Raw genomic sequence first — 72,089 nt, 5'->3', positions numbered from 1 at the left:
AGTTTCAGTAAATCCTCGTAATTACAATGACCCATAATCTCGTGCCATGTCTGAATATCGTGACTGACCGTCACGCTACACATATCATTATTATCATTACACTTGTCGTTGTCATTACACTCTGTTTGCAGATAATACATTCTCTGGTACATCTTTATGTCAAACCGTGTACCATCAGGCTCTACAAGAACACTTTTACCTTTATCGAAGAATACCTTGGCACCGCTTGCAGTAGCAGCTGATTTCTCAGATTTTCTCCCCGTCCCAATTAGTCGTTGTGCCAATTCCCCCCCCTCCCCTACCTGGCTGCTGTATGCATGTTCTCCTACGAGTCGGTACAACGGCGTCCTGAGTCGATCGGACGCTTCCTCCGAGACGTGCGCCGACAGCCTGTGCCGTCTTTTCACTTGGCAGCGAGGGCTCTCATTGGTGAAGTGTAACGCGTGGGAGGGCACGCTATCTCCACCAAGTCCTGCCCCGCTGAGCAAGCGCCGAGACCTGACCTGTAGGCGTCGCTGTCCACAACGCCAGATTCCCACCCGCCAGCTTCCCCACCCCCTAATACTGCCAATTGTATTAGTATGAACGACCAGCCAAGCTGGTGGCAACGGAGAGAGCTGGGCTCGAACCCAGCGTCTCCTGCATTGGTGACGAGCGCAATCTCCGCTATGCCACCTGACCGCCTAGAGAGCGTTCTTTAACGTCACTGTAAGCCGGCGCCCCCCACTGTCCGTGAGGCATACCTGTGCGTCTCCTCTCTCTTGTGCCAACCCGTAGGTGCGCTTCCGGTCTGCCAGCTCCATGCTGTGCCTCTCTGGGTGGAAAGTGTTGTCAAAGTTCTTGAACCGACTCCTGTCGTTAATGACATGGGACGACGCACCTGTGTCCACGATCAGTCCCCTCCTCTGGGCCCGCTGCAGCTGTGCCGGCCTGGCGATGCACGAAACCGAAGACTTCTTGTCCCGTTTTTCTCCGGGCGTCGTCTCGATCCGTCTCGCGTCAACCGTCGCCTCCATCGTGCCCGCTGCCGCCATCTTGTCCATGGCCGTCATCTTGTCCATGCGCGTATCGTGCGCTCTGGTCGTGTTTCTTCATGCACGTTCTGTCTGTGTGCCCCGTGGATTTGCAGAAGCTACACCAGACAGTCTTTGTGCAGTCGCCTCTTCGATGGCCTTTCTCTCCGCATCGCCAACACGCCAGTTCCGCCGTGGTCCTGGTCCTCCCTTGGCGTCGCTCGGGCCTTCAGCACCCTCTCTCCCGTCTCCGCGGCGGCTGGGTGGGTATCTTCTGAGGCCTTGACGTTTCTCAACTTGGCCTTGAACTGTCCCAGCGTCATGTCCGCTGAACCGTGTGTTACCAGGAGTGTGAACGGTTTGTACAGCTCCGGTAGTCCCCTCATCACGATCGCCATCATTAGCCCATCGCTTGGTGCTTCTCCTGCACTCTTCAATGCCGTCATGGACTGCTCAGCTCTGATGACGTATTCGGTCACCGTCTCGGTGTGCCCCTTCCTCAGTCCGGTTAGTGTTATGTAGAGGGCCACGACTCGGGGTCTTCCTTGCCCGATGTAATGCTCTCTCAACACACCCAGGCTTTCTCTGCCTTTGTCTTTAGTGTCGCGGACTATCAGCCCCAAACTGGTGTCGTCGAGCAGTGGCGCTAACTCACAGTACGCATCTGCGTTACGCTGGTCGTCCAGGGCTTGCTCTTCCGCCGTCAGTGGTCCCGCGGGGGCTGTCAAGATCGGGGGGGCTGCAGTCCCGCACCGTGCATGCAGCATAACATGCGCTCTTCCCAGAGCTCGTAGTCCTCTGCTTTTCCATTGAATGAGGGCCATTTGCTCCTTCCCTTGGTCGCCATCCTCTTGGTTGATGGTAGGCGTAGCTTTAGCTCTTGTTGGCCTAGCTTCTAGCCACGCGGTGCTCCCGGCGCTAACCTAGCCTATACTTCAGCTAAACTTGCTACCCTTATTATTTCTCCCCGGCGTGATCTGGGCCCATAACCTGTTGACAGAATCTGGCTATGGGGCGACAATAATGTGGTCAAGAGGCATGGTTTCTATCTTTAGCCTTTAAACGGCGTGGTTTATTCATTCACATGGTATGAGCAGCAGCACATGAGTTCTCCTCTCACTGAGAGGCTGGTGGAGAAAGAGGTAGAGGGGGAGGAGACATCTCTATTCATACTCGCCACCTGGTGGTATCATGAGTGGCTCCGCCTAGAGCGCCCTCTAGTGGAAACAGTTATATATGCAGTTAGACAGTTACTAACAATCCTACATAGAACCTCTAACTTTAACGTTAGGTTATGACTATAACCAAGTTCTGTGAATTAGGGGTGACGCTTGGCATCACTACTGCACTTCCTCGCGTACGTGCACGCGCACTGAATAAATTCCACAAATGTACCTTTAATACCAGTATTAGTCTGACCACACCCCTCATCAGCTTACCTTCATAAGCAGGTGTGTGGTCACCTGCTCTCCTCCTTCCCAAGCTTTCACCACAAGGTGAGGTCAAGGGCTGCAGCGGCCGTCTGATGCCAAGCGGCACCCCTAATTCACAGAACTTGGTTATAGTCATAACCTAACGTTCTGTTTCATTAGGGGCTCTGCTTGGCATCACTACTGCACAAGGGGAGGCCAAGCGGAGCCGCTGGCTGACAAATACACCCCGCTGACAGCCCCCCAAAACCATCAGAACAGGGAGGGCCGAGCCCCCCCGACCCCCCCTAATGGAGGGTATCCCCCCTATTAGGGGCTTCACGGGAAGGCGACGGACCCGACCGTGCGAAGAGGCACTCAAGCAACTCAACGCACAGGGTGAGCAGACCGTGGCTTGACCCCACGACTACACACACGCACAACCCGCATGCCACCCGGGAACGAACGGAGGAACAACCTCGTTACTGCCCCCAGAATCACGGGGTCAAGGGCAAAAACCCAACCCCGTGGCAAGGCCGTAGCAGCGGAGCGCGAAGGAAGACCCAGACCCACCAAAAGGACTGGACTCCCTGGAACGGGGGCCCGGAGAAGTCCATGATGCCAGCATCAAGACCCCACCAGGTGGGCACGTAGTGCCCCGCCCCCCACATCGCCAGCGTATTCGGACAAAGGCCCCTCAGTTACTGCACCTGGTATTCCCAGGCGGCATCCCAACCAAGTACTAACCAGGCCAGAACCTGCTTAGCTTCCGAGATCGGACGAGATCGGGCGTGTACAGGTCGGTACGGCCGTAAGCCGAGCGGGCCCTGTCCCCCCAATAGTACACCGCCTGGCACACCGACCCTGCAGAACAGACAGTCAGCATGGCCGTAAGCACACAAAAAAGGTTAACCAACGGAAGCAGGCAGCGCACCGGGGAAAAACCAGGCAACAGGCTGTTAACCCTAGCCTGGAGACTGCGGACAAGACAGGCGCCAGAGGGGACAGCTGAACACAGCTGCCCCGGCGGAAGGGGCGTATGCTGGCGTCGTTGCATGACCAAGCCTCCATTTAAAAACCCCCACCCAGAGGGGTTGAGGCAGAGAAGGCTGACACGATTGGCAGACGTCATGAACGTGCAGGGGCACCCTCAACCGGGTAACCCGGGAGTTGACACTGCTCCAACACACCAGGGAATCAACCACCTTGGTGTTACCCAATGCGGTGGTTGTTCCTATAACCCCTCAAGAAAAAACTCCAAAACACACCTGCGGGTACACACCGGCTATACCGCAGTACAAGTGTTTCAGTTTTCAAAAAAGGGTTAACCCAGGCCTACGGGTCGCAAACATTACTTCGGACCGGGCCTGGCGGTACGGGAAGCACAGGGTCACCAGAGGAGGTCAAAAACCCACCCCCACAGGCCCCTCTTCGCCATGCGTGAGAGAGGAGCGAAAGATAATGGAGAACCAGCCCCTAAGCACACCGTACTTGGTATTCCCAGGCGGTCTCCCAACCAAGTACTAACCAGGACCAACCTGTGTAGCGGCCGAGATCCGACGAGATCGAGCGTGTACAGGTTGGCATGGCCGTAAGCCATTACGACAGTGCTGAGTAAAAACGTACCCAACCAGGGTCTCCATAGCGCTTAACCCTGTGACACCCGGACCGACCTGGCATTTTTCCCCCTGAAAAAAGCCCAAGTCCCTCAGGGTACCAGAACAGCAGATCTGCATCCCCGGCGGACAACGGGTTCAACTGATCCGGTCCAGCGTGACCAGAACCAGTCCCGTGCCCTAACCACGCCGACATGCCAACTCCAGGAAAAAGGGCAGATATGCGTGTCGATCTTAACATGAAAAAGAAGGCGCCACCCAGACGTTCGGCCGAACCGCGCCTGGTGGCCCACCCCAAGGGCGTGAGACCCCTCTACATATGTTCAGATCCATTCCGTCATCATCCCCCAGACATGAACGAGAATCCGTCGAAAAACCAACCCAGGTTGTGGGATTTGGTCGTCGGAAGAGGAAAAACCCCCATCTCAGTTGCTTTATAAAAACGCCGTTTCAACCACAAGCAACCAAGGCGTGCCAGTCAGTCGCCTGTTTACAGCGAGCTAGCACTATACGTGCGTCGGGACACACCCCCATCAATGAACAGGCTATTTAGACCTGTCATTGAATCCCCAAGGCGCCCAGGGGAACGACAAGAGGGGTGTGACACTCCCTAACTCCAAAACTTCTTGAATAGAAAAGAAGGAAGCATCAACAGTATGTATCCCAGTCTACACAGCCAGGGGTAAACATTTTTCACATTTTTACATCCCACCACCCTCCCATAGGAAGGAGACGGGGATCCCCAGAGAGACTTCCCACGCGAGCTGTACAGATTGAAAAGAATATATTGCACCTTGAGCCATGTAAAAAATCGGTTTTAGGGCTCTCCGGGGAAGAGGCACTGAACCCATACACACTCAATAATCGAATTGAATAGAATACATATACTGTAACTGAGGGGTACAATTCCCTGACTGTATTACTAGATATGATACTTACTACCACTACCTTTGTACTTAATATTCGGCCACCCAGTACACGGCATAAATATATTATGATGAACACTGTCACGTAGATGAAACAGATCCAACACAAATGTACGAATTAGAAATAGGTCTTTATTTCTACACAGCGATGGTGTGTAGAGCAAGCACTTAATCAAATCAATCACATTTATGAATGGAAATTAGTATGCACTTTTATGGCAAGAGTATTCGTCGGTATATCAATAGAGAATGTCCAATCTCTGAAGGCGCAGGTGGTACATATACGACCTGGAATAGTTTAAGGAATAACAGCAATGATACTTTAATGATTATATACTGGACACACTAGGGGGGGTTAATCCGGTCGCTTGTAAGCCGACAGGAGTAGGAGGGGGGGGGGGGGTAGAATCCGGCTGCCTCATCCGGCCAAGGGTATCCCAGGTGAACCCACTGTAGTGCCGTTCAATGCGCCGGCGATCCTTGGACCACAGATGAAAGCAGGTGGACTCTTTGTGGGCCGGCGTCATCCGGTCCACGGAGGAGAGACGTGAAGCGACCTTGTCTTGCAGAGTGTCTCCTCACCTTGCGTCCTCTCCAGGGGGGGGGGGGTTCCAACACACGGCAGTGTCGGGGGTCTTTATCCATGGAATAATCAAAGTATACAAAGCATAATCCGTGCCTGGGAAGGCGGGCTGTCGTCGGTAGAATAATCCGGTATACAGGTCCACTCGCTCGTCGGCTCTGGGGCTCCTCGGGTGCAGCTTCACGTGGGGTCAACCACCCTGGATAAGCAGCCAGTTCTCTGCCCGAAACGATGGGGTACTGACTACGGTAGTATTCTCACCGCACGAAGCACTATATATTAACAGACTATTATTAGCTTAATAGACTACGTCCAACTCGACGATATAGTGCCAAATATGACTATTCAAATATTAATATACACGATGTCTCAATACCGATGGTAGGCGAACTTGGCCTTACTCCCACACGTGGCGTCGCGGGGAGGCTTTACGTCTGTGACTCTATTGGAGGGTAAGAAACTGGACTGAAAAGGAAGTCCTACTTTAGTAGCGCAGTATATATACGCACTATGAACAAATAGTCCCATTAGTGGTGCGGTAGTCAGATTCCTACGCGGAACTAGGACTTGTTCGTACATGTGGAGCGGTACGTTTGAACTGGGTCTGAGGGGTATGGCAGCCTGGCACCAAGGTCTCGACCAATAGTAGAATGGAGACTATTATGGGATGTTCAGTAGGCTAGAATGGATATTCAATGCATATTGTACAAGGAATATACAAGGGATATCAGGGAATATTAGAGAATATACAAATACAATTAAATATATATATATAAATAAATATATATATTCGGTTTAATCTGGCCCTTCACAACAGCCACCCCCTGATTGGTCCCAGACCTAATCAGTTAAACAGAGACAGATTAATCGCGTTGTCTATTTACACATAAGGGTTTGCTGTAGGGGTCAGTCAACTTCACAAAGTCATAGGGTTATAGGGTCATGGTCATCATCGATTGTGTCTGGGAGTCGGGGCAGTTCTATGAGCCTCGCCACGGGACGGGTGTAAGTGCGACCCTGGACGAGCACTTCAGCTGCTCGGACCTTGCCGTCGGCACCGGTGATCACTTTGCTTACGCGGCCGGCCGGCCACATAGCTCTGGGCAGTGATTGATCAATAATCATGACGACTGTTCCTTCTGTCAAATTGTCTCTCTGGGCTCGCTGCAGTAGAAGCAATTCTGCTTCCTCGTAGTTAGCTGCTGACATATCAGCGGGGGACTTGCACTCCGGGTGGTACCGCAGGAATGTTCTTTGTTGTGCACTCTCTATGGACGTGCAATCGTCTATGTTAGGGTCGGTGGAGGCTCCGGTGCTCAATCCACAGAACACAGACTTCTTATTTTCCACCTCCTCTGGACTTGCTTCCCTCGGGATAGGCATGGGCCACTGTCCTTCCGGGAGTCTTAGGAATGCGGGGCCATCACTGTAGACATTGCGACGGGTGAGGTCATCCAGGGGCATCCCCCGGGTGATGACGTCAGCTGGGTTCTGTTTTGTATCAACGTAGTGCCACTCTGTTTCTCCGGTTAACTCTTCGGTTAAGTCTTGAATCTCGGTGACTCTGACTCCCACGAAGACTTTGTACTTGCATGAGTCCGATTTGATCCAGGCGAGTACCGTCGTGGAATCTGACCACAGGATTGTTCTAGGCACCGGTATGGTGAGCTCACGTTGGATGAGCGTGGCTAGGTGCGCTCCGGCTAGGGCTGCGCAGAGCTCTAGACGTGGGATAGATTGTTGCTTGCGTGGGGCTATTCTCGAGCGGGCGAGGACAAATGCTGTGTAGATCTCTCCCCCCTTCTCTTGGGCCCGCAAGTAGGCTACTGATCCGTATGCGACCTCTGAGGCGTCACTGAAGACGTGTAAGTCCATTTTACATGTCTCTGGCCTCACCGTGGGTGGGAAGTAGCTTCGGCGCATATTAACGCCTGGGAGTGAGTGGAGCTCCATCTCCCACTCTCTCCAGGTGGATGCAAGGTGTGCGGGAATGGGGTCGTCCCAGCCCTGGTCCTTGTCCCACAATGCTCGTACAATCATTTTTGCCCTGGTGGTGTACGGTAGAATACATCCTAGCGGGTCATATTGTCGGGCGAGTGTTGTGTACACACTCCGTCTGGTGATCGGCGCCGCCGCCGGCCTTCCCTGCTCCGTAGTCAGGGGCTTGTGTCTGTAGTGAAGCGAATCTGTTTTGAATCGCCACACCAATCCCAGGGTCATCTCCTGGGCTTCTCCCGGGATTGTAGCCATCCAGGTCTCGCTGCTGGCTGCCTTGTCCTCGGAGGAGAGGCTGCGCAGTACTTGCGGATCGCTGCTGGCCCACTGCCTGAGATCAAAGCCGCCTTTGATCAATGAGGCGCAGAGTTTAATCAGGAGAGCCTCGGCTTCTTCTTGGGTTGAAAGGCTTTGTAGACAGTTGTCTACGTAGAAGCTGTTCTTTACGCTGTGTCGGACTTCTTCGTCCGCTGCTGGGTCCTCTGCTACATGTTTCTGTAGTGCAAATGTAGCACAGCAGGGGCTGCACGTCATTCCGAAGGGGAGGACTTCCCATTGGTAGATGGCTGGGTGCTCATCTCCTGGCTTCTCTCTCCATAGGAACCGTAACAGGGGCTTGTCCGCCTCTACTAATCTCACCTGCAGGAACATTCCTTTAATGTCCCCGCTGATGGCCACCTTTTCCTGGCGGAAGCGGAGTAGAACGCCGAGTAGGGAGGGGCCGAGTGTGGGACCGGGCAGTAACTCTTTATTCAGATTTTGGGATCCGATCTGGTAGCTGCAGTTAAATACTATGCGGTCTTTACCGTTGTGATGGACCTTGTGGTGAGGCACGTACCACGATTCAGTGGTCTGGTCAGCCTCTTTAATGTCCATCTTTGTGACGTGTCCCGCTGTGATGAGCTTCTCAATCTCAGCGCGGTATACACTCTCTTGGGCGGGGTTCTTGGCTAAGCGCCGCTCCGTGTTCAGCAGGTACCGTTCTGTGACGTCTGTCTTGGCGTGGAAAGTAGGCATTCCTTCTCGCCGCAGGAGTGCCGTGGCGTATCTCAACACGCCGTTGACCGGGACTCTCTTGGTCCCTGTCTCGAGGAGGTGAATGGCGTAAATGTCATCTTTAGAGCGAATGTCTTTCTTTCCGTTCTTAAAGGGCATTTGTTCCAAGGTCCATAGCCGCTCTACGTGTTGCAGGAGTGCGGTTTCTCCCTCTGTGACTCAGGAGTGGAGACATCTAGTGGCTGTACTTCGGTTGAGAGATTTGGCGAGCGGGCCTTGGAGAGTCCATCCCAAACGGGTCTCGACTGCTGCAGGACAGCCTCGGGGTCCGGTATGAACCCGGTCTATCGGGACAATGAGGTCTGCATGGTCGGAGCCTATCAACAGGGTCGGCATAGCATTGTCTATGAGCGGGATCGGTAACTTGCGCAGATGTGCATATTTCTCCATCAGCTTGGCGACGGGGTATGTGTACCGCGACAGTCCTATTTCTTGGCTGGTGAAAGCGTCTGTAATCTGGTACCGTCGCTCAGGCTGGCCGCTTGCTGCGATAGAGAATGAGACATTCTCGCCCTTTATCTTCTTCAAATCTCGTCTTATTGTCCGAATTGTCATTTGGGTTTCGCTTCCCCGCAGCCCTAGCTGGGCCGCAGCGGAGGCGAGCAGCAGGGTCTTCTCTGACCCGTCATCGAGGACGGCGTAAGTGTCCAGGACTTTATTCTGGTAGCTTAGTGTCACACGCACTACTTTTAGGAGTACTCGGGCTCCACTGCTGCTGGCGGGATCGATGTACATGACGCTCGCTTTGCTGCTGGATGGTGCGGGTGAAGGGCGCCGTCTGTTACTGTCGTGAAGTATGTCCAGATGGGCTCCATCGCACTTGGTGCACCTTTTCTTTAAGCGGCATTCGGCTGCCATGTGTGAGCGCGCACAGCGAAAACAGCGCTTGTTGGACTTTATCCATTGACTTGCTTCCTCCGCGTTCAGCTTGGGGAAGGAGTCACATTGCGCTAGCCAGTGTTCTTTCTCACAGTAGGGGCACACTATCTTCCACTTCTCCGTTCTGGAGGGGGTACTGTGGCTCCTGCTGCTCGGTACTGACTCCGATTGGTGCATCACAGTCACCGATCTTCTTCCATCATTTAGTCGTCTGGTTCCTTCTCTGGAGCCAGGGGTGCTCCGTCCGAATGTATCTAGCCGTAGGCTGCTGACTTCTCTCGCCAGGAAGTCTGCTAGATCGAGGAGGTTCGGTTCGGGGCCATTCGGGTGTCGGTGGTCCCTCTGTCGCCTAAAACGCTCCTGTTGAGCGGGCGGCAGCTTCTCCAAGATCCTTTCCACATTTGAGTTGGCGTAAAGTTCATGCCTCCCCTTCTCTCTCTGCGCTCCCAACATCCCTACCAGGGACTGCACTCTGATGGACAGGTCGTCCAGTGCTCGATTGTCTATTGCTGGGGGTAAGCGGTCGATGTGTCGGATCTCCTGGATCACGTAATCCCATATGCGCCCATACCTCTGGTCCAATGCTACCAGCGCTGCTGTGTATGGGGTGGTGGAAGTCGCGTAGGCGAGCGCTATATTATGTGCGCGGGGCACCTTTAAGTGCTTCAGTAGGATGGCGTAGTTATGGCGTTCATCCAATACATCCACCAACATGGTCTCCAGACACATGCGGAGTTCCGTATACTGGGCCCGGTTCTCTTGGGTGAAGTCGGGTACCATAGGCGGGCCAATGTATGACGCTGACTGTGGATACATCGGCGAGCGTTGGGGGAGAGGCCTCCTAGGCGAGTCTCCTCCCGCTCCTTGGTATGGGCTGGTACCGGCAGTGTACCATGGCCCGCTTGTCCAGGTGCTGTTCCTCGGTGCGGGTCGTGCGTCGTGCTCACCCGTGTATAGAGTCGGGGGTCTGTAGCGCAGCTCCGCGGGAGTATAGCCTGGGCTGTACCGGACCTCCTGGTCCGGTAGAGTACTGTGCTGTCGTCGGGCGTGGTTCTCCTCCTCTTCCTCTTCGTCTTCAGTTAGGTCATCCAGTGCTTGTAGTCTCTGGTTTAGCCTCTCCACAGGATATGCTGCTCCTTCCCGGTTGCTAGGTCTCGCTTGGACCGGTGGGGGGAGGTGGTCTGTGGGGGGTATAGACCTCGTCTGTTGGTCAAGTTCAGGGTTGTTTACTCGGCTAGGGGATGCCGCCCTGGAGGTGTGTCTAGACGAGTTCCTGGAGCCTCTGGCGGAGGGAGAGGGTGTTGTCCGTCTGATCAGCTGTTCTATTAGTTGCGCTTGCTGTCTGTCGCGCTCTGCGTCCCGTAGAGCACCAGCAGCTGCTCGCTGGCTGTCTGCTCGGTCTCGGGCCACATTCTCTTCTCTCTGAATGTGTCTTATTTCTAGACGTATATGCTCTTCTTCGCTCCGCTGCTGGATCTGCAGTCGGTCGCGTTCAGCAGCGGCGTTCAGGCTGATGAGGAAGGCCTGCTGTAGGGTCCTCTCTGCCTCGCTGGGAGAAGGCGGTTGTATAGGGGAGCCTTCCCTCGGGGTACTCCTTGCGGAGCCTTGGAGCTCTATCTCCACGGTGCTCTCCCCGTCTTCTTCCGTGCCGAGTTCTCTCTCGGTAGCGTTGTATTCCTCCCGGGACTCATCGGGGACTACTTCTTCAGTACTGGCGGGGTGTGAAGTCATGTCTGGTTCCCACTGGTCCCCACCGTGAACTTGGTCAGTTACATTAGAGCCCGTAGGGGCCTCTATGGTCGGGGTAGTCTGGGCGTTGGGGTTAGACATACTTTTACTTTCTAGTTTTACCGCGTTTACTGTTAGTAGAAGACTAGGTTGTTGACTGACAGCGTAGGCCTCTAAGTACTGAGGGAGCCGTCGTTCGCGCTGCGGGCGTTGGTTAGGAGGATCGTTTCGTGGAGTGTTCATCATAGGCCATTTCAATATTAATAACACTATATTAATATTACACTAATTACCATCCGGCTCGAAGGACCAATTGTAACTGAGGGGTACAATTCCCTGACTGTATTACTAGATATGATACTTACTACCACTACCTTTGTACTTAATATTCGGCCACCCAGTACACGGCATAAATATATTATGATGAACACTGTCACGTAGATGAAACGGATCCAACACAAATGTACGAATTAGAAATAGGTCTTTATTTCTACACAGCGATGGTGTGTAGAGCAAGCACTTAATCAAATCAATCACATTTATGAATGGAAATTAGTATGCACTTTTATGGCAAGAGTATTCGTCGGTATATCAATAGAGAATGTCCAATCTCTGAAGGCGCAGGTGGTACATATACGACCTGGAATAGTTTAAGGAATAACAGCAATGATACTTTAATGATTATATACTGGACACACTAGGGGGGGTTAATCCGGTCGCTTGTAAGCCGACAGGAGTAGGAGGGGGGGGGGGGGTAGAATCCGGCTGCCTCATCCGGCCAAGGGTATCCCAGGTGAACCCACTGTAGTGCCGTTCAATGCGCCGGCGATCCTTGGACCACAGATGAAAGCAGGTGGACTCTTTGTGGGCCGGCGTCATCCGGTCCACGGAGGAGAGACGTGAAGCGACCTCGTCTTGCAGAGCGTCTCCTCACCTTGCGTCCTCTCCAGGGGGGGGGGGTTCCAACACACGGCAGTGTCGGGGGTCTTTATCCATGGAATAATCAAAGTATACAAAGCATAATCCGTGCCTGGGAAGGCGGGCTGTCGTCGGTAGAATAATCCGGTATACAGGTCCACTCGCTCGTCGGCTCTGGGGCTCCTCGGGTGCAGCTTCACGTGGGGTCAACCACCCTGGATAAGCAGCCAGTTCTCTGCCCGAAACGATGGGGTACTGACTACGGTAGTATTCTCACCGCACGAAGCACTATATATTAACAGACTATTATTAGCTTAATAGACTACGTCCAACTCGACGATATAGTGCCAAATATGACTATTCAAATATTAATATACACGATGTCTCAATACCGATGGTAGGCGAACTTGGCCTTACTCCCACACGTGGCGTCGCGGGGAGGCTTTACGTCTGTGACTCTATTGGAGGGTAAGAAACTGGACTGAAAAGGAAGTCCTACTTTAGTAGCGCAGTATATATACGCACTATGAACAAATAGTCCCATTAGTGGTGCGGTAGTCAGATTCCTACGCGGAACTAGGACTTGTTCGTACATGTGGAGCGGTACGTTTGAACTGGGTCTGAGGGGTATGGCAGCCTGGCACCAAGGTCTCGACCAATAGTAGAATGGAGACTATTATGGGATGTTCAGTAGGCTAGAATGGATATTCAATGCATATTGTACAAGGAATATACAAGGGATATCAGGGAATATTAGAGAATATACAAATACAATTAAATATATATATATATAAATAAATATATATATTCGGTTTAATCTGGCCCTTCACAACATATACAATAGAATAGGACCCTTCTAGAGGGTCCACTCACTTTAACAATCTGAGGAGGAAGGCTCTGTACTCAGATGGAGGCTCCCTCACATGGAAGAAGGAGTCCGAACTCACAGAAGGCCCGAATAGGCGCTTGGTGAGGAGGAGCCCTGACCACCCCCCTGAAACAGATCCATCACATGGACCTGAACAGCACACGGAAGTCCTACCAACAGAGACGTGCACGGTGACGTACTCTATGGCGGGGGAATTCCTGCGGTGCACACGCCCAATATACCAGGCCGTGGAAACTCCCCCCCCCCCCCCCCCCCCCCCCGTAACGTGCCGAACCGCCACGTGACGGGAACCTTGAAGGACAGGGGGTGTACCCCTGACCGACAGAAACAAGGGGGAGAGGAAAGGTTACCAGTTCACCCCTTTACGACCCCACACCCATGATACGATGTAATGACAAAAAGAGAATATGACACAGTCATAGTCAGCTCTATGAAGCGTTTGACAGCTCCACACAGCGCATGAGCTAACCTGCTATCTGATTTTTACTAAGGAAAAACACAGAATAGAGAGGGCTCTAAGAGCCCCGGTCCAACATACACATGTGCTTCTGTGGCCAGTCCAACCCAGTTGTAGGTCACATGACACACACAACCCATCATCACCTACAAAAAATGGCAAAAACACTCAACAGAGGAACGCCGTTTTTCACAATGAGAGAATACATCATTCTCGATTAGTAGTCAAGTCAAGTTCAAGTCAAGTTCTTTAATAGTTGTCATACAGAAGTACAGAATACTTTCATACAAAATGCTTCTTACTGTTACGCTCCAGAGACTGTGCTAGACAAGATAGTATCAAATAACATAATAACATAATATAGCATGAATTTAGAAGAAGAAAATGAGGTCACAGTTGTTCGGTATAGACATATGTACAATGTTCTGAGTTACCATATAATATACAATACACAATACTATGCAGTGTACTAATGTACAGTACTATCTAGTGCAAAGCAGAAATGGGATGAGGTACAATTTTAGGTACAATTTACAGTAAGGTGTACGAGTTGTAGTGCAATCCTTCATCCATAAATATAAAGTGTGGGGAGTGGGTGCTACAGTGTGTTTGTTTAAAGTGGGTGTGTGCTATAAAGTGTGTGTAGTGGGTGCTACAGTGTGTTTGTTTAAAGTGAGTGTGTGCGTGTGGATGTGTGTGCTATGTGTGTTTGGTGGTTGTTGTTGTGTAGTGTTCATTCATTGTTCGTTTAGCAGCCTGATGGCCTGGGGATAGAAGCTACTTCTGAGTCTTTCTGTGCTCGCCTTGAGACTCCTGTATCGCTTGCCTGACGGCAGCAGTTCAAAGAGGCAGTTGTTCGGGTGGCTCGAGTCCTTAATAATTCTCTTAGCCTTCCCCTTGCAACGCTTGTAGTAAATGTTCTGGAGGGTGGGGAGCCCCCCTCCAATTGTGCGTTCGGCTGAACGTGTCACTCTTTGTAGTCTGCTTTGGTCTTTTGCAGTGCTATTCCCAAACCAGGAGGTGATGTTGCCGGTCAAGATGCTCTCTATTGTACATGAGTAGAAGTTCTTAAGGATCTTCTGGCTGACTTGGAACTTCCTTAGGCGCCTGAGGAAGTAGAGGCGTTGTCGTGCCTTCTTCACCACACTGTTAATGTGTATGGTCCATGTCAAGTCCTCGGATATGTGGGCTCCGAGGTACTTGAAGCTGTTGACTCTCTCAACCGGTGCCCCGTCGATGCTGAGGGGGCTGTAGTCCTTGACCCCCGACCTCCTGAAGTCCACAATCATCTCCTTTGTTTTGCTGACGTTCAGGGAGAGGCTGTTTTCCTGGCACCATCCCGCCAGGACCTTGACCTCTTCCAGGTAGGCCCTCTCGTCGTTGGCAGAGATCAGGCCCACCACCACTGTGTCGTCAGCAAATTTGACGATTGTATTGCTACTCCGCTGAGCCACACAGTCGTGTGTGTACAGGGAGTAGAGGAGGGGACTCAGAACACAGCCCTGGGGGGCCCCTATGTTGAGGGTGATGGATGAGGAGGTGCAGTTGCCTGCTCTCACCACCTGGGGTCTGCCAGTCAGGAAGTCCAAGACCCACTGGCAGAGGTCATAGCCCAAGCCCAGGTCCCTGAGCTTGGCTATGAGTATGGAGGGGACTATGGTATTGAATGCCGAGCTGTAGTCGATGAATAGCATTCTCACATAGTTCCCCTGCCTCTTGTCCAGGTGTGATGCTGCTGTGTGCAGCACATGGGATATGGCGTCCTCCGTGGACCTGTTGGGGCGGTATGCAAATTGCAGGGGGTCCATGTTGATGGGGAGGGAGGAGCAGATGTAGCCCTTTACTAGCTTCTCAAAGCACTTCATGGCTATGGAGGTGAGAGCTACAGGGCGGTAGTCGTTGAGGCAAGCAGGCTTGGATTTTTTGGGTACAGGGATAATAGTGGACTTCTTCAGGCAGGTGGGGATGACAGCCTGTTCTAAGGACAGGTTAAATATGTCAGTGAATACTGGGGCCAGTTGGTCGGCACAGACTTTTAGGACGCGGCCGGGGATGCCGTCCGGACCTGCTGCCTTCCTGATATTCACTTTTTTAAAGGTCCGCCTCACCTCATGCTCTGTTACCCTGAACACTGCGCCTCCATCAGCAGCCGACCCCCCCCCCCCCATTGCCGAGGCTTGTGAGCTGGTGTTGTTATTACCAGCATCAAACCTCGCATAGAAGGTATTGAGGTCGTTTGCTAAGGAGATGTCACTGTTCAGTTTGAGGGAGGCGCCTTTGTAGTCTGTCATCGTTTTGAGCCCCTGCCACATAGCTCTAGAGTCAGCTTGTTCAAACTGGAGTTCAATTTTATCCCTGTAGCGCCGTTTGGCCTCTGACACTGTCCTCCTTACGTTGTGTTGCGCCACCTTGTGGTCATTCATGTTGCCTGCCACTAGGCCGTCATTGTATGCTTTGGTGCGCTCTCTCAGAGCTTCACGGACGGATTTGTCTACCCAGGGTTTTTGATTTGGGTAAACTTTCATTTTGGTAGTGGGGATTGTTTCTTTCACCCTAGTACAGACATAGTCCAGCACTGTCTCCGTGTAGGCATTAATGTTATCTGTGTCGCGGAATACAATCCAGTCTGTGTTGTGAAACACTGACCGGATCGTATCCTCTGACGTCACATCCCATTTCTGCACCTCTCGCGAGACTACGGGAGTACTTTTAATTCTTTGTCTGTACTTTGGTGTAAGGAAAATGGATGCGTGATCTGACTTGCCAAAGCCACTATCAGAATGAGCCTTGTAGCCACCTTTAAATTGCGTGTAACAGTGATCTAGGATGTTACCGCCTCTGGTGTTGCAAGTCACATGCTGGTAGAAATCAGGCAATACCTTTCTCAGATTGGCGCTATTGAAATCTCCCAGTACTAAAATGGCGGCGTTAACGTTCGTCGCTTGTATACTATTTACCTCGTCGTGGAGTCTGGAGAGCGCGGCGTTGTTGTTGGCTTGCGGTGGAATATACACTCCGACCAGGACGATCGCCGTTAACTCCCTCGGGAGGAAGAAAGGACGACACTTGATGGTTATATATTCCAGTTCTGGGGAGCAGTGGTTGGATAATTCCTTCACATTCGTTGGATCACTCCAATTTTTGTTAAACATGAAGGCAATACCTCCACCACGTTGTTTACCGGACTCTGATTGTGTCCGATCCTTCCTATGGATAAAGAAGTGATCCGCTGGTTGAATCGCGTGATCTGGAACCTCCGGTGTTAGCCATGTTTCGGTGAAGCAAAGGACATTGCAGTCCCTAACGTCTCTTTGATATTGAATCCTTGCTCGGATGTCATCCAGTTTATTGTCTATTGATTGTACATTGGCTAGCAATATACTGGGAAGTGGTGTACGGTGTCGTCTGGATCTCAGCCTGTTTCGGATCCCAGCCCTTTTTCCTCGACGTCTTTTCCTGGGCTCTGGGAACAAAGGATCTGGTCCTAGTCTCCGGAGGATTTCTTCCGGCCATTGATGTGGTTCGGAAAGTTGATCCAGCGAGTAATCCAGTTGGTAAGTTTCCCGTAATCCAATGTCTATGAGTGACTGACGGTCATATACATTAAATGCACCAACAGTTGGTACGCACAAAACTCTAAAAACTATAAATATTAACAAAAGTAAACACAGTCTCGACGGAGCAAACAGAGAGGCAGCCGAACGGGGCGGCGCCATCATCATTAGTATCGGCCACAGGCCTTGCTAAGCACACACGACAGCGACCAAACCATTTTTTCTTTTAGGAAAATAAAGTTTCTCCAGCTGATTTAGCACAACCTCAGCAATCAAGCTAAGAGTTACATCGCATCCCTACCACACAAAAGACACAAATAGTGCACAAACATGTCTGATAGGAGGATGAAAAAGTCCCCAGGGAACCGGGGGGAAACACAATCCTCTTATTTTACCCTCAATACGGCCAGTTAAAACAGGAAAACCTGTTAATATGTGAACACACTGTTCATTGTCATCACAGGCTGAGAAAAGAACATTCTTTCACTCACTTGTCACCAAGCATAGCTTCATAGGTTAGTTACCTTAGTTGTGAGTACACGGTACATATAAACACCATGATGTTTCTCACACAACAACCAGATCATTACATCCCGATTTGCACAGAGAAGCTAACTGCCAGTGACAAAAACAGCTCACACATAACCCGCGCCGTATCCCAAATGTATTGCAGCAACACACGTTTTGGGAAAAACATCGTTATTCACAATACATTTAGAAAAGTAAAACCAGAAAACGTGTTATAAGGTCTGGTCAAACCTGTTCCTACCCGGAACGTAGATCAGCGAAGTGCAGTCACAGACACCGTAGGAACACAGCCGCTCCTGTGTTGTTCGAACTGGGCAGCGTCGCCGCTCCAACCCGCACTACAGTCCTTTGTTGATGCAACCTTGCCGTCCTGGCTCAGGGCAGGGTCGACGAAACATCCCCTGTCAAGGATGACGTCGTAGTCAAGAGTGTAAAACATGTTAAAATCAAAGCACGTTCAACAGAATAGCATCAAGCTAACGGCCGCTCCAACCGTTCGGGTGCTACTGCTTCTGCTCGCGAGACGCCGAGCTAACGACGCACGCGATCAGAAGCGAGCTCACGGCGGCGCGCGAGAAGCTAAGCTACCCCGCGCCAGGCCATGGCCTATAGCAGCAAGCTAACGTTACCTAGCGATCACGACATGCTAGCACCGCAGCTAACAGCTCCGTCGAGACTGTGTTTACTTTTGTTAATATTTATAGTTTTTAGAGTTTTGTTCGTACCAACTGTTGGTGCATTTAATGTATATGACCGTCAGTCACTCATAGACATTGGATTACGGGAAACTTACCAACTGGATTACTCACTGGATCAGCTTTCCGAACCGCATCAATGGCCTGAAGAAATTCTCCGGAGATCAGGACCAGATCCTTTGTTCCTAGACCCCAGGAACAGAGGAACCAGACGGCGAGGGAAGAGGGCTGGGATCCGTAACAGGCTGAGATCCAGACGCCACCGTACACCACTGCCCAGTATATTGCTAGCCAATGTACAATCAATTGACAATAAACTGGATGACATCCGAGCAAGGATTCAATATCAAAGAGACGTTAGGGACTGCAACGTCCTCTGCTTCACCGAGACGTGGTTGACGCCGGACGTCCCAGACCACGCAATTCAACCGGCTGATCACTTCTTTATCCATCGCAAGGATCGGACATCAGCAGAGTCCGGTAAACAACGTGGAGGAGGTATTGCCTTCATGTTTAACAAAAATTGGAGCGATCCAACTAATGTGAAGGAATTATCCAACCACTGCTCCCCAGAACTGGAATATATAACCATCAAGTGTCATCCTTTCTTCCTCCCGAGGGAGTTAACGGCGATCGTCCTGGTCGGAGTGTATATTCCACCGCAAGCCAGCAACAAGGTTGCGCTCTCCAGACTACACGACGAGGTAAATAGAATCCAAGTGGCGAATGTTAACGCCGCCATTTTAGTTCTGGGAGATTTCAATAGCGCCAATCTGAGAAAGGTATTGCCTGACTTCTATCAGCATGTGACTTGCAACACCAGAGGCGGTAACATCCTAGATCACTGTTACACGCAATTTAAAGGTGGCTACAAGGCTCATTCTGATAGTGGCTTTGGTAAGTCAGATCACGCATCCATCTTTCTTTCACCAAAGTACAGACAGAGAATTAAAAGTACTCCCGTAGTCTCGCGAGAGGTGCAGAAATGGGATGTGACGTCAGAGGAGACGATCCGGTCAGTGTTTCACCACACAGACTGGAATGTGTTCCGCGACACAGATAACATTAATGTCTACACGGAGACAGTGCTGGACTCTGTTTGTACTAGGGTGAAAGAAACAATCCCCACTACCAAAATGAAAGTTTACCCAAATCAAAAACCCTGGGTAGACAAATCCGTCCGTGAAGCTCTGAGAGAGCGCACCAAAGCATACAACGACGGCCTAGTGGCAGGCAACATGAATGACCACAAGGTGGCGCGATACAACGTAAGGAGGACAGTGTCAGAGGCCAAACGACGCTACAGGGATAAAATTGAACTCCAGTTTGAACAAGCTGACTCTAGAGCTATGTGGCAGGGGCTCAAAACGATGACAGACTACAAAGGCGCCTCCCTCAAACTGAACAGTGACATCTCCTTAGCAAATGACCTCAATACCTTCTATGCGAGGTTTGATGCTGGTAATAACAACACCAGCTCACAAGCCTCGGCAATGGGGGGGGGGGGGTCGGCTGCTGATGGAGGCGCAGTGTTCAGGGTAACAGAGCATGAGGTGAGGCGGACCTTTAAAAAAGTGAATATCAGGAAGGCAGCAGGTCCAGACGGCATCCCGGCCGCGTCCTAAAAGTCTGTGCCGACCAACTGGCCCCAGTATTCACTGACATATTTAACCTGTCCTTAGAACAGGCTGTCATACCCACCTGCCTGAAGAAGTCCACTATTATCCCTGTACCCAAAAAATCCAAGCCTGCTTGCCTCAACGACTACCGCCCTGTAGCTCTCACCTCCATAGCCATGAAGTGCTTTGAGAAGCTAGTAAAGGGCTACATCTGCTCCTCCCTCCCCATCAACATGGACCCCCTGCAATTTGCATACCGCCCCAACAGGTCCACGGAGGACGCCATATCCCATGTGCTGCACACAGCAGCATCACACCTGGACAAGAGGCAGGGGAACTATGTGAGAATGCTATTCATCGACTACAGCTCGGCATTCAATACCATAGTCCCCTCCATACTCATAGCCAAGCTCAGGGACCTGGGCTTGGGCTATGACCTCTGCCAGTGGGTCTTGGACTTCCTGACTGGCAGACCCCAGGTGGTGAGAGCAGGCAACTGCACCTCCTCATCCATCACCCTCAACATAGGGGCCCCCCAGGGCTGTGTTCTGAGTCCCCTCCTCTACTCCCTGTACACACACGACTGTGTGGCTCAGCGGAGTAGCAATACAATCGTCAAATTTGCTGACGACACAGTGGTGGTGGGCCTGATCTCTGCCAACGACGAGAGGGCCTACCTGGAAGAGGTCAAGGTCCTGGCGGGATGGTGCCAGGAAAACAGCCTCTCCCTGAACGTCAGCAAAACAAAGGAGATGATTGTGGACTTCAGGAGGTCGGGGGTCAAGGACTACAGCCCCCTCAGCATCGACGGGGCACCGGTTGAGAGAGTCAACAGCTTTAAGTACCTCGGAGCCTACATATCCGAGGACTTGACATGGACCACACACATTAACAGTGTTGTGAAGAAGGCACGACAACGCCTCTACTTCCTCAGGCGCCTAAGGAAGTTCCAAGTCAGCCAGAAGATCCTTAAGAACTTCTACTCATGTACAATAGAGAGCATCTTGACCGGCAACATCACCTCCTGGTTTGGGAATAGCACTGCACAAGACCAAAGCAGACTACAAAGAGTGACACGTTCAGCCGAACGCACAATTGGAGGGGGGCTCCCCACCCTCCAGAACATTTACTACAAGCGTTGCAAGGGCAAGGCTAAGAGAATCATTAAAGACTCCAGTCACCCGAACAACTGCCTCTTTGAACTGCTGCGGTCAGGCAAGCGATACAGGAGTCTCAAGGCGAGCACAGAAAGACTCAGAAGAAGCTTCTATCCCCAGGCCATCAGGCTGCTAAACGAACAATGAATGAACACTACACAACAACAACCACCAAACGCACATAGCACACACATCCACACGCACACACTCACTTTAAACAAACACACTGTAGCACCCACTCCACACACTTATAGCACACACCCACTTTAAACAAACACACTGTAGCACCCACTCCCCACACTTTATATTTATGGATGAAGGATTGCACTACAACTCGTACACCTTACTGTAAATTGTACCTAAAATTGTACCTCATCCCATTTCTGCTTTGCACTAGATAGTACTGTACATTAGTACACTGCATAGTATTGTGTATTGTATATTATATGGTAACTCAGAACATTGTACATATGTCTATACCGAACACTGTGACCTCATTTTCTTCTTCTAAATTCATGCTATATTATGTTATTATGTTATTTGATACTATCTTGTCTAGCACAGTCTCTGGAGCGTAACAGTAAGAAGCATTTTGTATGAAAGTATTCTGTACTTCTGTATGACAACTATTAAAGAACTTGAACTTCAACTTGAGCTGACTGGCTAACAGTAGGCCCAACCTGAGCAGGCCATGCAGCGATCCAAGCAGGCTAACGCAGCAGTTAACAGCTGACTGGCTAACCGTAAGCTAAGCAGCTATCAACTGAACCTGTAAACAATGACATAACACTCACCCAGACAGGCCGCCGTTCTGAACCTCTCCTCACTTTTTAAGAGAAAAGAGAAAACAAGATGTCAACACCGCTTCACAACGGTGATTTTACCAACACCCGACGGAATCAGCACAATACCAACTGGCCTGTGTAGCTGACTTTGAACATGGATCTGCCGCTATCGCGCATCCATGCACATATCCCCTCGTGAAGGAATACTCTCATTTGGATATGAAAGATGGGGCCTTAACACGGTGACAGAGAGAATCCACTCGTCCAAAACACACAGGGATCACCAGTGTTAATGGTCGCGGCCCACTAGTTAAAACTATAATGGTCTTCAGACCAAGGCCTTCTGTCGCCTAGGTGGCTGAACAAAGGACCCTAGCCTGGGGCCGGTTTCCATAAACATTGTCAAGTAGCCCCCATACCACTAACAGACAAGTGGAGCCTGCCAGCAAACACTACTCACCCAACCTGGAACGCACCGCTTCTCACAACAGCGGCATGTCCGACAGTTCAGCTGTGGCCTGACAGGTTTCACCCCAACAAACACAGCAAGGAACTGCAGTTGAGAAGCATGCAGCGGCGTGCTCCCAATATGAAAAACCGGTGGAGGGTTATTAGAATGATCATCATCTTCTAGACACTCCAGTACGAAGACAATATCGCCGTATTTTCTCGAAAATAGTGAGAGAGAAAATAAAGATATGATGTCAACGTATCTCCTTCCTTGTAAACAAACTTTTCTCCACGTCAACTAACAACACATCAAGTGGGGTACTACCGAGGCACTTCCTTGTGGTGAAAGCGAGAAGGAGGAGAGCAGGTGACCACACACCTGCTTATGAAGGTAAGCTGATGAGGGGTGTGGTCAGACTAATACTGGTATTAAAGGTACATTTGTGGAATTTATTCAGTGCGCGTGCACGTACGCGAGGAAGTGCAGTAGTGATGCCAAGCAGAGCCCCTAATGAAACAGAACAGTACTTCTGCTCAGAAAAAACTGCTAGGACGGCGTGGTACCGCGTGGTTGCATCCATGAATGTGAATGTGAGGCATAAGTTGTAAAGCACTTTGGATAAAAGCTGCTATATAAATGCCATTTACCATTTACTGTGTCATAGTCATAGATGTGAACAATTGTCACATGGAATGAACTGGTCTTGGACAACGTGCCTTATCTGTGAGCCACCACTAGAGGGGCAGAGTGGCTGTGAGTGAATGTGTGAGAGACAGAATGAATGAATGAATGAATGAATGAATGAATGAATGAATGAATGAATGAATGAATGAATGAATGAAAACTTTATTTAACAGATTGCAGAATGGGTACAATACAGTACGGCTCAATACATACAATTGTTAAGGGGATGCAGACCTGAGAAAGACGTTTGTCTTGTTTCCATCAGGGTCCCCCATTTTCAATTCATATAGACATTTATGACATACACAACATACATGACATTTATGGCATAGGGACATATAGGTATTTAGTACTGATACATTTGTGACATAAGCGGTATTCAAATATACAGTACTGTTACCCCTAGATCCTGACAGAGTATATACATATGATGGGGAGGGGACTGTACATTAGGAGGGGGTGGGTGGGTGGGAGGGAAATATACATACGGCGGGGAGGGAATATATACATGCGGTGGGGAGGAGACTGTCTATTAGGAGGTGGTGGGGGTTTTGGGCATTTACGGTGGCCAGTTTCGAATTGCAGCCTCCCGTAGGTGCTCTTTAAGAGCGGTTTTGAATGTGGGCAGGGATTCACATTCCTTTACAGCTTTGGGTAGGGCGTTCCACATTGTTGTGGCATAATTGCGAAACGTGTTTAGTCCCTTGTTTGAGCCGAATCTGGGTTTAACATGATTTGTTGAGCTTCCTCTGGTGTAGTGGTTGTGGTATTCACTGACCTTTGGGAAGTATTTTGACATGTACATGGGCACCCCGGTCGTATAGTGTATCTTGTAGACCAGGCCCATTGCAAGTTGCTGTACTCTGTCGTCTACTCTAAGCCATCCTAGGTTGGCAAAGTGGGCAGGGGTGAGGTGGGTTCTGGGGTTCAGGTCAAGTAGTAGTCTGACCAGTTTGTTTTGTGATGTTTGTAATTTTGTTTTAAGCGCCTTTGAGGTGCTTTGGTACCATGAGGTGCACGCATAGTCATAGTACCCTTGAATGAGTGCTCCTGCCAGAGTCTTCAGGGTATTCTTGTTTACCAGAGAGGAGATCCGGTACAAGAATCTAGTTCGTTGGTTGACTTTTTTTATTACATTGGATGCCATTTTGTCACAGGAAAGATTTGCCTCTAGGATGGAACCCAGGTAGGTAATTTCGTCTTTCCTTGTGACAATATTGTCACCCACTGTAACTGAGAATCCGTCGGTCTTGCTGAGTTTGTTATTTGAACCGAAGAGAATGGACTCTGTTTTGCCCATGTGTAATGATAGTTTGTTATCAGCGAGCCATATGCAGATTTTGCCTAGTTCCGTGCTGAGGGTTTTTTCAACCTGCAATTTGTTCTTGTCAGAGACCAGCAGGGCTGAGTCGTCCGCAAACAGGAACAAGTTGCAGTCACAGGCTGACGACATGTCATTTGCATAAATTAGGAAGAGTAGCGGTCCTAGGTATTTTGGGCTATACTTTGGTGTATTTTGGTGTACTTTGGGGTATTTTGGGGTATTTTGTGGTGATTAGTAGTAGGACCCGTAGTGCGTCATAGACCGGCAAGCCACTAACTCAATCTGACGCTGGGACAGTTCAAGGCCAAGTTGAGAAACGATCAATCGTGGTCCAAGCCGTTGCCTAGCAACACATCAAACATTCCACCGAAACAGCTTCCACGGGTCAGTTCAACGGTTCCAAAGCAGGAAACACTTCGTCTCCCAGACCTGTAAGTAATGTGTCAACTTGCGTCTGTGGGTGTGCAGCGGTCTGGGGGAGCTCCGGGTCATCTGCCTGGGCTGCTGGGTAGTTCGTATTAGGTAGTTCGTGGTCCTACTAATCACCACAGAGTACTCCAAAATACTCCAAAGTACCACAAAATATCTTGGGGTAATTTGGGGTATTTTGGGGTACTTTGGGGTCTGTTGGGGTATTTTGGGGTATACTTTGGGGTATTCTGGGGTACTTTGAGTATTTTGGGCTACTTTGGGGTATTTTGGGCTATACTTTGGGGTATTTTGGTGTACTTTGGGGTAAAACTTTACAAAGGGGCCCAGGGAGGACCATGAAGCTGCAGCACAGATGTCCTCCACCGAGGCCCCACCCAGGAGAGCGGCAGAGGCAGCCACCCCACGAGTGGAGTGCGCCCTGATGGCCCCAGGGGGATCCTGCCCAGCCAACGTGTAGCAGAGGGTAATACCCTCGCACAACCAATGGGACAGGCGCTGCTCCGACAGTGCCTTACCAGCACGAGCCCCACCGTAACAGACAAAAAGCTGGTCGGTAACCCTGAAGTCCTGAGTACGGCTGAGGTAAATCCCCAAGCACGGACTGGACATGACAGGTGAAGGCCCGCATCTAACTCACTAGTGTGAGGAGGAGGACGAAACGCCTGAACCACAATATCCCGGGAGCGGTAGGAACTCCGGATATTCTTAGGCACGAAAGCAGGATTAGGTCGCAGAGTGGCACCGCAATCGGTCCGAAAAGACAGGCACTCTGGACGTACCGAGAGAGCACATAGCTCACCCACGCGTTTAGCGGAAGTGACAGCCAGTAGGAACGCGGTCTTGAAGGACAGCTGTCCCAACGGCGTCTGCTCGAGCGGCTTAAACGGGGCCAAGGACAACCGACCGAGGACCAATTGAAGATCCCAAGTCGGAGCCAAGGAGCGTTGCACCGGCTTAATGCGTCGAGCGCCAAGCAGGAAACGCTTCACAAGAGGGTGGCTGAACAAGACATCCCCTCAAACCCCTCATGATAGGAGGATATAGCTGCTGCATATACCCTCACCGTCGAAGCCGACAGTCTATCAAGGAGAGACTGGAGGTAACTAAGGACAGCATCCAGGGGGCAGGAGACTGAGTCCCGGCCCCCCGCCTTACACCACACTTGGAACATACGTCATCTGCCCGCGTAAGCGCGACAGTGGAGGGAGCATGCGCATTCCAGATGGTAACACCATCAGGATCAAGAACCTGCGCCCCTCAACGTACCCGTCCCAACAACTGACCTAACAGATGTATGGGGAAGAATCCCTGGCGGCACGGCATCGGCCCCAGACCCGCCTGGCCATGTCCAGACGTAATCCTCACCAGTCAGGATGAGGACCGCCCCGCGACAGTACACCTGCACCAATATTCTCCCTGCCGGGGATGTGGGGAGCCCTCAGGCCGCGCAGATGGAGGACGCCCATAGCCAGCCGCCCGCCGCCTGGTGCAGACAGGGGAAGCGTACTCCTCCCTGTCTGTCGATACACGACACTGACGTCGTATCGTCCGTCCTGATCAACACCATTCGTGGACCAGAAGGACCGCTTTCAACACCAACACATTGAACGTAGCGCAGACCGGGCAGCATGGTTTGCCAGCTGCCCCCTACTGCGTTGGCCCGACGCGTCACCAGCGAGGGAGGCGTCGGTGAAAACGCGACGTGAGACAGCGCCGTAACCGTCCTAGGACGGAACCTCCCGAGCGTGTTGACAACACGCTCTGAGATGGATGCCCATAGCCCTCCAACCGTTGACTGGGAAGAGGAGTACTCTACATCCAGTCTACAGCAACCCCAGGCTGGTAGAGACCTGCCTGGTACGAGACCTGACGATCCACCTTGACCGCGAAGGACCAGAACGTCATCAGGGCAGAACACTCCGTAACCCCTGACGACGCAGAGGCCCCAGTGCGGCCTCCACGCACTTGGTGAAGATGCGGGGAGCCAGAGAAAACCCAACGGCAGCCTCTGGTACTCATACGCTAACCCTGCAAAGGAAGCGTAGGTAAGCCCTAGGATGGAAGATCGGAGATGCGCGTACGCATCCTACAGGTCTATGGAGGAGAACCAGACCCTCACCTGACAGTGTTCAACAGGTAGGAGACGATCCAAAAAATGCTGAACCTTCCCATGGGACAGGTCCAGCCTGGGTCTTACACCCCTCCCTCCCGACTTCTCAGGCAGAGAACACCGGGAGGAGAACGCCACGACGATGGCTTGCTTCGTCCACAGAGATTGGATCTCGTTGACCAGAGCTGTCACTGCTGGAGACCCTGACAATAGGGTCTGTACCAAACCTGAAAACGGGTGGGGTTGTGTAAACACAAGTCCCCGCCTCAGCGTTCTCTCCACCCACCTCGACATATGGTACTGCCGTAGTCATATGTGACGACACTCCCAACCAGTGATGCCGGTAACGCGTTACTAAGTAACGCGTTATTGTAATCTGATTACTTTCCCCCGAAAATAGTAATCTAACGCGTTAATCTTTAAAAGCCAGTAATCTGATTGCAGTTACTTGTCCAAGTGGCTGTGCATTACTATTTCGTTACTATCTCATCATAAATTCATAATGCAGGCGGAATGCAGTATTTTATTTCGTTTTCGACAGCCAAAAATACATTTTGAGCTGTTTTTCTTTTGGGAGTGACGTAGTGTGGCAGTGAAAGGGTTACACAAGAATGTGTCCCCGCGGCGTGACTGGACACTCTGTCTGTGAGTGACATCTGCTTTGGTACAATCACATTCCCCATCCACAGTCTGCGAATCAGAGGCAGAGTAGGGCGGGTCTTCACAGCACGTCATGTGACATATGCGCCAATCGTGTGACAGCAGGGCTCCGTCGTCGGAGAATTCCACCCCAAAACGCTTGGCAAAATTAAAAGTGAGTTTCTGTTCAGACTTCCATCCCAAAACGCTCGTATAGCCTCAGTCACTACTTCACGTTCATATGCGGAGGAAACAAAATACTGTCTACCGCTAAAAACAGCACATCCAATTGCATTGAAAGCATCTGGAATCACAACACTGGGGGACCCTGATGTAAACAAGACAAAAGTCTTTCTCTGGTCTGCATCCCCTTAACAATTGTATGTATTGAGCTGTACTGTACTGTACCCATTCTGCAATCTGTTAATAAAGTTTTCATTCATTCATTCACTAGCCGACGCTTCGACTAGGTACAGGAGGAGACTCGGAGGCCAGCCAAACAGCAAAAGAGAGAGATTGTTTCTTCACTTTCAATAAAGCGTTTAAAAAAAAACGGTTGGGGGAACGACGACGACTTCGTAACCTAGTTACTTTCAAAGTAACTAAGTTACTCTGATAATCAAGTAATCAGTAAAGTAACTTGGATTACTTTTTAAAGGAGTAATCAATAATCAGTAATCGGATTACTTTTACAAGTAATCTGTGGCATCACTGCTCCCAACGCACCCGCCGTCACGTGGCGCAGGTCCGCCAGGAACTGTAGATAGTTGGCCCGGTCCCCCCGCTGTGCGTAGCCAACCCTGGAACCGTGCGAGCAGCCCGTTCCGTGTCGGAACATCTGACCCTGACACCACCCACGAGGCAATCGCACCCAAGGGGGAACCCCGACAGAAAGGGCCGGTCTGATACGGGGGGCTTCCGATGAAAAAAGCCCCCCCACTGAACACCCCTCCAGAACATGCTGAGGAGTTGTTCTGCAGCCGGACATGCAAGGTGTAAGGCCCCCATGGGTTCCTACACACCGTAGCCCTGCAGTGATATTACTACCACCCCAAATCATGTGAGCTGCGACCACTTGCCAATATTTCAGGAGTGGGAGGCACCAACATGATACCTGGCCTGGCGAAGGCGAGGCCGGGGAAGCCTGCACTGTGTGCCTCAAAAGGTTTCGAGCCCCCCTGCTGACAACACTTAAGTTGACAGACGTAACACCAGGCTCAACCAACACAGCTCAAGGTGTGGGAGCCTCTCACGGACAGACCCAGGCTCAGCCATCAACTGGGTGTCAGCCCCTGTCCCCATGAGAAGCTAAAGGGGGGCCGCCCGCCCATCAACGAAGGCACGCGGCCCGCAGCCAAAGGAAACAATCAGAGCACACTTTTTCCGCTGGTGTTGGGGATATAGAAATAGAAAAAAACAGCAATTCGAACACAGTTCTAATCGTTGCCAATTCCATACCGTGGCGGTACAAGCTTTAACAGCCCACCAGCCATTCGCCAGGCCGACCCACCCATGGCGTCGGCCGGGCGGGGCACTGTTTCAATATGTCAAAAACAAAGGACTGATGTTAACACGGAGCACCAGTGGTGGTTGCAAACAGCAACCTCCACTGTGGTGTGCACCATGAAAGGGTTAAATGAATAAAAGAACTAAACCACAAAATACTGTAGAATGAGCAAACCCATACACACAACGTTAAGGGGAGGCGGACCAGAGCGAACTAGTCCCGCCTTCATTCAAAATATTCACAACAGCACACCAGCTGTTAGCCCATTTACCAAAAAAGGTAAACAAAGCCCCCCCCGCACTACTCCCCCAGTATACCGATTGACCGTCAGTATGAATGGTTGAGAGGAGAGAAAACTGTAGCAAGACAGACCTTCTCATAGCAGAGTGACAGAACGAAACAATAGCCCACTACACAGGGCTGCCTCAGGGGGTGGGGGCCCTCGCGTTTAAATTCGCCCAGGGCCTCACATTTCTCCCAGGCGGCCCTGCCCCTATACTACTACAGCCTAGCGTGAGGCGATGTGGGACCCAGATCAACAACGCCTGCGCACATACACGCAACATGTTTACCATGTCGGCTGGACCCATAGCCCCACTACCCGACACCTATGTGGATAGGAACTAGCCAGCTGAGCCATAACCCGCCGTTAAGTCCCATCCTGCAGTAATATAGCTCTACTGCTACACCGCCGAGCTCACGCATCGCCCCAGATGGGGACACCGTTCCATAGACCCCGCCGGAACACAAGGTAACATACCTGGCTAGGATACCTAGCCACGGCCTACCCTGTTGTCAACCCATTTACCCGAAAAAAGGCAAATAGGACTCAAAAACCCCACAACAGCTACCGACTGACCTTCATTGATGAACCGGGCAAGAGGAGGGAGAAGTGACAACATCTCACGGCGGAGACATTAGAACAGCGTAGCAGTTAGCAGTAGTGATAGCATGTGGCATTAGCGATAGCATGTAGCATAGCATTAGATGTTTAGTAGCACTCCCAAGACAGCTTGGAAACCGTTCCCTGCAGTGAACGTTCACCAAACCATCCTGCCCCCGGCGCCAACACACAACATGGTTGTGTAACAAAACAAACCAGCATTACTAACACTAATACCCATGCCTGAAGACACAGGGCCTACCTGGGTACAAACCGGCCCGACAGCCAATCTTGTACAGCTGAACCTCGATCTGCTGTCATCAGACGAGGAACATCAACATAGGCCCGTCGTGTCGCCGAAAACATGCGTCGAAGATGCCAAGGGCCAGCAACCTCCGGTAAGCTTTCAACATTATGACTCTGATCTTTTTCATCCTGCTAGTTAACGCATGGTGCACGCAGCCAGTACGCTGGGACGAAAATAGAGGAAGGGCATTTGGTGACCAGAGTCATGGTTATATGGGCTGTGCCACCATGGGGGCGGGGCCCCATACAGGTGGGGTGCATGTAGTTGTTTCGTTGGAGATACAATAGGTATCATAGGAGATAAGGGGTATCTCATAAGGCTCAGAGCGGGACGCGAAAGCAAATACGATATATAACTGTGATATTCCTTTACTGACCCCTAGAGGACATGTGGGCATAAGCATGCGTCAGCAACAACATGTCAGCAGCCCATTCATACTTTAAATTCACAATCAAGACCCTTTTTTTTCTCTCCATAAATTGTATCAATAGTAAGCGCAATTTTGACAGAAGTGGATTTCATGTTTAAATACAGAAGTGGATTCCATGTTTAAATACAGAAGTGGATTCCATGTTTAAATACAGAAGTGGATTCCATGTTTAAATACAGAAGTGGATTCGATGTTTAAATACAGAAGTGGATTCCATGTTTAAATACAGAAGTGGATTTCATGTTTAAATACAGAAGTGGATTTGATGTTTAAATACAGAAGTGGATTCCATATTTAAATACAGAAGTGGATTCCATGTTTAAATACAGAAGTGGATTCCGCCGGCTACGTGGCATAGTGGGCAAGGCGCTCGCCATGAATGACGGAGACGCTGGGCTTGCCTGTTCGAGCCCAGCACTCCACATTGCTTTCAGTTTAGCTGGTCGTCGTACTAATACACATTGGCCGTATTAGGGGGTGGGAAACTGATGGGTGGGGATTGGGCGTTGTGGACAGCGACTCCTACAGGTCGGTTGGTGTGCCTGCGCAGTAGAATCAGGAATTGTCGGGGGCAGCATGAGCCTCCCACACGTTACTCCTCGCCACTGAGAGATTGAGCTGCGCAGGTGAAAAGATGCGACTGCTGTTACCTCAAGTACCGGAGGGGACTTGTGCTATGTATGACTTAGTCCACATTGCAGCCAGCTTGTGGGAGGCAAGAAACAGCGTTCGTGACAGGGGAGGGTTGAATTGGATGATACGAAATTGGGATGGGAGAAAATATAGAAAATGGGAGAAAAAGTGGATAAAAAAAAAAAGAAGTGGATTCCATGTTTAAATACAGAAGTGGATTCCATGTTTAAATACAGAAGTGGATTCCATGTTTAAATACAGAAGTGGAGTCCATGTTTAAATACAGAAGTGGATTCCATGTTTAAATACAGAAGTGGATTCCATGTTTAAATACAGAAGTGGATTTCATGTTTAAACACAGAAGTGAATTTCATGTTTAAACACAGAAGTGGATTCCATGTTTAAATACAGAAGTGGATTCCATGTTTAAATACAGAAGTGGATTCCATGTTTAAATACAGAAGTGGATTCCATGTTTAAATACAGAAGTGGATTCCATCTTTAAATACAGAAGTGGATTCCATGTTTAAATCCAGATCAGGCTCTATTGGTCCGTTCTGTTCTTGAAGCAGGAAGCACAACACAACACGGTTAGACACAAGTATCCATTTATTAAACACAATAACAGGCTTTAAAACAGGAAAAAATAGACATCCTAATATCAGATTAACATTTATTTTGGAGTAAAAACGCTGACATTCCAGTGTGAGAACAGTTAACCTGCTAATAGTGGCTGAATGTTATCTATAGCACCATATAGTGGCTAGTAGCACCTTTAAGAGGGATGGTGTTATATTTCAATATTACACTGAAAGGTTCTTCCGGCCAGAAGACGTAGAGAAGAGAGAAGCCATCGGAGCTCTTGTCCCGTTAGTGAAACTTTCAAATGAGGCATCTGCCCTTTCAGGTGTCGTCACGCGTTCTAATTATGATGTCACCATGACTACTGGATGATGTCACCATGACTACTGGCCACTGGGAGCCACAGGAGAGATGATGTCACCATGACTACTGGATGATGTCACCATGACTACTGGATGATGTCACCATGACTACTGGCCACTGGGAGCCACAGGAGAGATGATGTCACCATGACTACTGGATGATGTCACCATGACTACTGGCCACTGGGAGCCACAGGAGAGATGATGTCACCATGACTACTGGCCACTGGGAGCCACAGGAGAGATGATGTCACCATGACTACTGGCCACTGGGAGCCACAGGAGCGATGATGTCACCATGACTACTGGCCACTGGGAGATGCAGGAGCGATGATGTCACCATGACTACTGGCCACTGGGAGCCACAGGAGCGATGATGTCACCATGACTACTGGCCACTGGGAGCCACAGGAGAGATGATGTCACCATGACTACTGGCCACTGGGAGCCACAGGAGAGATGATGTCACCATGACTACTGGCCACTGGGAGCCACAGGAGCGATGATGTCACCATGACTACTGGCCACTGGGAGATGCAGGAGCGATGATGTCACCATGACTACTGGCCACTGGGAGCCACAGGAGAGATGATGTCACCATGACTACTGGCCACTGGGAGCCACAGGAGAGATGATGTCACCATGACTACTGGCCACTGGGAGCCACAGGAGCGATGATGTCACCATGACTACTGGCCACTGGGAGCCACAGGAGCGATGATGTCACCATGACTACTGGCCACTGGGAGCCACAGGAGCGATGATGTCACCATGACTACTGGCCACTGGGAGCCACAGGAGCGATGATGTCACCATGACTACTGGCCACTGGGAGATGCAGGAGCGATGATGTCACCATGACTACTGGCCACTGGGAGCCACAGGAGCGATGATGTCACCATGACTACTGGCCACTGGGAGATGCAGGAGCGATGATGTCACCATGACTACTGGTCTGGATGATGTCACCATGACTACTGGATGATGTCACCATGACTACTGGATGATGTCACCATGACTACTGGATGATGTCACCATGACTACTGGGAGCCACAGGAGAGATGGATGCATCAGTGAAGGAATATCTCATCTTAAAAAGCTGCACCTGACGGGGTTAACGCTGGGTGGTGGTGGTGATGAAGAGGATGTGGTATCTTCTGGGGATGATGAAGAGGCATGCTGTACATTACAACACACTCTGCTCAGAGCCTCAAGCTACATAATGCTAACAACATCCATACTAGGAAAAATATCTTTCACTGGAAAATCCATGTTTCAATATATATATTAAAAAAAATGTCCCATCCTCAGAGACGTTCTGGAGACAGAGAAGAACTTTAGTATTATTTCCGAATGATGTTTTAACCACTGAGTGTTTATACTGAAGCTCAAACAAAACAAAAACACACATCAATATGGCCACAAGGTGGCGCCAAAAGACTGAACAAGCTGCAGTTTGGTGCCACCAGTGAACCTCTGCACTGCATCAGAAACATGCCTGACGCTCTGTTTCCATCAGCGGTGCGTTCCTGATATCAACTGTGGCATGCGCATAAATGTCCCCTCGCATAAATGCGCATAAATGTCCCCTTCTATCCCCAGGCCATCAGGCTGCTAAACAAACAATAAACACTATGCAACAACCATCAAATGCACACAGCACACACACCCACACGCACACACTCACTTAAACAAACAACACACTGCAGCACCCACTCTCCACACTTTAGATCACACAAACACACTTTATATTTATTGATAAAGGATTTGCACTACAACTCGTACACCTACTGTAAATTGTACCTAAATTGCACCTCATCCCATTTCTGCCTTGCACTATATAGTATTGTATATTAGTACACTGCACAGTATTGTATATTATATGGTAACTCAGTTACGTCTATTCTGCATCGAACATTGTACATGTCTATACTGAACACTGTGACCTCATTTTTTTTACTTCTAATTTACATGCTATACTATGTTATTTTATTTCATACTTATCTTGTCTTGCACAGTCTCTGGAGCGTAACAGTAAGAAGCATTTTGTATAAAAGCATTCTGTACTTCTGTATGACAACTATTAAAGAAACTTGAACTTGAACTTGAACTCACTTGAGCACAGACTACAGACACTGCCTAATTGCCTCTACGAATGGAATGTAACACATATCATTCACAAGTTAGGTGTGAATGTATCTGAGAACGTATTTAACACACTGATAAATGCTACAGGTAGTCTCTATATATCTCAATCACCTACTCGAGATATAAGCCTGTGGCCGCTCGATATCCCCCAGCGAGGTGCTAAACTCGCCAAGTTCTCGAGTCAATTACTATTTCTGTCAAGATTACTTCAAGTCACTGGTCTAGTTATCTCCAGTTGATATGAAATGTAAGTATGAAGAGTTGTTAATCTCTTCTTGTTTGTAATAAACCGAATGTATGTCTAGGAGAACTCTTATATGCCTATAATAAAAATAATATTATTATTATCATCATCATCATTATCATCATTTTACGAAAGGGCTTGTAATACTGCTCATTTGAAAGCTTGGTTGTATTAATACTCTTTTAATAAGTATTACCACTGTTAATAATGTAACATTAGCGTACTAACACGTAATCATTGTTTGCACGCCCCGGTACCTCCTGTCAATCCGTCAGATCCGTCGATCCATGGTACCGGTCCTCAAGTCCTGCAGTGACTCGAACACCGATTTCCCACATAACTTGACAGAGTCCGTCGGACACAGAGATACCGGAACCCGCAAACAACAAACATTGCCATGTATATTATTTATACAGTACATAGCATATATATATATATAATATATATCTTTTAGCTGAAAAGCATTAACCAGTCAATTGATTCAATCCGTATTAGGTTACAGTACATTTATAGTCACCCTCAATAGGAAATCAGGGCGGCGGCTGGCATCGGAGCACATTGCTGGCAGAAATCAGTCCAAGGATTCAAAAGATATTATAAAAAGCTGTTTTTATTTAGAAAGTTACAAAAAAGGACTGTATTGGATATATCCATTACAGTTTAAAAGATTATATAAAACAAAACATCTTATCTCTAAGATCGCAATAGCCTGACACGGCTTGTGCCTGCCATGGACAAATCTGAAATTCTGCCTCTCGAATGGCGAGCAGTCATTTTTATATCGATCCGGCATCATATTTCTATTGGTCTAAAAACATTGATGTCACAGTGATGTCATTTCACTAGCCAACCAACGTACAATACATAGTAAGGATGGACTCCTCCCCTTCTAGTCGTTACATCTACTGGAGAAGTAACAGAATGTGTTTCTTCTCAATTCCTTTCTGACTGGGCATTACCAGCCAGAATACATATCACATCTAGACACCTATAGTAACATATGCCTTGATTTAAAACAAATATATACAATAAACCTATTGTATTGATTCCATTGATTCCATTGATTCCATTCTCCAGGATCACGCAAGATATTGTAGTGTACACAAGTTACTGTTCCAGAGTCCACAGTCCATAGTTCTCACAGTTTTACACAAGTGGGAGGAAGAATCTACAGACATTCCTCATAATCATATATAAGAACAGGATGTCATAATAACCAGTGTCACTAGTTGGCTGTGACACTTTACACCCCCTCTGTCATCCTGGTCGGTCATTTTCCATTGTCTTAATAGCGTCTGTACTGGGGGACGAGATGGCGATTGCGGGGTCACGTGGCTGTGACTCTCCACACACACCTGACGACCGGCGCTATTGATATGCAAAGTAGCCCAGGTGGGTACTTATAGCGAGTTGGCGAGTGCAGCGCATTCATGTGTGCGTGCACGCGCTTCTGCTCAAATCTTCGCTCAAATCTTACCCTGCACGGTGTGCAACCCCGTCCCATGACCAACGCATGCCTGGTTTCCACTACATGTATCTAACCGCAGTACCCCCCCCCCCCCCCGTGTGAATACTTTCGGCAGCCAACATGCCCTTGACCGATGATGACCGATGAAACTAGTGAAACTAAAGTGAAATATCTCTTTAAGGTAAGTAATACCTTACTTAATCTCTTTAAGGTAAGTAATACCTTACTTAATCTCTTTAAGGTAATACCTGCCAGGCGGTAGAGCCAGAGGAAGGGAAGTGAAGTGGGATCTTAGACTAATAGCTGATCTTACAAACACACACACACACACACACACACACACACACACACACACACACACACACACACACACACACACACACACACACACACACACACACACACACACACACACACACACACACACACACACACACACACACACACACACACATTTTTTTTGGATCCACTTTTTCTCCCATTTTTCTATATTTTCTCCCATCCCAATTTCGTATCATCCAATTCAACCCTCCCCTGTCACGAACGCTGTTTCTTGCCTCCCACAAGCCGGCTGCAATGTGGACTAAGTCATACATAGCACAAGTCCCCTCCGGTACTTGAGGTAACAGCAGTCGCATCTTTTCACCTGCGCAGCTCGATCTCTCAGTGGCGAGGAGTAACGCGTGGGAGGCTCACGCTGCCCCTGACACTTCCTGATTCCACTGCGCAGGCGCACCAACCGACCTGTAGGAGTCGCTGTCCCGCCCGATCCCCACCCATCAGTTTCCCACCCCCTAATACGGCCAATGTGTATTAGTACAGACGACCAACCAAACTGAAAGCAAATGTAGAGCCCAGCATCTCCAGATTTCGTGGTGAGCGCCTTGCCCACTACGCCACGTAGCCGCCACACACACACATACATATACACACACGTATACACACACACATATACACACAGACACACACACACACACGCACACACAGACACACACACACACACACACACGCATATAGACACACAGACACACACACACACACACACACACACACACACACACACACACACACACACACACACACACACACACACACCTCACTGTCATGACTACATCACAGAGAGAGACACCTCTGATGGGCAGATGTTTATATCAGGGTGGTTGGCATCACCAGCCTCTCCTATACTGAAGTATGGGTAGAGTTTCTCAGTGAAGGTATGTTTATGAGTGTAGATGTGAGTCATGTCTTCAGGGTTGTAGAAGGACAGCTTCCCCCCGTTATAGTCCAGCTGTACTCTGACCCTCTGGGGGCTCCTCTTCACTGTGAGGATCTGACTCAGACCATTAGTGTACTTACCACTCATATAACATAGAGCCCAGATACCATGTTGTGGTGTTATCTCTAGCCCATCACTCTTGTTGTCAAATGACTCTTTAGCTACACCTATATCCCAGTGAGGATGGTCTCCCACCTCCACCTCCCAGCTGTGTTTCCCTGAGCTGAAGCTCTCAGAACCCAGAACATCGCTATACACCATGTTCCTCTCTGGGTTGTCAGGGAGCTGCTGCCATGTGTCTGTCCCTCTCAAACTGGTCAGATCATCAGATATAGAGAACCAGGGTCCTGCAGTGTTTGGGTCCAGAGTGACAGGAGTGAACTTGACCCTCTCCTTCATCTTCTCCCAGACTCTGAAGGTCAGGTTGCCCAGGTGTTTGGCCTCGTCTATCAGCGCTCCTGGGACCAGCTGTGGACGAGGCAGGTTGCACTGAGCTCTGGAAGAACATTCAAGAGTCAGTCCTGCTGTGGGCTTAGCTTCAGAGCCGCAGAGAAGAGAGAGATATTGATTTCCATAAAAATAACTGTATTCCATCTCTTCTCCATCATGTTTCTAATACAATCATTTCCACTCAATCAATAAATACACATACACACATACACACATACATACATACATGCATACATACATACATACATACATACATACATACATACATACATACATACATACATACATACATACATACATACATACATACATACATACATACATACATACATACATACATACATACATACATACATACTATTGTACATTACACTACCGTCTCAACTTCAGTCACAATATCATCCAGATCAACAGCACCTTTAATCTGAGATGCAGATTTAAGGAGAGAGAGAGAAAGAGAGAGAGAGACAGAGAGAGAGAGCGCAAAAGAGAGAGAGAGAGAGGGGGGGGAGAGAGAGAGAGCAAAATAGAGAGAGAGAGAGAGACAGAGAGAGAGAGCAAAATAGAGAGAGAGAGATAGAGAGAGAGAGAGAGAGAGAGAGAGAGATAGAGGGGGGGGGGGAGAGAGAGAGAGAGAGAGAGAGAGAGAGAGAGAGAGAGAGAGAGAGAGGGGGGCGCCCGTGGGTTTCGTGCGAGAACAGCGTGCGTGGCCGTCCACACCGAGTCCGACTTCAGAGCGGGCGGAAGCGCACGGATTTACATTGGAACAGCTGTAAATGCCTTGATTGATTGATTGAAAAGTTTATTAACAGATTGCAGAATGGGTACAATACAGTACGGCTCAATACATACAATTGTTAAGGGGATGCAGACCAGAGAAAGACTTTCGTCTTGTTTACATCAGGGTCCCCCATTTTCAATTCATCATGACATATATGACATACATGACATACAGATAGACAGAACTGCTACATCTATACATTTATGACATATCAGATTTGCAAATACAGTACTGTTTGTGATACAAAAAGAGTCAAGAAAAGGGAGTATATACATTTGACGTAGAAACTGTACATTGGAGGAGGTTGGGTGGGTGGGGTGGGGTTGGTGGGTGGGGGCTGTATATTGGAGGGGGGGGGGGTTGGGGTAGGGGGGGGGGGCACTGTACACTGTACATTGGAATACTGACAAAGCCATACTTGGTAATTTACTGTACAACTGGGTTAAGACATTTGTAGGGGCCAGTTTCGAATTGCAGTCTCCCGTAGGTGTTCTTTGAGAGTGTTTTTGAAGGTGGGTAGTGATTCACATTCCTTTACAGCTTTGGGTAGGGCGTTCCACATTGATGTGGCATAATTGCGAAACGTGTTTAGTCCCTTGTTTGAGCCGAATCTGGGTTTAACATGATTTGTGGAGCTCCCTCTGGTGTTGTGATCGTGGTATTCACTGACCTTTGGGAAGTATTTTGACATGTACATGGGTACCTTGGTCGCATAGTGTATCTTGTAGACCAGGCCCATTGCAAGTTGCTGTACTCTGTCGTCTCTAAGCCATCCTAGGTTGTCAAAGTGGGCAGGGGTGAGGTGGGTTCTAGGAGTCAGGTCAAGCAGTAGTCTGACTAGCTTGTTTTGAGATGTTTGTAATTTGTTTTTTAGTGCCTTTGAGGTGCTTTGGTACCATGAGGTGCAAGCATAGTCGTAGTATCCTTGAATGAGTGCTCCTGCCAGAGTCTTCAGGGTATTCTTGTTTACCAGAGAGGAGATCCGGTACAAGAATCGAGTTCGTTGGTTGACTTTTTTTATTACATTGGATGCCATTTTGTCACAGGAAAGATTAGCCTCTAGGATGGAACCTAGGTATGTAATTTCATCTTTCCTTGTGACAATATTGTCACCCACTGTAACCGAGAAGCCGTCGGTCTTGCTGAGTTTGTTATTTGAACCGAAGAGTATGGACTCTGTTTTGCCCATGTGTAATGATAGTTTGTTGTCGGCGAGCCATATGCAAAGTCAGTCCCCGTTTGAAGATTCTTTTTTTTTTTGTATTTTATTTTTTTATTATTTTTTAAACACACATATAAACAAACATGACAACACACGATAAGATACACAAGCATTAATACACAGTGTATATCCAACGAAATGACCATTTATACCAATGTCTTATACAGGATATACCCCTAATACCTGTTATCTAAAAACCTACACACATATGCTCCAGCTCGAACCCCCCCTCCCGACTTGAAGATTCTTTTTTAAAGATTTCCAGTTCCAGTGTTCTATTCTGTAATTGTCCATTTTGCATGTATAACCTAACCCGTTATTATCTCATTAATTAGAATGTTAGAATGAATTTTAGAATGATGAAATCAGTGTGATGTACTCCTGAAAAAGTAGAGTATGGTGTAGTTGCACTGATTTCATAAGCGGTTGCACGCTGTTTTAATGACGCCGCGCGCGCATGCGCATAAATGTAAATAGTAGGACACATTGTATAGGAAATTACTAGTTTTAGTTTAGTTTTTGTAAATATTGCCTTGAAATAGAGAAGCTGAAAAAGGTAGCAGGATGTAGCCTTCAATATAATAAAGAAATTGGATATGGTTGAAAAACAAACAACGTTTTAAATGTAATTGCAGATACAATATTGTAGTTACAATTTCTTTAATTGAATTAACTTAAACTAGAAAAGTAAATACAAACTAAATTAACAATGTAATTTACAGTTGAAGGACAGTTCTATTTCGTTATGGCTTCGCTCAGCACCTGTCTGCATTTATCTCGCTTCAGCGTATATACACTGAATAAATTTCAAAATGTACCTTTACATGCCAGCATTCATCTGGCCACACCCCCATCCGCTTACATACATAAGCAGGGGTGGGGCCACACACTCATCTCCTTCTCAAATTTCATCCACAAGCTACGTGCTGCTCACATGCCACTTGACGTGGAGAAAAATATTTAGTCTGAGGAAAGGAAGAACAGGGAGATACGTTGACATCATATCTTTATTTTCTCTCTCACTATTTTCGAGAAAATACGGCGATATTGTCTTCGTCACTGGAGTGTCTGGAAGATGACGATCATTCTAAACCTCCACCGGTTTTTCGTATTAGGGGCTTGCGTTGCTAATATACTCCCCAAACTGCAGTCCTCCTTTGCTGCGGCTGGATGGGTTTGACGCTCCTGCTATGCAGGTGGACTGTGGAAGTCTGTTGTGAGGGACTGATTGGTTTTCAAGCCTGGGTGAGTAATGTTTGCTTGCGAGCACCACTTGTCTGTTAGTGCTATGGGGGCTAGCTGACAATGTTTACGAAAACCGGCCCCAGATTAGGGTCCTCTGTTCAGCCTCTTAGGCGACGCCGGAGGATCTTGGTCTGAAGCCCATTATAGTCAACTAGTGGGCCGCGACCAGGAACTGGTGATCCCAGGATTCTCTGGACGAGTGGATGCTTCTCTGTCACCGTGTAGGCCCCATCTTTCATATACAAATGAGAGTATACCCTAACGAGGAAATGTGGGCATGGATGTTCGTTATCGGAAGATCCATGTTCAAGTCGGCTGCAGCCCAGATGGGACTTGTGCTGGCTCCGCCGGATGTCTGGTAAAATCACTGTTGTAAACTGTGTTGACATCTCTTTTTCTCTTCTCTCTTAAAGGATGAGGAGGGTTTCAGACGGCGGCCTGTCTGAAGTGTGGCTTGTTATATCGTTTGTGTACAAGTTCAGGTGATAGCTGCTTAGCTTGCGTGCTAGTTGTGGCCTACCTGTTAGCCAGTCAGCTGTTAGCTGCGGCGCTAGCCCGTTGTGTCACTAGGCTAGGAAACGTTAGCTTGCTGCTATCGGTCGAGAGCGGCTGTTAGCTTGATGCTACACTGTTGAACATTGCTATGACTATAACATGCCTTGAAACACTCTGACTACGACGTCATCTTTGACAGAGGATGTTACCGGGAGCCCGGCCGGCGAGGACTGCGTCAACATGGGAACCGTAGCGGCTGGATGGCGCAGCGACGCTGCCCGTGTCGTCAACACAGGAATGCTGTGTTTACCTTCGGTGCCCCGTTAGCCAGACTGCAGTTCGCTTGGCCTGCGCTCACGGTAGGAAGGTCCCGACCAGACCTTAAAACGCGTCTTATTCCTTCCCTTCCCTTCTTTTTTTTTTTTTATTGGTCTTTTTCCCCCTCCATTTTCCTCCGATTTTCTCCCATCCCAATGTTAGTCGTATGCCAATTCCCAGTCCCTTCCTGGTCGCTGCGCACTTACCCCCCACAGTCAGATCATCTGGGAGAGTGGAGGCTACCACGTGCTTCCTCCGACACACGTCCAGCCAATCACCGCTTCTTTTCACCTGGCAGCGCGGATTCTCATCGAGAGGGCGTAGCGTGTGGGAGGACCACACTATCCCCCTCAAGTCCTATCCGCGCTTAGCAGGCGCCCCGACCGAACTGTAGGAGTCGCTGTTTACAACGACCCGGACCCACCCCGCCAGCTTCTCCCACCCTCCAATACAGCCAATTGTATTGGTGCAGACGGCCAGCCAAGCTGGTGACAACCCCGGAGCTGTGAGCTGGATTCGAACAGGCGAATCCAGCTCACAGCTCCGGGGTTGGTGACGAACGCAATCTCCGCTCGGCCACCTAACCGCCTCTTATTCCTTCCCTTCTAATGTTTTGTAATAACGATGTTTTCCAAAACGGGTGTTGCTGCAATACATTTAGGATACGACGCGTGTTGTGTGTGAATTGTCTTGTCACTGGTATAGCTTCTCCATGCAAATCGGTTTGTTGTTACATATGTAAAAATGATCTGGTTAGTTGTGTTGAGAAACATCATGTGTGTTCATGTACCGTGTACTCACAACTAAGGGGGTTAATTAACCTATAAAGCTATGCTTAGTGACATATGAGTGAAGAATGAATTATTTTCTCAGCCTGTAATGACAATGAACAGTGTGTTCACATATTAACAGGCTTACCTGTTCAACTGGGCCGTATCAAGGGTAAGGTAGGAGGAGTGTTCCCCCCGGTTCCCTGGGGCTTCCCCACCCTCCTCTCAGACATGTTGTTTACAATATATTGTGTCACTGTGTTTGTGGGGATACGATGTAACCCTTAGCTTAGTTGCTGGGGTTGTGCTAAACCCGCTTGAGAAACTATATTTTCCTAAAGAAAAGATTGTTTGGTCACTTTTCGTGTGTGCTTAGCAAGGCCTGTGGCCGATACTAATCGAGAATTATGTATTCTCTCGTTATGAAAAACGGCGTTCCTCTGTAGCAAGAGTGTACTTGCCATTTTTTGTGGTGATAAAGGGTTGTGTGTGTCTTGTGATCTATAACTGGGTTAGGTTGGCCACAGAAGCACATGTGTAAGTCTGGTACCGGGGCTCTTAAGGGGGCCCTCTCTATTCTGTGTTTTTTCCTTAGTAAAAATCAGATAGCAGGTTAGCACATGAGCTGTGTGAAGCTGTTAGACACTTCATGTAGCTGACTATGACTGTGTCATGCTCTTTTTTGTCATTACATCGTATCATGGGTGTGGGGTCGTAAAGGGGTGAACTGGTAATCCTTTCCTCCCCTTTTGATGGGCAGGGGTTAAAACCTCCTGTCCTTCAAGGTTCCTGTCACGCTGCTGTTCGGCACGTTACAGGGTAAGAGGGGGGGGGGAGGGAGTTTCCTGGTCCCACGCCCTGGAAGATTGGGCGTGTGCACCGCAGAAATTCCCCCGCCATAGAGTACGTCACTGTGCGCGTCTCTGTTGGTAAGACTTCCGTGAGCTGTTCAGGTCCATATGATGGATCTGTTTCAGGGAGTGGTCAGGGCTCCTCCTCACAAAGCTCCTACTCGGGCCTTCTGTGAGTTAGGACTCTCCTTCCCTGTGAGGGAGCCTCCTCAGAGTTCAGAGCCTCCTCCTCAGATTGTCAAGGTGAGTAGAACTTCAAAAAGGAGTCCTGCTCTATGGTGTGTGTATTCGATTCAATTGGATTATTGAGTGTGTATTGGTTCAGTGCCTCCTCCTCGGAGAGCCCTAACCCAAATTTTACATGGCTCAATGTTGCAATATATTCTTTTCAATCTATACAGCTCGCGTGGGAAGTCTCTCTTGGGATTTCCGTCTCCTCCCTATGGGAGGGTGGTGGGATGTAAAAATATAAACAATTTTTACCCTCAGCGGCGTCACAAGGGATTCATGTCAGTCTGTGTTCTTTCTTTTTTGAATAAAAAAGAGGAAGGTACATGAAGCACGACGGCTCCGTGTCGTTCTCCCAGGCGACTTGGAGGAACAATGTTTGGTGTCTTGCTAGACTATCCATTGATGTGTTTGGGTCTCGACGTATACATAGTGCTGGCTCAGGTGTGTTTCTGTGACAGAATCACACAGGGGCTAAGTGCACCTTGGTTGCTTGTTAAAACAGCGTTTTTATAGGGCAACTGGGATGGAGTTTTGTCTCTTCAAAGCGCCAGTTTACTAGGTTGTCTCGATGAATTCTCGTTCATATCTGGGGGATGTTAACGGAATAGATCTGAACATAGGTAGAGGGGTCTCACGCCCTTGGGGTGGGCCGCTGAGCACGGTCCAAATGGGACTGTCTGGGTGGCGCCCTCTTTTCATGTTTTAGATCGACACGCATACCTACCCCCTCTCCTGGAGTGGGCATGTCGGCGTGGTTAGGACTTAGGACTGGTCTGGTCACGCTGGTCCAGGTCAGTTAACCCGTTGTCCGCCGGGGATGCAGATCTGCTGTTCTGGTACCCTGAGGGACTTGTGCTTTTTTCGGGGGGAAAAATGCCAGGTCGGTCCGGGTGTCACAGGGTTAGGCGCTATGGAGACCCTTTGTTGGGTACATGTTGTACTCTGCACTATCGTAATGGCTTACGGCCATACCAACCTGTACACGCCCGATCTCATCCGATCTCGGACGCTACGCAGGTTCGGTCCTGGTTAGTACTTGGTTGGGAGACCGCCTGGGAATACCAAGTGCGGTGTGCTTAGGGCTGGTTCTCCATTATTTTCGCTCCTCTCTCACGCGTGGCGAAGAGGGGGCTGTTGGGGTGGTCTTGGACCTCCTCTGGTAACCCTGTGCTTCCCGTGCCGCCGGGCCCGGCCCGAAGTAAAGTTTCGTTGATACCGTAGGCCTGGGATAACCCTTTTTTGAAAACTGAAACACTTGTACTGCGGTATAGCCAGTGTATGCCCGCAGGTGTGTTTTGGAGTTTTTTCTTGAGGGGTTATAGGAACAACCACCGCATCTGGTAACGACAGGGTGGTTGGTTCCCTGGTGTGTTGGAGCAGAGTCAACTCCCGGGTTACCCGGTTGAGTGTGCCCCTGCACGTTCATGACGTCTGCCAATCATGTCAGCCTTCTCTGCCTCAACCCCTCTGGGTGGTTTTTTTTTAATGGAGGCTTTGTCATGGTGATCAACAACGCCAGCATACGCCCCTTTCGCCGGGGCGGCTGTTTTCAGCTGACTCCTTTGGCGCCTGTCTCGTCCGCAGTGCTCCAGGCTCAGGTTACAGCCTGTTGCCTGGTTGCCCCGGTGCGCTGCCTGCTTCCGTTGGTTAACCTTTTTTGTGTGCTTACGGCCATGCTGACTGCCTGTTCTGCAGGGTCAGTGTGCCAGGCGGTGTGCTATTGGGGGGAAAGGGCCCGCTCTTGGAGGGGCCTTATCCGAATACGCTGGCGATGTGGGGGGCGGTGTCACTAAGTGACCACCTGGTGGGGTCTTGATGCCTGGCATCATTGACCTCTCCGGGCCCCCGTTTTCCAGGGGATCCAGTCCCTTCAGTGGGTCTGGGTCTTCCTTCACGCTCCGCTGCTACGGCCTTGCCACGGGGTTGGGTTTGCTCTTAACCCCGTGTTTTCTGGGGGCAGTAACGAGGTTGTTCCTTCCGTTCGTTCCCGGGTGGCATGCGGGTTGTGCGTGTGTGTAGTCGTGGGGTCAAGCCACGGTCTGCTCACCCTGTGCGTTGAGTTGCTTGAGTGCCTCTTCGCACGGTCGGATCCGTCGCCCTCCCGTGAACCTCCAATAGGGGGGGTATCCTCCATTAGGGAGGGTCAGGGGGGCTCGGTCCTCCCCGGTCTGATGGTTGTGGGGGGCCTCAGCGGGGTGTATTTGTCGGGCTATGGCTCCCGCTCATCCCCTGTCATGCAGACAGGTGCTGAACGAAGCCATAACGAAATAGAACGTTAGGTTATGGCTATAACCAAGTTCTATGAGTTATGGTGCGCTGCAGCCCTTGATTTTTTCATTCTGGTGAAATTTGTTGGGAAGGAGATGAGTGTGTGGCCCCACCCCTGCTTATGTAGGTAAGCGGATGGGGGTGTGGCCAGATGAATGCTGGCATGTAAAGGTACATTTTGAAATTTATTCAGTGTATATACGCTGAAGCGAGATAAATGCAGACAGGTGCTGAGCGCACCATAACTCATAGAACTTGGTTATAGCCATAACCTAACGTTTTCCTTCTGAAGCACAACTTAAGAAATGTCTCTTCCTTCCAGTCGGGACCATTTGACCCTTTTCCACTGCATGGTACCTACTCGACTCTACTCTACTCTGCCTTTTCGGTTTTCCATTGCCAAAATACCTGGTACCAGGTACTTTTTGGGTACTTTGTGGGTACTTTTTTAGTCCCTGCTCTGTCGAGGTTCCAAGCGAGTACAAGTGGTACCAGAAAAGTGGTGAAAACAAAACCAACATCAACACAATTTACCACAGAGCGGAGAGTTTAGTCTCACAAAAAGATAGCTGATTTGTTAAGCTTGTGCTAATGTGATTGCGTTTTACCATGGCTAGCGTACATAGCGTGATCAATATAACTCGCTATTGATTGTTTGTACTAGTAACGTTAATGCTAGTAGAATAGACACAACGTGAGGTAATCATCATCCATTTTAAACCGGTTATTACCTAATGCTAACGTTAACGTTCAATTGATTGATTGAAACTGTGATTACTCTGGCTTGCTCCAACCCCTCACGGAGCTCTCATGCTGTACGCCAGCGGCCCCGCCTCCCCACACGGAGACAAACAGAGTACTACCTGCAGTGGGAAAGGAACGAAGTACCAGGTACCTAAAGTGAGTAGAGTAGAGTAGGGTAGAGTTGAGTAGGTACTATGCAATGGAAAAGAGGCAAATGAGAGGTTCCACAGCTCAAGCAAACCCCCACCAGGGCTTGTATTTTGGCTTTGCTCTTCTCGTTCTTTTATGCTATTGTTATGCAAAGACACATAGCTATGTGAGTACCGGTAGGCTACTTTCACGAGTCGAGTGAAAGTTGTGAACGCATTTTTGTGTGCGTGCGCGTGCTTCTGCTCAGAAAAGTGGTGGAACGGCGTGGTACTGCGTGGCATGAGCACTGCACCTCTGTTTATTTGTATTGGGAAAGATACAGACACATTAGAGAGATAAATCACTTACCTTTTCAGTGTGGTGTTGTAGTTCTATGGAGGTAAAGACAGATCAAGTTAACACTACACTGTAAAAACTGAGCATCATCTGGTCACTTTTAAACGATCAGCTAATTGTATTAAACTAAAACTGTGTAAAATGTAGGGCTGACCCCTATTAGTCGATTAGTCGACTAATCGGTCGAAAGGAGCAGTAGTCGACTGCCAACCTCTTAGTCGAATACAAAAAAAATATATATATTAAAAATTTTTGAATCATTATATCCAAAAGAAAAGAGGCCTAGAAGCGTGGCTAACGCTAATGGCACGCATACCAGAGGCTAACTGCCTATGAAAACAGGCACAGAGGCACTGAGAGGATTTCACCCATCTAATGAACACACTAGACTAGACAAATATCAAGATGTATCCATCAGTGGACCAATTGCATGCTTTTGCAGAGGACAAGAAGCCTTCAGTCGACTCCTTCAGACATTAAGCACCCCCCCACAACCCAAATGGGAAAAGAATTAAATAAATTATAAAAATAAAATATACTTTTTTTTTTATTCTTTTTTTTATTAGTAGTCAACCAATAGTCGACTAACGGCAAATTTTGGCCTGTCATAGTCGACCATCCAAATCCTTAGTCGGGGACAGCCCTAGTAAAATGCAATTAATAAATGGTTCAAATTCATTGAATTCAGCTCAATTCTATTTCAAACGGCACATAGTCTTTTTTTATTATGTATAGGTTACTAATAATTATTTAATAAATATGAATGAACCCAAATCCCAGTTTCTACAGTGTACTAAACATCCTCAGCATCATTCCATATGAACTGAAGAGAGACCAGTCCTGACCTGCAGGAAGGAGACGTGTTCAGCGTTCAGCTCCTGCTCTATGGCTCTGATTGTGTCTGAAAGGGTTGATATCTCTCTGTCCAGCCCCTCAATCTTCTCCTTCATCGTCTGGCTCTTCTGCTCCTCTTCCTCCTTCAGTGCAGCTACCCTGGCCTCCTTTTCCTCATGGAGAAACTGGAGAAGCTTCTTAAACTCCTTCTCAATCTGCTTCTCTGTGTGCAGGGCCTGGACCTGGAGATTATGGGGTTAAAAATCATGTGTCTCCCACAATGGACTACAAATGTACAATAGGTCACTTATTTTTACTGTGTGCAGGTTGAGTGCAGCTACAACCTTACAGTAAATTATTTATCATTATTACATGGCGTTTTCACATTCGCCGAAATGCTTGCTTGTGATTGGTCAATAGCCCCCCGACAGCGGTCATTATTTTTCAATAATGACCGCTGTTTTTTCAATAATGACCGCTGTGCGCAGCTGTTCGCAATCAAGCCCACTGACACACACTGTTTCAGTGCAATTAGACACTGCCGGTGTTCTGCTGCCGGCGATGACAGGGGGCGGAGCGACGAGCGGAGCCAGAACACAGCGGAGCCAGAACAGAGGCTGCCCGCGATAATAATAATCACTTTATTTGGGCTGACAGAGCCACAGAACAACTGCGATTTGTCAAATGAATTAGGTATATTGTTAGTAAGTTAGCCATGTAATAAGCGGGATAATGTATAGCTTTACTCGGTCATTGTCGCAAAATAATTGACCTTCACTGACGTTTAAAACACCTCGCCGAAGCGGCTCTGTATTTTAAACTACGTGTCTGTCAATTATTTTGCGACAATGACCTCGTAGCTATACATTATCCCTTACTTAACACTGAATATTTGTACCTTTAAGTGTTCTGCTGTGTGGACACATGTTTGTTTGATTTCCTTAAAGGCCTGTCGCTTGTCCCGTAGGGTCTTCAGTGGAGCCTGGAGCTGCTTCTGCAATGGAATTCATTCATTCATGATGCATTCCACTTGAAAGATACAAGTCTCCCCCTGAGGACAACACACGGACTGGAGTATGTTTGCCACCCAGGCCACCCTGGACTCCCACACTGACATTGACTCCCACACTGACATTGACTCCCACACTGACATGGACTCCCACACTGACATTGACTCCCACACTGACATTGACTCCCACACTGACATTGACTCCCACACTGACATTGACTCCCACACTGACATTGACTCTCACACTGACATTGACTCCCACACTGACATTGACTCCCACACCTCCTACGTTGTGGACAAAAATAAATCAACTCCAACATCAGTGTCTGAATCTAATCCCATCTAATTGTTCTGATTGTCTAATGTTTCTGTATTCATTAACAACGTGACAACACTGTAAATTAGTATAATTACTCTGTGTATTTATTGAGTATAATTAAAGATTGAATAAATTAATATAATAATAATTTTGACATACCTTGTGATGCTCCGAAGCTTCCTCTATGGGGCAGCAGTTGTGGCTCTTGTGTTTTCTGGAGGACTGACACACCACACAGATGGGCTGGAGTCTGTGCAGACTGCAGAGCACCTCAGAACCTGCTGGAGTTCCCTGGCTTCTCTCCCTGAAGGCCTCACACAGGTTCTTCAAAGCCAAGTTACGAGGAGGATTTAAAATTGAAGAGACTTTCCTACAAAGTGGACAGTTCTTGTCTTCTCTGTCTCTCCAGCATTGTTGCAGACAGGCTTTACAGAAGCTGTGGCTACACAACAAGAGGACAGGATCTGTGTAGATGTCACGGCACACAGGACAAGACAGATCCTCTTCACAATGAGACGAAGCCATTTTGTCTCTCAGTAACACTCCCTCCTCTGGAATGCTCCCTGAAGTTTACTTTCACTTTTGTTATAAACTTACTTAGATTCAGTCAGCAGCTGGTTGAAGTCACTGTTTAGGGATGGGAATCGAAAACACAATTGTTAAGGGGATGCAGACCAGAGAAATACTTTCGTCTTGTTTACATCAGGGTCCCCCATTTTCAATTCATCATAACATATGACATACATGACATACAGATAGACAGTACTGCTACATCTATACATTTATGACATACCAGATTTACAGAGAGCTCAGTGGGTCCTGCTGGTGGATCTCAGGCCAGCGGAGGGGACATATGAATCCGATCGCAGATTTTTGAAATATTGATATAAGGACGCTGTACAGCGTCCTCCGGCAACTTGAGCATGGCCCGCAATGACGTCAAAACACGTTTCATGGCAGCCAAAGTGTTAGTTAATAATAGTAGTAATAATCATAATAACAACTACAATAATAATAATAATAATAATAACAATAATAATATTACTTTACTACATAACTTTGAAAAGGAAATAAATATATAATTTCCATTTGTACAAATGCACTCAATAAACTAGAGTCTGCCATACCTGTTATCATAACATAAACCATCGTTATATTCCTTTACAGATGTTTCATTTCATTTCATTTCAAACCTTTATTTATACTCGTGAAAGCACTGAGGTTTCCCTCATTTACAGTGATGACGAGTTAACAAAGGACACAAATATCATAACAGTTAATAATTACAATGAATTACAATTACTACAATGATGGATTAAAAACAATTACATGATTCAGTACATAGGTCAAGTGCAATGCCTTTAAACTCCATGAATGACGGGAATGTTCCGAGCTTTAGAGTCTTTTGCAGTGTATTCCATGTGTATGGAGCATCGTAGGAGAAGGCAGATTTTCCAAGCTCAGACCGAACTCGAGGCACCCTGAGCACAAGCCGATCATTCGATGTATACGCAAGGAATCCCCAAAACGCCAGCGAACCGAGGGAGCCCAAAGATGAGAAGCAACCAAAATCCATCAAAGCACACGCAAGAGACCAGCACCCAACTCCAAGAAAGGTCCGGGAAAGGCCCAGCTGAAGCCATACACAGGACAAACTGGAGAGTAATTTTTCCAGAGTAATTATTACGGAGTTATTATTTTCCTCTCAAGTAGTCATATTTACTCCCTTTGGGGCATAATCATTGCCTGTGGCCAATAGAGTGAGAGTAAAGTTCCAGAAGAATTTCTATTGCAGTAATACAGCATGGTCACACCTACTATGCCTATAATTCTTAAATCTGACTGTGCCATCTTTCTAGGAGCCATAGGCTGTCAACTGTCAACCTGAATTTTAACATCCAGTATTCAATATGGTCTGATTCAATATCAACATTCAGTATTCAATATTGTCTGATTCAATATTAACATTCAGTATTCAGTAGAACAGCTAGCTAGCCGTTGTGGACACTCACCTCTCCACAGCAAAACCAAGGCATCTTGTTTGAGAAATGCAGGTTTCAGTCTATATGTTGTTTAGTCAGTCCTGTTTCAAGATGCACAATTAGATAATTGTTGAATAGATATAGAACAAAAATTTTCTAGAATGTCCTATTATGACATACTGTGACCAAAAATGCCTAGAATGTTCTATTATGACATCATACTGTGACATCACAAATGTTCTAGAATGTTCTATTATGACATCATACTGACATCACAACGGAACATGTTTTAGTTCCATTTGAATAATATTAATAATATGTATGGTAAGGCTGTCCCCGAAGCCTGTTTTTGGGATTCAAACCTCGTCAGGGTTTTTCGAACGAACGTTAGAACCTTCGTTTTTTATTAAAAAGATTTAATAATTTAAAAAAGAATTATACGTTTTTAAAAAATTACACTTTTTTATTTTTTTTATTTAATATCCCCAAACTAAATCCTCAATTTGAATAAAGTGATACATCTGATTAAACGGACGTTCGAACCTTCGTTTTTAATTAAAAAATATTTTTTATTTAATTTTCTTAGATTTTATATATATATATATATATATATATATATATACATTTTGTATATCCTCAAATAAAGTTCAACCTGAATTTTAACATTCAGTATTCAATATTGTCTGATTCAATATTAACATTCAGTATTCAATATTGTCTGATTCAATATTAACATTCAGTATTCAATATTGTCCGATTCAATATTAACACATTCGGGGCCATTGGGGGCCGTCTAATATCGCTCTAGAAAGACGGCCTGCATTTCAAAATAGACTTGCATAGTTTGTGAGGCTGTTTGTAGAGCTAAATATATACTTTATAGTATTGCTATCTGTCCATTCTCATTGTCAATTGAGACCATAAACCGTCCCTTCAAAATGGCTTAAAGAAATAATTTTTTCATCAATACGTTCCCATTTGATAGCGTCTTGAATATAAGCGTTATATGGGATTTGGGCTGGTATATTTCCTGGAAGGCGAGATATAAAGCGCTAAGCTAATAACGTTAAATCCAATGGCATTTCGGCTATAGAGAAGCCAGAGTTAAAAATCTAACTGCATATGATCGATATGATGGTCTACCATGAATGCGTGAATCCTTTCTGATTATTGATTACCAATAACGGCATTAGCCTCAGTAGCCTCATTCGCTGACCGGATGGATGGCTATCAAAGCAAGGCCCGACCAAGCTGAAATTGACCTTAAATCGATCTTACCTGTGACCGGTTGGACTGCAAAAAGGATTTCCCAGTTATCGATTGCCATCTGGTAGATCGATATGTCCATTGGCTGATCATATATTCCTTTACTGCACACTGAAATCCGCGTCCCAAAACGTATTCCGTGCTACATGCTACAGGCATAGCTTCAGGTTAGCAGAAAACTACATTGAAGATCCAGAAAAAACAAGACAACTTCTGCCACAGGGAACACTGCATTATCGAGACAGCGCCCCTACGAGGATCTGGCCGGTAATGCACTTTTTCGAATTCAAAGAGTAGGGTACTTCTGCAGTGCCGCTCAGTGACATTGAGTAGGTTATTAAAATGGAATAAAAGCCAAAACAACCTTGCCACGGACATGTCCGTGGTTGGCCCTTTAACACATTCGGGGCCATTGGGATGAGTCTAATTAATCTCAAGAGGACCGGGGAATGTAAACAAACGTGGGGCTGTTTGTAGAGCTAAATCTATACTTTATAGTATTGCTATCTGTCCATTCTCATTGTGAATTGAGACCATAAACCGTCCCTTCAAAATGACTTAAAGAAAAAAAAATTTCATCAATACGTTCTCATTTTATAGCGCCGTGAATATAAGCATTATACCGGATTTGGTCTAGTATATATCCTGGAAGCCGAGATAATGGGCTAATAGCTAATAACGTTAAATCCAATGGCATTTCGGTTATAGATACGCTCCAGTTAAAACTCAAACTGCATATGATCGGTCCGATCCTCACGCATGTATGCACGAAAGGGGGGGGGGGGGGGGCGGGGGATGTCGTTTCTGATTATTGATTACCAATAACCGCGTTAGCCTCATTATCCTCATAGGCCGAACACCTGGATGGCTATCAAAACAAGGCCAGATCGGGATGTACTTTACGTGAAAAAGATCTTACCGTGGTCCGGTGGGATCGCGCCGAGCATTTCCCCGTTATCGATCGCCATCTGGTAGATCGATATGTCCATTGGCTGATGATAAATCCCCTTATTGCATGGTGAAATCTGCGATCCAAAACGTAATTTACCCAAGCTATAGGCTGCAGATCCAGAATCCTGCTAAAATAAAACTCCATTGAAAGTTAAAAAAAATAGTCCACAAGTCCACATAGTCCAATAGAACAGTGCATTATCGCGATAGCGCCCCTAAGAGGATCTGGCCGGTATTGCACCTTCTCGAATTCATAGAGTAGGGTAAATCTGCAGTGCCGCTCAGCGACCTTGAATAGGTTATTAAAATGGAATAAAAGCACTAACTTGCCACGGATTTATCCGTGCTTCTGTCCACAACGGGTGGAATCGAAACACGGAGATATACGTCCTTGGGCGCCATTGTGTTAAGCATGGCGCCGAAACACGGACATCTGTGTTAACATTCAGTATTTAAGTAGAACAGCTAGATAGCCGTTGTGGACACTCACCTTTCCACAGCTAAACCAAGGCATCTTGTTTGAGAAATGCAGGTTTCAGTCTATATGTTGTTTAGTCTATCTGTTCAGTCCTGTTTCAAGATGCACAATGAGATCTTCTGAGAGAATTGTTGAATAGATATAGAACACAAATGTTCTAGATTGTCTATTATGACATGATACTGTGACATCACAAATGTTCTAGAATGTCCTATTATGACATCATACTGTGACATCACAAATGTTCTAGAATGTTCTATTATGACATCATACTGTGACATCACAACGGAACATGTTTGAGTTTCATTTGAATAATATAAATAATATGTATGTAACAGGCTGTCCCCGAAGCCTGTTTTTGGGATTCAAACTTCATCAGGGTTTTTCAAACGGACGTTCAAACCTTCGTTTTTAATTAAAAAAAATGTATAAAGAAAATGTATACATTTATTTTTATTTTATTTTATATCCTCAAACTAAATCCTCAATTTGAATAAAGAGATTCATCTGATTAAACGGACGTTCGTTTTTAATAAAAAATAAAAAATAAAAAATAATTTTAATATTTTTTTTTCTTATATCCTCAAATAAAGTTCAACCTGAATTTTAACATTCAGTATTCAATATTGTCTGATTCAATATTAACATTCAGTATAGGTTGTTTGCATGTGATGTCATTCGCTCTAGTGGAAGGCACGCAAACTGCAGATGGGGGGCAGGAAGTGATTTGCAGATAACAAAGATACTTATAGTCTGAGACTCTCTGATTAAAATACCAAAGTGTATTGTACCAACCGATCTAATCGGGAAAAAAACAAGGGCTACTTTCGAGTCCCGAAAGTGGTTATACATAAAGGGGAGAAGTTTAAAAAAGTCACAGAAAAACGGCGGCAGAAGTGGATCCGAAATCTCCGGTTGAGGTCTGGAGGGGCAGAGTCAGACAACGCTTGTATATGCAGTGACCACTTTGTGAAAGGTAAGGCTACAGTAATTTAGCTACTTACATAGCTGGATAAAACTGACAAAAATACAGACCAGGAGGCAATATTGCTGGAAACATAGCTAACGTTACATCTGTGATATCACCCTGTGTGTTTGTGTTTCGCAGCTAGATAGCTAACGCTATCTTCCGGTGTCTTTGTTTTTAGCAATGCTAACATTAGCTAGCTATCACGGCCAGTGGTTTTCAACGTGAGGATGTGAGGTATATCTCTTAGGACCGAAACTACTAACTGTTATCCCTCTTTGCTGTCATTGTTGGGTGTTTATCACTTTGCTATTTATTTTATTCAGGCTGCCCGAGTGCTGCCAACGATGTAGACTCTCCAGACTGGGCTCCTACCGTTAACCTTCGTTACCAGCAAGGTAAACCAATGACAGAGGCATTATGTCAACGTGAGGAAAGGTTGAGGTCCAGAAAAGCAGATGAGACCTGCACCGATGCAGCAGAGGCATTGCTGGACCTCGGTGAGGGCTCACAGAGCCCAGCATCGGAATACCACAAAGGTAAATTAAATATAATGCATGGAGGAGCTTTCATGTAGCCAATGTTATATTAAGTATTTTGACAACTATGTATGTCACTTGTTTACATCATAATTTAACCAAAATAATTACCACCTTGATAAATACAATTTGTAAATTATATAACTAAACTATCTTTTCCCCTCTTATCCCCTTTGCCAAATATATTCTATGTAGATGCAGGCTGCCAGACAGACCTGACTATGGAGGATCTTGTGAAGATGGAGGATGTTCTGAATCACTCAGTAGCGGAGCTGAGTGACCTCAGGAAAAAAGTACTGGACCGAGAATTTAGTCCAGATGCTTTTCAGAACAATGAAGAGAAGACTACATTTTACACAGGAAGTCCCGGCGCCATGGGCGGGCATTAGGGGGCCGGGCCCGCCCACTGAGTCAGCTGTGCCCACCCTGGTAAAAAAAAAAAAAAAAAAAAAATTCAATCAAAGTCAACTATCCAAATCTTTAGTCGGGGACAGCCCTAGTGGGCACTGATGTCAACAAAAACACTACTGAAGCTAGCATAGCACTCTGTGAGAATTCGTTTTCTACCCTCAAGAACGTCTTTACAGAACATCGCCTTAGTATGCTTCATCGACGCAACTAAGGCAAATTTAATTCAGTTGGCATTTGAGAAGGACTTAACAAAAAAGTTCAGGAATGAGTGGAGGGGCAGTGTTTTAAGAAGATTTCACTATGTCCCCAAACACCGCTTGCCGCTCTCTACTAATGATGGTGAGTAGCCTGTGGAGGAATTTTGTTTGCTTTTTTATGCACCTTATTTTTGTCAGTTCAGTTCAGTTTGTCAGTGAATTCAGAAGTGTTGAATAAATGGAGACTTTTCAAAGATATAGAATAGAATAGAAATGTATTATCCTGAGGGAAATTTGACACTGCAAATCACTCAACATTAAACATTTAGACAGAACAAGTCACAAATAAGAATAACAAAACAAATGGCCTAAGAATAGAATAAAATGAAATAGAATAAAAATAGAATAAAAGATACAGTAAATAAATACAGTAAAAATATACTGAAGTCTACAGTAGGTGTAATAATGCACAGTGCTGTTTAAAAAGTAAGAGTCCAGGAAGATGGTAACTGTCACTCTGTGCTCAGTGATGCAGTGAGGCACAGTGATGCATTGTATAGTCTGATGGCTGTCGGAATGAAGGACTTCCTGTGCCGTTCAGTGCTGCATTTAGGTAGTGTGAGTCTATAACATGCTCCTCCTGTCAGCCAAGTCTGTGTATAGTGGGTGGGAGGGGTTTTCCCTGATGGCCTGGAGCTTAGCAAGGTTCCTCCTCTCCGCCACCCTCGCTAGAATCCAGCTCCACCCCAACCACGCTACTGGCCTTCTTGACCATCTTATCCAGCCTGTTTGTGTCCCCTGCTCTCAGTCCGCTGCCCCAGCAGGTCTGTTATATATATCCGTTCAGTCTGTTTTTGTATAAGTGAAAGTTCTTAAGATAGAGAGAAATTAGATTTTTCAATTGCCTCTCTGCTGTTTAGTTCAGCACCGTGGGCAGCGCTAAGCAAGCCACAGCGCCGCTGTCCCAGCTGAAACGTAGAAAAGGGAACCTGTGTTGAAAAACCATTGTGCCCCCCCGAGAACATTTTATGCCCCCCCACTAATTTGTTTCTGCAGCCTGGTCTGACAGGATTGTCAAATTTCTTAGTTTTGATGCAAGTGTTTCAGCTATGTGAGCCACACATCAACTCTAGCTATTTGTCCGCATTCTTCAAATTTAAACAGTTCATGTTGGTCTTAATTCAGTTGAGACTAAACCTTCCACTCCAAGATTTGGCCTTCAGGTTCAATGTTTCCTGTTCCACTTTTTCCCGAATTTGGCACAAGATAATTGGCATACTTCATGAAAGATTAGAGTTTATAATGACCAGAGCGAGAGGTGCTGCAAGCTACAATGCCAATGTCATTCAGGCAAGCATTTGGATGCAAGGTTGCCGTAATAGTGGACTGTTTTGAAGTTTTCCTTGAAAGGCTATCTAATTTGCTGGCAAGAGCACAAACCTGGTCCAATTATAAACACCATAACACAGTTACATTTCTCATTGGCATTGCTCCTCAAGGATATGTCACATACATCTCTCGTGCTTGGGGAGGGAGAGTGAGTGACAAGCAGATAACTGAAGAGAGTAGCCTTCTAAATAATTTGTTACCCGGAGACATTGTTCTGGCAGACTGTGGCTTTACTATAGGGGATAGTGTAGGGTTTTACTGTGCTTCATTGAAGATGCCTGCTTTCACAAAAGGGAAGAGCCAGCTATCTGCATATGAAGTTGATAGTATAAAAACTGAATTCGTTGGATTGCTATGTATGAGCCAGCTGGACAGAGATTCAGGAAACAAAGGTGAAGTCAATCGATGGTCTTTATTGACAGGAACACACAAAGAAGAGAAACAGTCCTGGAGACCACAGCGCTCCATGGGGGCTGCAAGGCTCCAGAATGATGACACAACCATGGCTTTTATCCTATGTGAGGGTTCCAAATTTAGCAAGCCACTGGATGATGAGGCTTGGTCGTATATGGTCATATGTGGGGATATATGTGAGCTGTTGCTGGATCTGACATCATGTCCATCTTTGCTCCTCCTCAGTGGCTGGTGGCCTGAGGCGCCATGCATGCACATTATGTCACACAGGTCATCAGGTCAGAGTATTGGTCGAAAACATGGTCAAACTTGGTCGCTTTCTTTCTTCACAACATGTGACCATTTGAGTGAATATCATTTTTTTTTGAACAAATGTTTTTTATTTTCCCTTTTTTTACATGAAACAAGACAAACAATACAGTAACAAACAGTAATAATCAACAATAAATCACAGGACAATAACAGAAATAATAATAACAATAATGACAGTCCAGTAATTAAATCAGAATGAAAGTAGACTAAAAGTCATATAAATAATAAATACAATACCATGGGCTCTCGCTCGCTCTCCCCCCCCCCCCCCCTACAGGACCCCCACGTGGGCTATACATCCACTACTTCATTCAACATCAGAAAACTCCAAATCTATATGCGTTCCTTTATCTTATCCACCACAGCTACCCAGACTGCTATGCTGGCTTCATTAACACCTAAAATTCGTGCAGTAGATATCTCTAGATAAATCACATCGAGATAGGTGAGAATCCATACCTTCGGGCACATTTTATCCGGTTGAATCCAGCGTGACGCTATCAACTTTTTGGCAGCTGTAAGACCCGCCAAAATGAGTCTCTTTAGATGTACAGAGGTTGATAACTGAGAAACATCATTCAACAACAATACAGAAGGCAGTGTCGGTATGGTCAGAGATAAAATCTCTGATAATTGAGTGGTGACATTTTCCCAAAAAGTCTCAACAGGAGGGCATTCCCAATACATATGCATATATGTACCAATAGCATCGTTTGAGTGAATATCATGTAGTAGTTTTCAGAGGAAACGGCCTAGGGGAAACCCAGGCACAACATTGAAATGTAACTCCTCTTCCCAGCTCCCAAGAACCACCAGCAACAAGCGATGTGAAGCCCTTTAGAAGGTTTATTTTGATGTAGCATCAGGGTGGGTTAACAGCAAATAATAAACTAAAGCTAAGCAACCTAAGAATAACTACACAAACAAAAGAAACATTTATTAACCTAAACTACCTATACATTTCAGATATCAATTTATTTTATTTGTGCCTGTATGACTAAAGCTGTAAGATTTTGACCTGTTGTGATATTCATATTCCATAAACTACAATTTATTTACAGTGTATTACAGGAATATGCACAGAGATTAAAGACTTAAACATTTCAAACATGATTTGGTTCACTTTGTGAAGTGCTGTCCCAACACTTCAGGAAGAACACAGTGTCCGAAGAACTCTTGAACTTTGGGAATGACATTGTCCCAGAGTTCCGCATCAGGCAAAATCCGCTCTACAAAGATGTCATTTGTGTTCCACACTACAAAGTCACAATAGTCAGCACCCACAATGTGGAGCTGAGCCTGTACTTGGTAGTAGTAGGCATGGCTCCTGTCCAGTTTCACATCGTCCCCATCGAAGATGAGACAGAAGCCCTCCAGTTCACAATGAAAATAGTCACTTCTTCTGCATAGTATCTCCTTTTCAAATGTTCAGCTTCAAGATCTGTTAATTTCTCTCATGCACCACGTGCTGTTTCTATGTCTTTACAACATGTAGGAACATAAACTGTGCATTGAATTACAAAGTACTAGGTTACTCTTCTCACAAATTAGCCACGTCACAATGCCAATACACCTGCTCTACTGTGGTATTGAGGTGTCAAAACATGAATGGTAAATGTACATATCCATACTGAAGAAATAACTGGTAACTTTATCTCACAAACCCCAGTTCCATGACAGGCGCACGTGACAATTCCATCTGGTGAGGCTCCCATGTATGGCCACTTCGGATTCAGCCAAAGTCCACTGTCCATGCAGGAGAAACCCTCATGGTCCACACTTTGCACTTGTTAATATTTTCTTCTGGCTGTTGCCTCATATTTACATCCATACCTGTAATGCATACAAGTAGCAATAGGAAGAGAGAGTTGTACAACCATAATTAGTAACTGATTTACTAAATGTGATGGAGGTCAGCATTTATAGGGACAATTGTAGTGCACTGGTTTACATCATCCTACTCCAGACCTCAAAGATTAAACATACTCCTAGCCAGCCCTAACCTATGTGTCATAATAGGTCAATTGCAGATGTCCTTGTCTTGCAATTACTTTCCCCTAATAAATACCTGGTTGCAGCTGTAGAGAGCTTGTGTGCCTCTGGGTAGCATATGGACTTGACCAAGGACTTTGACGACTGTGAAATACTTGTCTGTAGAACCTTCTTCAGTTTAGAGGCTGTTATCCTTCCTGCTCTTTGGCGGAACCAGATTGTTGATGAGCTCTGGTTTCTGGTCTCCTCCTCTACTGCCTGTACCTGTGACTGTGTTAGCTCTTCCAGTCTGAAATCCTGGCATGCTTTCTGCAACTCTGTTGGAGGTAGCTGCAGTGGCTCTGGTGTCCTATACGCAGTTAGTGGTTTAGGTAGCTTGCTCACAGACTTTGGGACAAATTCTCTGTAATATGGTGACCTGGACATCAGTGCAGCACTTTTTGTGGAGTTTAGGTGTAAAGCCTTGAAAAACTGAGTATATGTTTCTGATCCTTGCTTCACTCTTGGACACTGGACCGTGGGACTCTCAGGTGTTTGTTTCTCTATAAGACAGATATTGCACAGCTTTAAAGCGAAACTTGGAACATATTATTGCACAGGTATTTTGCATTCAGTACTGTACACCTCTGCTCACCTGTCCCTGCAATGGCATGATCTAGTTTTTGCTTTTTAGATTTTGCAGATGAAAAGTCTGCACTTGGAGCGATGAAAAGTCGCAACTGGAGCGGCAGGAATGTGAAAGCGCGAGAGGCATAGAGAATAGAAACGTTTTAAATGTACCCCTACATACAGCTCACACTGAAACAAAAGTAAATTACGTGCATTTGATTACCTTTTTGACATGTGATGGCATTAACCACTTGCACTTTTCCATAGTGCAGGACTCAGTCTCTCTCATTTTAACACCCACTTCAATGGCGAACAGAACTGCTCCAACATGCGAGCAGGATTCTGACAATCTGTTGGTAGATTTGAAGATCTGGTATGTCATAAATGTCTAGATGCAACAGTAGGGTGACCAGGTCAAAATTGTTCAGTCGCAGGACAGCAGCACTGCTTTTGCGGGACAATGCGGGACACGTAGGTGAGGGAAAAAAATATATGATTATTTGTTTTATTATTAAATTTTTTTAATTGCTAATTAAAATGAAATAAATGTATTTATTATTAAAATGTCTTTATTTCATATTCGACGCCGACGGTAGGCTATATATAGCACATTTTGTTATTAATCTTAAACTGTAGATGCTTCACCTAGCACCTGATTTGTAACTGCACAAAAGCACCGCTGTGGGAGGATCTTCTCACTGAGAACACACAGCCTGCGCTTAACTTTTCTTTCTTCTTTCCCCTCACGATTTATTTAACGCGCCCTGGCCTGCTGGCTCGGCGAGGCTCTCTCTCTCTGTAGCCTATACCGGCTCTACCGGACCCGGTGTCTGTGAGTGATGGGGGCTAGTGGCGGGCGAGGTGGTGAGCTTCTCACGGTTTTCTGGACAGCTTCGGTCCCTCGCTGGCGGCGCCTTAGCGGCTCATCATCATCCCCCGGTGCAAGGTCCGCATCTCGCCGGAGTCATGGAGTATTATTAGCAGTTTAAAGACAGCGCAACTGTTTTTCCGGTATGTCAAATTGCGTAAATACGGCAATTGGGGAGTAGAGGTGCGTGTTCACCGGCAGAGGGGTCGGCGCCGGAGAGGCTTTTGCAGAGAGAGCAGTTCAGCACCTTGGACAGCGTGACAAATGCACCCATTTCATTGGCTGTCACTGTTACACCTATACACGGCTGGCCCTAGGGGTAGACTAGAGGTGCGTGTTTCTTCTGACTCGAGTGACACTGACACACTTAATTGGCGCGAGGCATTAAATGAACAACATACATTTTATTTTTTAAATAATAATAATTATTATTATTATTGTTTTTACCATAATATGCGGGACATTGTTCTATTCTAGCGGGACGCGGGACAAACGTCCCATTATCGGGACTGTCCCGCGAAACGCGGGAAAATAGTAGGTACAGTTAGCCAGCTAACGTTTAGCGCATAGCCTGACGCCAGTGGTGTATCCATGTACATTAGAGTTGAAATAGCAATATAAAAGAGTGATTCTCAAGTAGATTTACTCACCCGCGCAAAAACAAGACAACAGTCATTCAATGCTGCTTTCAATCCGAGGTCATTAACCCAACCACACACAGAATAGTTATAAGCCTCCAGACTCTTGTACGCCTTCATCTGGCTAGCCGTGTAGTAGGAGGTCTGGAGGACGAGGTAACCTGTGATGTGAATCGCCCTCAACGCCAGGCAAATCAGTCAAGACGTGAGAAAAATCGATTTTCCTCAGCGTGTATGGATGATATCCAATGTTTTGTGATTTTCCGATGATACCTACTGCGTGTAGGCTCGTCCAAAGCCTTTGCGTATTGACTTTCCATCATTTTAAGTGACTGTTCTTCACTTCCTGCCCCCCAGCTGAGTTTCGCGCGTCATCATTTGCACCTCTTGTTGTATAGAACCTGCAGGGGTGGTAGTGCAATACCCGTGGTACGCTCGGCTGAGCGCACCACTCTCTGTAGGGCCTTCTTGTCCTGTGCCGTGCTGTTTCCATACCAGGCAGTGATGTTTCCAGTCAAGATGCTCTCTACAGCTCCAGAGTAGAAGGACTGGAGTATCTTCCCAGATACTCTGAACTTCCTTAACTGTCTCAGGTGGTAGAGGCGTTGCTTCGCCTTTTTTACGACTGAGTCTATGTGTGTTGTCCATGTCAGATCCTCTGCGATGTGGACCCCCAGGTATTTAAAGCTGCTCACCCTGTCCACGGTAGCCCCGTTAATCCTCAGTGGTGTGTGTGTCTCCTGCTGTCCTCTCCTATAATCCACGATCAGCTCCTTGGTTTTACCAATGTTCAGGAGCAGGCTGTTGTCCTGGCACCAGCGTTCCAGTATCTCAACCTCCTGCCGGTAGGCCTTCTCGTCGTTGTCCGAGATCAGCCCCACCACCACTGTGTCGTCTGCAAACTTCACTATGGAGTTGGAGCTGAACTTGGCCACACAGTCATGTGTGTATAGTGAGTACAGGAGGGGGCTCAGAACACAGCCCTGGGGGGACCCGATGCTCAGGGTGATGGTGTTGGAGGTCTGACCCCCCACCCTGACCGCCTGGGGCCTTTCACTCAGAAAGTCCAGTATCCAGGCGCTCAGAGTGGAGCTCAGACCCAGCTCAATCAGCTTGTCCACCAGTCTGGTGGGGACTATGGTGTTGAAGGCTGAGCTGTAGTCAATGAACAAAAGTCTCACATAGCCCCCTTTCTGATGGTCCAGGTGAGAGAGGGTGCTGTGCAGTACTTGGGAGACCGCATCGTCAGTGGACCTGTTTGGCCTGTATGCAAATTGCATAGGGTCCATATCACTGGGGAGGGAGGCACAAATGTGATCCTTGACCAGCCTCTCGAAACATTTCATGGCCACAGAGGTGAGTGCCACCGTTCTGTAGTCATTGAGACCTGCTGGGGAGGGTTTCTTTGGTACCGGGATAATGGTAGACATCTTGAAGCAGGCAGGGACCACTGACTCCTTCAGGGATTGATTAAATATGGTGGTGAACACAGGGGCTAGCTGGTTAGCACAGGACTTAAGTATGCATCCTGTTATTCCATCTGGGCCAGCCGCCTTCCTGGTGTTCACCTGCATAAATGCTCTTCTCACACTGTGTACCGTCAATGAGAGAGCGTCCCCGCCCCCCGGCGGATGTACAAAGGATTAATAAGGTTTGCACATTAAACCCAGTCTGTACATAAAACAGTAGTCATGTTAACATCAATGAAATAGAGAATCTTACTGAGCATTACACATGAGTAAACCTGGTTTCAGATATTAAGGATTACAATAAACTTAAACAACAATGGTGTTTCCCATGTATTTACTCACATGCAATCAGCAGTCTGTGGGTGGGCGGTCGTGAGAGAGACGCAGACCCTAGGGGGTCTGGCCTGTCTCTCTAACACTGCATTCTCTATTTTATACCCTGATATCCACCAATAATAGCAATCTAGTAGTACGTTTTGGTCCAATCAGGTTTGTCTTCTGGGAGGCGGTCTGCCCCCCTCCCTTTCCCTCCTCGGGGTCTTCTTCCAGTATATCAACAGAGGGGGGGTCTTCATGTGGCCCCCCTCCTTTGGCTCTAGCATTCTTCCACAGAGGAATCTCCTATTCAAACATTTTACCAAGTATCTCTAGTGTATTATGAATTACACTCTTCCAGTATTATCACAGTTTTACTCTTTTGCTTACATTTTGATACTAAACAGTTGATTAATAGATAACTTGATACGTATTTTACCAGACTAAGCTTTGGTAATTAAGCCTTATTTTCTATATATATGGTTTACACCAGGAGTGAAATTGTGAGGATTGGTTCTTTCCCCGCCACACGCTTCTTGGGGTGCTGTGATGATTGGTCCGTTGCCTAACGCACACTTCTAGGTTAAGTATCAATTACCATCACGCACCTGATGTGTGTGCTAATCAGCGCCCCAGAGGGCTTTATATACCTGGACCTTCCTTCTATCGTTGTCGGGTCATTCTGGAATACAACTGCATTTGCCTGTTTTTTCCCCGTTGCTGTTCCTGGTCTACTTTCTCTCCAGGACCTTTCTGTGGAGAACCGCTGTTGAGAACCTTGTTCCCCGTTTGGAGCTGCGCCTCGTTTTGCCCGCTTTACGCGTTGCGCTTGGGTGAGTGGAACCAAACCCCTCTGGATTATTCTGATTGTGTGTATTGAAGAAACACTGAAGACTGTCACTATCGTTTGGTTCTGGATTATTCTGATTGTGTGTATTGAAGAAACACTGAAGACTGTCACTATCAATTGGTTCTGGATTATTCTGATTGTGTGTATAGAAGAAACACTGAAGACTGTCACTATCAATTGGTTCTGGATTATTCTAAATTGTGTGTTGTGGGGAACACTGAAGACCGTCACTGTCAATTGGTTCTGGACCCAGCTAGGGAGGAGGGAACCACACTGCCTCTGTGTTTCGTTGGACTGTTTCTGATATCTCTCTCTCTCCGTTTTCCACCTTGAGCGAAAGCTGGGAGTATCTGCAGAGCCGCTACAACGTCACATGCCAATTCCCCACCACTATCTGCTGGGAGTATCTGCAGAGCCGCTACAACGTCACATGCCAATTCCCCACCACTATCACCAGGAGGATTCTGCAGAGCGGCAGATGACTCTGCCGAAGGCAGTCTCCTTGTTTGTTTGATTATTGTACCTTATCCTTCTTTTGACTCTGTAAATAAATACGCCCTAGCATTTGGCTAACTCTGAACTGGACAAGAGGCAGGGGAACTATGTGAGAATGCTATTCATCGACTACAGCTCGGCATTCAATACCATAGTCCCCTCCATACTCATAGCCAAGCTCAGGGACCTGGGCTTGGGCTATGACCTCTGCCAGTGGGTCTTGGACTTCCTGACTGGCAGACCCCAGGTGGTGAGAGCAGGCAACTGCACCTCCTCATCCATCACCCTCAACATAGGGGCCCCCCAGGGCTGTGTTCTGAGTCCCCTCCTCTACTCCCTGTACACACACGACTGTGTGGCTCAGCGGAGTAGCAATACAATCGTCAAATTTGCTGACGACACAGTGGTGGTGGGCCTGATCTCTGCCAACGACGAGAGGGCCTACCTGGAAGAGGTCAAGGTCCTGGCGGGATGGTGCCAGGAAAACAGCCTCTCCCTGAACGTCAGCAAAACAAAGGAGATGATTGTGGACTTCAGGAGGTCGGGGGTCAAGGACTACAGCCCCCTCAGCATCGACGGGGCACCGGTTGAGAGAGTCAACAGCTTTAAGTACCTCGGAGCCTACATATCCGAGGACTTGACATGGACCACACACATTAACAGTGTTGTGAAGAAGGCACGACAACGCCTCTACTTCCTCAGGCGCCTAAGGAAGTTCCAAGTCAGCCAGAAGATCCTTAAGAACTTCTACTCATGTACAATAGAGAGCATCTTGACCGGCAACATCACCTCCTGGTTTGGGAATAGCACTGCACAAGACCAAAGCAGACTACAAAGAGTGACACGTTCAGCCGAACGCACAATTGGAGGGGGGCTCCCCACCCTCCAGAACATTTACTACAAGCGTTGCAAGGGCAAGGCTAAGAGAATCATTAAAGACTCCAGTCACCCGAACAACTGCCTCTTTGAACTGCTGCCGTCAGGCAAGCGATACAGGAGTCTCAAGGCGAGCACAGAAAGACTCAGAAGAAGCTTCTATCCCCAGGCCATCAGGCTGCTAAACGAACAATGAATGAACACTACACAACAACAACCACCAAACGCACATAGCACACACATCCACACGCACACACTCACTTTAAACAAACACACTGTAGCACCCACTCCACACACTTATAGCACACACCCACTTTAAACAAACACACTGTAGCACCCACTCCCCACACTTTATATTTATGGATGAAGGATTGCACTACAACTCGTACACCTTACTGTAAATTGTACCTAAAATTGTACCTCATCCCATTTCTGCTTTGCACTAGATAGTACTGTACATTAGTACACTGCATAGTATTGTGTATTGTATATTATATGGTAACTCAGAACATTGTACATATGTCTATACCGAACACTGTGACCTCATTTTCTTCTTCTAAATTCATGCTATATTATGTTATTATGTTATTTGATACTATCTTGTCTAGCACAGTCTCTGGAGCGTAACAGTAAGAAGCATTTTGTATGAAAGTATTCTGTACTTCTGTATGACAACTATTAAAGAACTTGAACTTGAACTTGAACTTCCTGTCTGTGCCATTGCGTTTGAGGTCGGTTACAAACCCTAACATTACGACCCGACCATGACGACCTCAGCCGACACAGACAGGGTCAGGGCAGCGTTGGCGAGTTGGTCAACGACCACACCCAACAGTTGGGTGCGGCTGTGGCTGCTTTACAGGACCTCCGGGCCGAGGTCCAGCTTATTCTGGATGCCATTGACACTCTGGCCACCCAGCAGTCTACCCAGGGGTATCAGCAGGCTGTTGTTCTGCACCAGCTTCAGGCTCTCAGTACAGCATTAAACACTCTGCTTTTAACCCCACCTGTCCCAGGAGTCTCAGCCAGCTCACCACCCGCGGCAGACCTCGCACCTCGGGAGCCCCGTCTCTCCGAACCACGTCTGTTCGAGGGTAACTTCGAGGATTGTGCCACATTCATCATGCAGTGTGAGTTGGTCTTCCTTCATCAACCCAGCCGTTTTTCGTCAGAGGGATCCCGAGTAGCCTACATGACTAACCTGCTCACGGGCCGAGCAGCACAGTGGGTTACTGCCTCCTGGGCAATGGGGGCTGATTTCTGTTTTTCCTACCCAGATTTCGTTGCAGAGCTCCGCAGGGTTTTCCACCACCCAGCCCGTGGCCAGGACCCAGGAGCTCGGTTGGGCACCTTCCGGCAGGACAGTGGCAGTGTCAGAGACTACGCGGCTGGAGTTCAGACTGGCCGCAACGGAGAGCGGTTGGAACGATCAATCGCTTCGTCTCACCTTCCTGAGGGGGCTCAACGACGCAGTAAGGGACCAGCTCGCGACCCAAGAGGAGCCCGATTCTCTCGAGGGCCTGATCAGCCTCGCTATCCGCATCGACAGACGCCTCCGGGAGAGAAGGCGTGAGCGAGCACGACTGGGACCCCCAGACGTACCCCCCGAGTACCACGACCTCGAGGAGGTTTTCAGTGAGTCCCGGGCTCAGGCCTTTCCGCCTCACCGGCCTTACGACTGTGCCATCGACCTCCGCTCAGGGGCTTCCCTTCCCGGCAGCCGCCTCTACAGTGCTGACCGTCCTGCCCCCTCCGTGACTGGTGGAGTTTTTCCCTCCCGAGCTGTGACCGAGGAGGAACCCATGCAGCCCGGCCGAACGGGAGTCCAGGCTCAGGTCCGGCCTTTGCCTCTACTGCGGCCGGGATGGACACCGTGTCTCCAATTGCCCTACCCGGCCAAGAAGACCAGGCTCGCCGGGACCCCGGGAGATCCTGGTGAGCCGTTTTTCCTGTTCCCCCACCCGTGCACCACCTAACCGTCTGACGAATGTCACCCTAGCCTGGGCGGACCAGCGGGCGACGGTGGGTGCACTCATTGACTCTGGTGCTGATGGGAGTTTCCTGGACGTTGAGTTTGCCACCCGGGCCAACATTCCACTTGAGGACCTCGAGAGGCCCTTGGAGGTCTTCGCGCTGGATCATCGCCGCCTGGCTGACATCACTCAACGCACCTGTCCAGTCCTTCTCACCATTGCTGGTAACCACGTTGAGAGACTCCAGTTTTTCATCACCAGCTCTCCTCTTGTCCCTGTAGTCCTGGGCAGGCCTTGGCTCGCGCTGCATGAGCCCCACATCGCCTGGTCCTCCGGCACCATCAGGGGGTGGAGCCCCTCCTGTCATGCCCAGTGTCTTCAGGCGGCGTCCAGTCCTTCGTCCCGGGGTTCCCCTTGTGTCCCTGTCTCTAGCCCCCTCTCCGGGCCTCTGTCTCCATCTCCGGCCTCCCTCGCCGGTTCCCTGTCCCTTTTCCGGCCCCCCTCACCGGGTCCCTGTCCCCGTCTCCAGCCTCCCTCACCGGTCCTCTGTCCCCGTCTCCAGTGCCCCTGATCGCCGGCTTCCTTCGGTCCCATCCGGGCAGGCCGGGGCCGAGTGGGTCGCCGGGTGGCTCCCGTGGAGGGGGGGGGTACTGTGAGGATTGGTTCTTTCCCCGCCACACGCTTCTTGGGGTGCTGTGATGATTGGTCCGTTGCCTAACGCACACTTCTAGGTTAAGTATCAATTACCATCACGCACCTGATGTGTGTGCTAATCAGCGCCCCAGAGGGCTTTATATACCTGGACCTTCCTTCTATCGTTGTCGGGTCGTTCTGGAATACAACTGCATTTGCCTGTTTTTTCCCCGTTGCTGTTCCTGGTCTACTTTCTCTCCAGGACCTTTCTGTGGAGAACCGCTGTTGAGAACCTTGTTCCCCGTTTGGAGCTGCGCCTCGTTTTGCCCGCTTTACGTGTTGCGCTTGGGTGAGTGGAACCAAACCCCTCTGGATTATTCTGATTGTGTGTATTGAAGAAACACTGAAGACTGTCACTATCAATTGGTTCTGGATTATTCTGATTGTGTGTATTGAAGAAACACTGAAGACTGTCACTATCGTTTGGTTCTGGATTATTCTGATTGTGTGTATTGAAGAAACACTGAAGACTGTCACTATCGTTTGGTTCTGGATTATTCTGATTGTGTGTATTGAAGAAACACTGAAGACTGTCACTATCAATTGGTTCTGGATTATTCTGATTGTGTGTATTGAAGAAACACTGAAGACTGTCACTATCAATTGGTTCTGGATTATTCTAAATTGTGTGTTGTGGGGAACACTGAAGACCGTCACTGTCAATTGGTTCTGGACCCAGCTAGGGAGGAGGGAACCACACTGCCTCTGTGTTTCGTTGGATTGTTTCTGATATCTCTCTCTCTCTCTCCGTTTTCCACCTTGAGCGAAAGCTGGGAGTATCTGCAGAGCCGCTACAACGTCACATGCCAATTCCCCACCACTATCTGCTGGGAGTATCTGCAGAGCCGCTACAACGTCACATGCCAATTCCCCACCACTATCACCAGGAGGATTCTGCAGAGCGGCAGATGACTCTGCCAAAGGCAGTCTCCTTGTTTGTTTGATTATTGTACCTTATCCTTCTTTTGACTCTGTAAATAAATACGCCCTAGCATTTGGCTAACTCTGAACTTCCTGTCTGTGCCGTTGCGTTTGAGGTCGGTTACAAACCCTAACAGAAATGACACTATTATCTTCATAATTAGTTTGACATTTCTAAATGGCATTCAAATACCTTTTATCTAATATGGTTTTATTAATATGATCTTGTTTATGACCATTTCGATGAACCTTTAGCAAAAGCAAGTTAGGTCTGTTTCTCTGCCTGTAATCTGTTAGGCTCTCTGCTGCTGAACTCTGCTCCCAGCTGAGTGTGAACACATTTACATACAGGCCTCAGTCACACCAGTGGGGGTTTGAAATGACTGTTTTCTGTAACACCAGTATCACCTCCTTACTTAGCACTGTAAATCCACTCTGCTGTTAAAAGGTACACCTGGCTTTTGCATTATGGTTTTCTCTAATTATTCACACATATTAGTTATGAAAATACTATTAGTATACTATATATATACTATATATTACTAGCATCCACAATGACTAGGAGAGCTACTAAATGGTAAATAGCTACTAGCTAAGTAACGTTAGCTAGGTAAGGTTGACCTTGGGTTCACCTGGCTAACTTGGGTACTAACGTTAGCTAAAGTCACACGACTACAACTGTAAGCTGTGTGCTTCTAGGTCGTTTTGACCATGTATATCACTTGATGCATAATAATGTCTGAACAGCTGAGCTCCGTTAGTGGTCAAAGTACAAACAAGAAAGCCAACAGGCAATCATTCATTTATATTTTGCTTTAATCTTTGTAGCATTTTGTGCATGGAAAGCCTACTGCCGACTTCCCTAATCCTGCTGCACAAGTGGGCACCCCGACCCCCACAAAGGAACAACAAGGTGGATGCAGAAAGCCACCAAGGAAACAGTAGTTAACTTTAGACAAACTACAACATTTAATGCCTCTTGTGATTGTATTGTTTTATTCCAAAATAACACAAATTATGGTTGTACAGACTCATGAAAACGTTGCAAGAGGCATCCACCTCCAGCACCATTGAAACCCTGGAGGAGACTCTGTGTGTGATTTTCAATGGTAAGTAATGATCCATAGCTTTTTTCGCACATTTCAAGTTCAAGTTTCAAGTTGTTATATACATATATACAATACAGAGTGAATGAGATTCAATCAAGAGGTTTATTTGTCACATACAAATAAATTCCAAACAAAATGACAATGCATACACTGTAATGCCGCAACAATTACCAATGTGTTTTTACACAAATGGCTTAATAAAGGAATCTGAATCTGAATCTGAAACAAACAAGTAGCCGAGAACTGTACTGTATAGTTAACATACACTTTTTATTGAACCATAAGAAAGAAAACACAAACTGCTGCCTAGTTCTTTTTGACTCCCAGCCACAACTAAGGGGATTAGCCAGCATGCTCTTTACTGCCGCTGATTAATACAATTACGGAGGTAATTCTCAAGTATTTAATATGTAAAACAACAACTTTGAATGAAAATAGCTTTTCATGCCATGTTTGCTTAAGCAGCAATTTAGCAAGTAATACATTAAAGGTGTCATAAAGCTACGTGGGGAGAAAACAACTCAATTAACATAATGCCTGCATCGAGTGTGCAATAATACTAATAATAAAATACACAAAAAAAACAGGTAATAATAAGAAGACAGATGTTGATGATAAGGTGCAAATAGGTATGAATATAGTGCAAATCTCTTTAATAATAGATGCATATAAAGTGTCTAAAGTGAGTGATAAGGTGAGTGTTTGTTTAAAGTGAGTGTGGATGTGTGTGCAGTGAGTGTAGATGATGGGTTATTTAATAATCTTCAAACTTCCATTCCTCTCGAAATTTTCTTTTGTTGGGTGGTGCCGCTCATCCTTTTCGTCTGAGAACACTGCGGTGGGTTTTCTTTTTAGTGGCCGGCTTACTCCTTCCATTAACGTTATTATGCTAACGTTAGCTAATCGGTATAGCAGGCGTGCGTAACGTTAGTGCAAGCAGGTGGTGGACGTGACGTCGGTAAACAAGGAGAGAATTGACGTGCGAGGGCTGCAAAAAAGGCGACTGTCGTAAGACTCGTGTTTTCTGACATGCGTTTCAACTATTATTACATTTTCATATAACAG

The 72,089-nt window shown here is 47.4% G+C and overlaps 1 protein-coding gene across 1 annotated transcript; it reads right to left on the bottom strand.

The window, feature by feature from the left end:
• Positions 1–37,119: 37,119 nt before the first annotated feature.
• LOC311240735 (E3 ubiquitin-protein ligase TRIM35-like) lies at positions 37,120–49,835 on the bottom strand (the record flags this gene model as incomplete). Its single annotated transcript, XM_084329308.1, has 4 exons — positions 37,120–37,783; positions 47,161–47,183; positions 47,994–48,224; positions 49,470–49,835. The coding sequence occupies 4 exons, from the start codon at positions 49,833–49,835 to the stop codon at positions 37,120–37,122; spliced, it is 1,284 nt and encodes a 427-aa protein (XP_084185434.1).
• Between the last annotated feature and the right edge of the window lie 22,254 nt (positions 49,836–72,089).

The sequence above is a fragment of the Notolepis coatsorum genome, assembly GCF_963971535.1.
Source record: "Notolepis coatsorum genome assembly, chromosome: 14".
NCBI lineage: Eukaryota > Metazoa > Chordata > Actinopteri > Aulopiformes > Paralepididae > Notolepis > Notolepis coatsorum.
The sequence above is the reverse complement of the archived record's forward strand: the minus strand, read 5'-3'. Positions and strand labels throughout refer to the sequence as shown.